Consider the following 72,089-nt stretch of genomic DNA (forward strand, 5'->3'; position numbering starts at 1 on the left):
TTACCTCCTCTTTACTCCTGGGTTTATGGAGGGAATTATCTAGTGTTGGCACCCAATGTTCAGAGAGAACATCTATGGCTTTATATAGCGAAAAGGTCTCCTAGCACTTTAGTGCTTTAAGGGCTGACATTTCCAACAGCCTATTCTTGATATAAAGTCTTCTTTTGCACCCCACAGCCTTTAAGCTCTGAAGTAGGAATAGGTCTCAAATGTTAGGTTTCCAATCAAATTTAATTATATTACGTGAGTCTAGTCCTGAAGCTCTGAAATATACAGCAATATATATATATATTAATTAAAGTTCATGTTGTAGAAGAATCTGAAGATCTGCAAGATGAGAGACTATCTTACTAAGAACAACATAAGAAGAACATAAAAGCACCTCTTTCCTACCAAATCACTCACAAAGCAACATCTGAGAGGAGTGGGCAGAGCAAATGGGTAAATGGGTACCACGGGGGCACCTGCTTTACCTCTTGCATAGCCTTTTGGAACATGCAGAGCTGCACAGAGGATGGCATTTACCCTCAGAGCTTTCATTCATCAGTTTGAGCATAATTTGGTTCCTTCCAGCTTGCTATTCATCTCAGCTCCTCTCTTCTATGAAATTAGGAGGTTTTTCGCAATGGTGTTTTAATAGGTGGTCTAGGCTTTACTTGGCAGGCTGGTGAATAGCCTCAAAATAAGTGGCAATCTCTTCCCTATAGGGTCATACATGAATCCCATTTAGATTTTCTATGGTAGAAAGAGAAGTCCCTCATATGATATTAATGTGTTTTGAAAAGATAGCACATGCTTATCATACAGTACCAACAGCACTCTTGTTTGTGTGTTGAGTAAAGCCCAGCTGGGTCAGGACTCTTTCTCTGAATGCAGTGCCCTTTTAAAAGTGCTTTGGACTATTCATACTCTTTGGAGAAAAAAAAATGTGCAGATATCTCCTATCCAAAAAGATACATTTTCTGTTCCAAGAGGCAGACCAAAGTCTTGATCTCTTGCCAAATGAATGCAAACGTATCAGATAATCAGTTAAGCATGATGAGAAAATACAGTAGAGGTGGTGGTGAAGCACAAGAGTTGTGGAAATTTCAGAAAGACTATACAGCAAGGACTAATGTGCGATATGATGGAAAAAAGAGCAGGGGACTTATCTGGGGCCTACGACAGATGTTTTTGTCTTTACTTGCTGGAGATTTCAGTTGTTTTAAATATTTATTGACTAGAGTATTTAATGTAAATTTTTTTGCTGTCCAATAATATGACACAAAGAAGAGCTGAGTAAACCTAATCTTTATGCATTTAAAAAGCCAGCCTTGAACTCCTTTGAGGTTTCCTGGGGTAGTCACTTTCCTTGCAGAAATCCTGGTCACATTTGTTTAAACCATGGTGGCTGTGGCTGCAGTGAAGCAGTGTCTCACCCAGCAGACACCCGCAGCTCAGAGGTGTCTTCTGAATTCTCCTTGAACCAAGTGAATAATTGTGCAAAAGGGACTACAATAAGAAAACACAATGTAGGGTTGGACTCAGCCATTAGAATGGCTTCAAATCCTGGATTCAGATCCTACCTTCTGCTTCAATGCCTTCAGATTTGGTCGAGGAAATACTGCCATGATTTGAAGGTGTTCCTCTTGAGTCAATCTATTGTGGTGCCTAAATTATGCCACAGAATGCAGTTGTGTTTGGCAGCCAAGTTCAAGAAATGTGGTCACCACCTGTTTTAATGTGCCCCACGTGGAAATATTTGTCTTTGCTCTCTACTGCTTCAGGGGAGGGAATTTTATGCAATTAACTGAGCTCTTCCTATGTCTTCATCTGGGCTTATAATGATACATTTCAAGTCACCGAATGCTCCCTGGCCTGAAACTTTAGCATCCAAATCCACAGTTTTTGTGGAGTCCAGGGTTCTCTGATCCACCAGAAAACAACTGTAATCTTGAGTTTGAGCATGATTCAGGTTTAAACCCACCACTCGTTCCTTCATTGCTTGGCTGAAGGAGTGGCCTTTGATGTAGATATAGCACACACATCTTTTGCTGTAGAATAGGAATGTTATTGGTAGACGGGCAGAAGAGCTCTGTTTTGACAATTAGTATTTCAGTGGTATGAAATAACCTTTTGTGAGCTATGCAGTCTATAAAGCGCTGATAAAAGAACTGCAGCACCAACTAAAATTGTCTAGCTCTGTGCAGTGGTGGCAGTAAATGCTTAAAACAGATCTGATCATTAGTGGGAAACACTGTAGTAAGCAGTAATCAGTGTAATTAACATGGTTATTTAAACTTTTTGCTTACAAAGTAATTGACAGAGAAAGAAAAAATGAGGTTATGTGAAAATTAGCTAGTTATCCTGTAACTCTTCTGCTTTTGCTCCATTATTTTAAATCTCCTCATTACCTTAACCAAACTTTGCCAAGGCATAGGCCAAGGTACATGAGTTAGTATCCTTCCAGATCACATTTTCACAATAATATTTTCCCTTTTGCTATTGAATCTCTGACATAGCTATATTGCCTAGAAAAGGGAAAAATAAAAAGCAAATAAAAGTAAGCTGATTCTTCTTTTGAGTTCTCATCTTGGTTCTAAAGTTTCTCTAAAATAAAAATGGTTTATTCAATTACCTTATTTTCGTAAAGGTTATAAAAAGCAGAATCTAGATCAGTAATTTTATTGGCTACATGAGCTGCTGAGTTTTTTTCTCGATGAAAAAATTGAGAAAAAAAATTCTGCTGAAATTCTTACAAACTAAGTTGAACACAAATCTTTGTCTGAATAATAGTATATACAAAAGAATTTTCACTACATTATTTAAATCCTGATTTTCTCATAATATAAATAAAAATTGACTGCTCTCTTCAGGGGGGTAAAGAGAAATGATTTACTGTTAAAATAGTCTATACAAAGATGGTGAGTGGAGGACTTTTTTTTTGAAGCTTTTTGTTTCTTGCAAGAATCATTTCATATTGCTGAAGCAGAAATCTTGTGGGTGTTCTTCTGGACTGGTAGAATTTCCCTGCTCCACTCCCTGTTGTCTGTTGATCCCTCAGCAATCTCTGTGCAAAACTGTGTGAAAATGATACACTGATCTGGCCCTAAGCGTCTTATCTCCACATTGTACAAATGGTGCTCTTTCATCTAGGGAATTTGAAAAATTACAATAGATAAGTTGCGAAATGAAAAATGGATAATTTCTAGACAAAATCCTCTCATTAACTGTTAGGAAGCTGAGGAGCTTTCTTGGCCTTAAATTCTATGGATTATAACTTCTATGTAGGTGCTTTTCAAATCTATGGCAAGCCAGAAAGAATCCATTTGGAAATGTGGCTTTTTAAAGGGCCTACAGATTCAAAATGTGATTTCTGTTTGTACCTGTAGTTCACTTGGAAGTGCAGGTTTTTCACACAGGTTTGAGTTAATAATTCATACAGACACAAACTCCTACACCTCTAATAAAATGGAGCACAGCTGGATCTGAGCATCTATTCTCCATGTATAGCTCAGCAAAGTAAAGAAGCTTTGAGAGTAGAAGTAGAAATCATAAGGAAGCCTCTATGTAAATTTAGCTCTGAATGCACAGTGAAGTCAGACGGTGCATAGTATTCATATTCCTTTTTTGGCTGTTTGCCTTAAATTCATGTGGAGGACCTTAAAGAGCTCTGTCTCATCTTGTATCCTCTCAAGGTCCACAGCAGAGCCACTTTGATGGTCTCTGTGAATGTATGTGGTACATTGGAAGAAAACCAAATAATTATACACACACACACACACACACACACACACACACATATACAAAACTGTGCCATCCTTCCAGGTGCAGCCTGAAAGAAGAAATGGAAAACTGACTCCTTTTGCCACTCAGTAGGTCATTGGATGAGGTTATTATATCCTAGAGTCACCATTGGGGATCACAACTTCTTGTCTTAACACATCTAATTAATTGCAGATGAGGAAAAAGCAAAGAAAATAAACTAAGATTTCCAATATTAATTTGCTGGTCATGCTGATACAAAGCTCCCATGGAGTTTGGGCATGTGTTTTTCCAGTATGGACTTTTTAAATACTGGGGCTGATCTAAAGCCTTTTGCAATGAATGGTAATCTCTGAATTACATGGTAGTGCCTTCTTTGACTTAAACGGGCTTTGGATCAAGTCCATAATGAATTATTGCTTAATATGTTTTACAGCCAGGATTAAAAAATGGTAGGTAAATCCAGAACAAGAAAAGGAGGTATGTTACAATATTCTGTCACTTGATTTCCCATTACAAAATTTTCTATTTAATAAATCATTTTGATTCAGATTGCAACCAAGTGCAATCCAATCAAATCTCTCATTAAAACAAAGTCTTTTCGTGACACTCTGCAATAGCTGGATTCCATTTTTATAGAGTAGTATTAATAGTGTGGTATGCTAGAGCTGACTGGGTTATAGGAAGACTCCTATGCCTATATCATCACAACAATCATCTGTACTTAATACACTCAAGTGAGTGGCTAAAGCTATGAATAAAAGAGAATATATGCCCAAAATTCAAAGGATCTCATTAAACAATAGATTATATCTGACCTAATTAGTAGCCTTTTATGTGTGAGTATAAAGCTTTCTAATTTTTGTATTTCTTTCAAGTTAATAAGATTAATGTATCCATCCATGTGACATCTATACCTTTCTGAAAACTTATAAATATGGAGCTCTTATAGCTGACTATCGCCCCAGAGGTTTTAGCATCACATAAAAGATAGGTCTTAGTCAATGAATTTAACAGTAAGAGAAAGTGTCAGGCTACCGAAATCAAGGTGTTGCCTGCCTGAGCACCCAGAGGTGCTCAGAATAGCCTTCATCCATCTCTGCAAAGGACTGGCAATACTTTGATCTTTAAAAAGGGAAAATTATAAGCAAGGTGATACAGAGAGTTGGCCTCCCAGCTGGTAGCAGAGACCTTCCCTGTCTAACATGCTCTAGGCGACCCTGCTGAGCAGGGAGGTTGGACTAGATGATCTCCAGAGGTCCCTTCCAACCTTACTGATTCTATTATTCTATGATTCTATGATTCTGCTTGACTTGAGAAAGCTCTAGATCTAGCCCAGAGGGATAAAACACACTAAACTCTAGTCCTTAGTCATTTCTGCTAAGCAAGAAAGGCAATTTCCCCTGCAGAGTGCCAGCCACTGTGAATCACATAATTTGGTACCCCGCTCTCCTGCCTTCTGCAGGCAAGCCTAGGTACCTACTGTGGAAACTATGAATTCCACCAGGTGTAGATATTAAGTGTTGCATCTCTGAATATTGCATTACTTAATTGCTCCTCTGGGAGTGCATAGCTAAAAGTGATGAAATTTTACTTCTGTGGTCTAGGAGGCAAGACATACACATTTTCAGCTCCTCTTAGCAGTGTCTGAATAGGAGAAATCAAAATAGTAGATCTTTATGCTGACCCAGCGATGTTCTCTCAGCCTGTGAAAGGATTTATGAGGAGCTGTATGTTACTTACAAAGAATTTGGGCTGAAATTCCATTGTCTAAAAAGTATCTTTTAAATGGCATTTTCAGTTCCGTCTTTCTTTCATCATCTTGCATCAGATAGGTCAGTTTGCAAATGGAAGCAGTTTATTTTGTCCCCATTGCCATTTCTGTTAGCTTAGCCAGAGATTTGAGAATCAAGTAGGATTACTTTGTTTCTTGTGCACCATCAGCAGTAATAATGGCTCTCTATCTGCAACCTTGTGAAAAAAGCTATTGATGGTGCATGAATCAGCATAGTCATCAGTTCTTTCCCAATTAACTGATTTGTTCCACAGATTTTACAGGAAAAAGAAATAAAAACAAAATAAATCAAAGAAAAGAATCAAAAGGTTAGTACTAAACTGAGATAACAGCATACAGACACAAAGCAGCAGGTCCCCCATGAGAGAAGGATCTTTCAATCCTGAATCCCATTCAAAACTCTAAATGCACTGCAGGCTCAGAAACATGTTACCAAGTATTATAAAGTATGAATACACCACCCTGCTACCCCCAAGGTCAGAGCTGCCTCTGTCAGACAGCAACAGCAAAAGATCATGTGATGTTAAAGGCTTCAGCAGAAGTCAGATACAGCCTCAGCCCTCACCTAGAATAAAGTGGCCCACACACATACTAAAATGTTGGCCTATATTTTACCCTGCTTTATGAGAAAACAAAGTTTTGTGTGTGTGCATTTAAGTGCTTGTACCTTTTTATATATTCCTAAAGCATTTTAAACTCAAAGGAAAATAGCCACACTTAATATATGGACAGGCATCTCAAAGATGCTGTATTTTTACCAATTTCATTAAAATCTGTGTTTGGCTCAGAGAGAAGGAGGCTCTAACTAACCCCATGCAAGGATCAGGTAGCAGCAGATCCATACTGGACAGGCACATCTGGAGGGCTCTGTATACAAAACTTCATTCTGCTCTGACACCAAGAGTATCTGGCTGCAGGTGCAAAGCTGAGGGACCTAGGCCATCTGCTCATGGTACTAGAGGCTAACTTAGAATTATAGAATCATAGAATCAGTAAGATTGGAAGGGACCTCTGGAGATCATCTAATCCAACCTCCCCACTCAGCAGGGTCACCTAGAGCATGTTCGACAGGGGTTCATCCAGGCGGACTTTGAAGATCTCCGGAGAAGGAGACTCCACAACCTCTCTGGGCAACCTGGTCCAGTGCTCTGTCACTCTCAAAGTGAAGAAATTCCCCCTCACGTYCAGGCRGAACTTCCTGTGCTTCAATTTCTGCCCATTGCCTCTTGTCCTGTCACACGGGACAACTGAAAAGAGTTTGTCCTCGTCCCCTTGACACCCTCCCTTCAGGTACTTGTAGACATTGATAAGATCCCCCCTCAGTCTTCTCTTCCCCAGGCTGAAGAGGCCCAGCTCTCACAGCCGTTCCTCATAGGGGCAGATGCTCCAGCCCTCTGGTCATCTTTGTAGCCCTCTGCTGGACTCTCTCCAGTAACTCCATGTCTCTCTTGTACTGGGGAGCCCAGAACTGGACACAGTACTTGAGATGAAGCCTCCCCAGGGCTGAGTAGAGGGGCAGGATCACCTCCCTTGACCTGTTGGCAACACTCTTCCTAATGCACCCCAGGAGACCATTGGCCTTCTTGGCCACAAGGGCACATTGCTGGCTCATGGTCAATCTGTCATCCACCAGCACTCCCAAGTCTTTCTCTGCAGAGCTGCTCTCCAGAAGGTCGATCCCCAGCTTGTACTGGTGCCTAGGATTATTTTTCCCTAGGTGCAGGACCCTGCACTTGCCCTTGTTGAACCTCATGAGGTTCCTCTCTGCTCACCTCTCCAGCCTGTCCAGGGCTCTCTGAATGGCAGCACAGCTCTCAGGTGTGTCAGCCACTCCTCCCAGCTTGGTATCATCAGCAAACTTGCTGAGGAGGCACTCTGTCCCCTYATCCAGGTCATTGATGAATAAGTTGAACAGGATGTGACCCAGTACTGAGCCCTGGGGGACACCACTAGCCACAGGCCTCCAACTAGACTCTGCGCCACTGATGATGTGCCTCTGAGCTCTGCCTTTCATCCAGTTCTCAATCCACCTCACTGTTCACTCATCTAACCCACACTTCCTGAGCTTCTCTAGGAGGATGCCATGGGAGACAGTGTCAAAAGCCTTGCTGAAGTCAAGGGACACAATGTCCACCGCTCTTCCCTCATCCTCAAGCCAGTCATTCCATCATAGAAGGCTATCAGATGGATTAAGCAGGATTTCTCCTTGGTGAATCCATGCTGGCTATTCCTGATCACCTTCTTTTCCTCCATATATCTGGAGATGACATCCAGAATGAGCTGTTCCATCACCTTTCCAGGGATGGAGGTGAGGCTGACAGGCATATAGTTGCCTGGGTCCTCCTTCTTGCCCTTCTTGAAGACTGGAGTGACATTGGCTTTCTTCCAGTCCTCAGGCACCTCTCCAGTTCTCCAGGACTTTTCAAAGATGATGGAGAGTGGCCTGGCAACAACATCCGCCAGCTCCCTCAGTACCCATGGGTGTATCCCATCTGGGCCAGTGTACTTGTGGATGTCTAGCCTGCCCAAAAGGTCCCTAATCCTATCCTCCTCCACCAAAGGAGTCTTCCTTTCTCCAGACTTTCTCCCTTACATCCAGGCTACAGGATTCCTGAGGGTTGCCCTTAGCAATGAAGACTGAAGCAGAGAAGGCATTCAGTAATTCTGCCTTCTCTGTATCCCTGGTCACCAGGGCCCCCGCCCAATTCAGTAGCGGGCCCACATTTTCCCTAGTCCTCCTCTTGCTGCTGATGTATTTGAAGAAGCCCTTCCTGTTGTCCTTGACATCCTTTGCCAGACTCAATTCCAGCTGGGCCTTAGCCTTCCTCGCTGCATCTCTACATACTCTGACTGCACTCCTATAATTCTCCCAAGTAGTCTGTCCCCTCTTCCACATTCTGTGTACTTTCTTCTTCTGTCTGAATTTGGCCAGGAGCTCCTTGCTCACCCATGCAGGTCTCCTGCCCCTTTCGCTGCACTTCTTACTCATAGGGATGCACTGCTCTTGAGCTTGGAGGAAGTGATGTTTGAATGGTAGCCAGCTCTCACAGACCCCCCTTCCTTCTAGGGCCTTAACCCATGAGATTCCTCCAAGCAGGTCTCTGAAGAGCCCGAAGTCCGCTCTCCTGAAGTCCAGGGTTGCAATCCTGCTTGTAGCCTTATTTTTTTCCTGCAGGATCCTGAATTCCACCATCTCAATTTCTGTGGTGATGAAAGAAATCCTGAAAAGTTTGAAGCAAAAGATCTAAGAGATGTGAATTTTATTAATCCTGAGATCTAAAGGTGACAGTTTAATTACTAATGTTAACAATTTCAGTGCAAACAGTTTACATCAAGCACCCAACCATTTGCTTGTCTGACAGTCTCCATCTGCTTTATCCTTCTACACATCTTATTTTTGACAAAAGTAATAAACTTCCCAAAATTCAAGTTTCCTGTCTTCCATAAGGTCTATAGTACTTGTGCATTTTGAGGACAAGAAACCTGCATCATCTGGAGGTTAGAATCTGAAGGTGGAGTTTAAAATATTTTGAAATTAAAATCAGTATGGACAGCCTCGGGCAATTGTGATAATGGTTGCATTCACTGGCTTTTTGGTTTGCCACATGAGAGTATGGCAGAAACATGGTCTATGAATATGTCAGTAAATTCTGGCTTACAGGCTACTCTCAAAGCAGTCTGCTAAGTACTATTTTTATATCTTGCAGGCAAAGGCCCTAGAATTTGATTTTATCCACTATAGGATTTATAGCCTGTTAAGAATTTCCCTTTTTTTATTATCCAAAATTGCTCTTTTTCATACAAACATATAAACACACATTTACTCCCACACATGCCTGATTAATTTTGATATATAGTTCTCACAATGAAGAATTGTTTACTGGGAAAGATTTTTTGGGAAAAAAACATGCAATATTATTCCCAGGATCCTATATTGCCAGCTATAGCTAGAGCGGAAATCCATCAAATAGACAGATGCATCATCATTTTTCCAAAACACTATCAAGTATGATCATCACATCAGTCTTTCATTTATCATTACTCAGAAACAAAGATTTACTCCAAATCCTGCCTTTTCCCATAAAAAATGAGTTATTTGCCCCTGTCAAAATGAATGTGGGAGCATTAAAGCTGTTAGCATTTGCATCCCTCTAATTCAATGCATGTGACTTTATTTGAGGATATGACCCAGTATCTCAGACAGAGATATGTTTCATGTTTGTTAAACAGAAATTAGTTAAGTTCAAAGTTAAAATAGTGGTTCCTTCAACATAATTTTGTGATGATGTTAATTTTGGCCTGAATGAAATGTAATTTATCACCATTAAAGCAGAAAATGGAAAATACAGTAATTAAATAATTTTCCATAAAAATATTGCTATTGAATAAGTATAATTAAAATGTTTTACTCTGTTTTACTGTCTTAGTATGCTCATTGAAAATTAAGGTGAAATAAGAACTTTACAGCTGTATTTGGAGTTTGGGGGAAATGATCCAAAAAGTCTTGTTTTGGAATATTTCTTCAACATGTTCTTGCTAATGCAGAAGTGGTTGAGTTTCCTGAAGTTATGCATTGTCAAGGAGTAACAAGGTGATGTGTTTCTTTTTCTTTTTTTTTTAAGAAGCTGATCAATAAATGACAGCTTCATCTATTAAAAACAGAAAAAAAAAAAAAAACAAGTGATTTCAACACACATTCCCGTGAATGAAAAAATTTCATCCTGAAATGAGACTTTTCCTCAGGCTCAGAAAGATTCAGATAATACATTGCTTCATCATCTTCAGTTCTTATATGTCTCAACATCCTCAGGTCACAAAGTACTGAGAGTTTCAAAAGCGAGCTGCTCTATCAGAATCACTACTGCAGAAAAGCTTGGATCTTTCACTCTTATCTCAACAAAATCTCCAGCTTCAATTTATTACTGCTTCCGTTTGTTTGCCATTTAATAATGCTAGCAAAGCTCCATTGAAACCAACATCCTACCACATCCTAAGGTCAGACCTCATACATAGTTGAGGGTAATCCTCCTATACTGACGGATGTTTGGGTCTCCTCCTTCGTCAGAAAATAGCAGTCATAGGTATAAACCTGCATAATAATCCACAGGAAGTTATTGCATATCTTTAGACAATTTCAGTGACTAACCCTGCTTGTTCTAAGCTTGGGGGACACAGCTGGCATAACTGAAGAGAGCTCTATCAAAGTTCTGTCAAAGCCCATAGAGTTATACTAATTCATGACAACCACTGCCTTGCGTTTCTCCTATTTTCTTTCTCTCCCCTTCCTTCAAATGAGTAACAGAAATGGGTGTAGATCATTACATCTATTCCTATGCCCTAAATCCTATAATGCTTAACCTCTCCTAAAGAAGCTCTGCTATTGATGACCCACAGCTCCAGACCTTGTGTCATGCCGGCAATAGCCAACCAGAGGAGACGGTAACAGTCGAGGAGATTTCATTTGTTAACATTTCCCTAGTAAGTTATTTTATTCAAATATGATTTTATTGTCTACTACAACTGTACAACATTCACATTTGCAATGAAATACCCACCCTGATCTGCAGAATGCAGCCCATGTCTTCATTATAAATGGCCTCCACTATGTTACTTTTAAATATTTTTTTGTTTTATTACTGTCTTCTGTTTATTTGCTGTTTGTTACCATGTTCTCTAAAACAGATGTCATTAAAAGCTGAAAATATATATTGTGTAAAATCATCATGTTATATTTCTCATTTCTTATAACCTTTTCTTGGGCACATTCAGATACAGCAAAATGGTCTTTTGGTCCTTCTCAGCACACCTGTTCTCACATCACTGAAACACGTGTTAACCTGTAGCCCACTAAAGGTCTGCAGCAAGGGGAAAATTCCTCATTTCTTACTCTAGAGGAGTTATGAGACGTGTCTGTGTGTGATATAAGATATAACTTTTCCTTGGGCAAAAATGGCAAGTTGGGGTCAGGAAAGCATTTTAACAGTTGATCTCCAGGATGTTCTGAAAGTGTTGGGAAAAGGAAAACACAACCAAATTTTTGAACAGTTAGATTGTTTCATGTGGAAAATGATCAAATGGAGTAACTACAGCCATGGCACTTGGACAGCAAGTGCAAACTAAACTGGGTTTGCTGGCAGACATGACAAGAAAAACCATGAGCTGCAGGGCAAAACACTGAATAACAGAACAAACTTCTGAAAGTGAGAGAGCCAGGTGACAAACATCCTTCCCAAGAGAGCATGGTAAAAGGCCACAGACAGCCTTAGGCTGTCAGAGATATTGTGGGGAAAGAGGAATGACCTGATAAAAGCTTACAAGCAATCAGATTTCCTGCATTTTGCTCCCATACTGTTCAGCTCTGCTGTGACATCTTCTGCAAAGTCAGAAAATGAAACAAAAGAGAAACTTCATTAATACTAAGCAGCGCAGTTGCTTGGGTGGCTCTGTGCCAGTTTATACTAGCAGAGTCTCTCCAGGGGGCTTTTTAAGGGCTCCCCTTTCTAGAAAGGGGATTCCCAATGTCACTGCATTTGAATAGTAACTACTGAAAGCAAAATTACCTTTACAAGCACCAAGGAATGTCCATTAATGCCAGTGCAACTCAGAGCCTCAACTCACTGTCTGTATATGTACAGAGTCCATTTATCTCTATGATGTGTTCAGGACCTCCCAGCTAATTCAGAAATATACACATCCAACCGGGCGTTATGCTGATGCCCTTCATTGCAAGACAGTCTGGAGATGAAAGGCAGTTCCATGGAAAACCATTTCTGTCAACATGGATAACGTGGACTATTCATATTACAGTTTCCATCCTTATTTTAGCCTTAATAGACACCTCGCGGATCCCTACTTCCTATAGTGAGTTCAAATGTGAGTTGTGCAAGTAGGAAGGTAGAATTACTTGAAGAAATCTCCTCTAGGGATTAACCTCCTCAAAGTATCTACCCCACTAAATCACTCTGTGGCCTGAAGATCATTTCTGACTACCTGGCATACCCAGTGCCTGTATGGTACATTATAATGGTGATAAAAATGCTTTTAAAAATATAAACATACACTTAAAGGCCAGAAGGTTGAGACTCTTGGACATTATAGGAGCAATTATAGGACAAGTTCATAACATTGTATTGTCACTTGCGTTTATATTCAAGATGGATGATAAGGTTTGCCAGAAGCAATCTTGGGACTTGCAAGAAGACCCCAGGTCTAGTGCTAAGAAAGCTGTAGTTGGATTTGACTATGATAGCAGCACACAGATCCCAAAGAGCATAATCCCATTATGGTGCACCTCAAACTAGCACACTTCCAGCGATTACTCATTGCAATCAAAGAGTTTTGCATTCCTGCAGGGAAAAGATGGTATCAGAATCAATGGACTATAGCTAAATAAGCCTACATTGCTGGATGAATAAAGCATATAGAATAATCTCCCTACTCTATTAAGCACTGGTAAGATCTTGGTTAATGTGACTGGTGTTCAGCACACTTCAGTAGAATAAAAGACAAACACAGTGCTAGAAGATGCCCATGTCTTTGGAACTTCACAGTAAAGGAATAAAAAAACCCCTGAGTCCTTGGATTTAAAAAAAATAATTTATGAGTCTTCATTTTTCTAAATTAGAACTTCAATCTTTAATTTTTATTAAAGATCTGTAGAAATACTACACCTAAAAATACAAGCAACTGAATAAAAAGAGCAGCAAAGAGAAAAGCACTTTATAACATCATTGTGCTTCCACTCATGGGAAATGCACAGATACTATAGGGATTATGATGCTGGATGGAAACAGTTCTTTTTTTTCCTGAAATTATTTGAGTCACCTGTACTTGACCCTCTTTTTCCAAGAAATCAGCACAATACCTGGCATTACACAAACCAATAGATTTTTAGCTAGCTTTGACATCTAGTTATTTTCAGCTCCTTTTGAAGTCCTGCATTCGCTAATTCCAGTGTTCCCTATTTTTTTTGTACAAAACCTTTTTTAAAAAAGTTTACTTATAATGAAAATGATTTGCCAGGTCACCAGGTGGCTTTCTGACAGCTCTTGTTGAAGAACAAAGGGTGACTTATCTCCTCCTTATTGACAGCAAGGACCTTGCCTTCCATATGTTCCCAAACTGCTGTGCTTTGTTTTCTGTATGCTTTTAATTACAGCTCTTGTTCCTTTCTACAAGTGGCTTTTGCTCCCCTCTCCTCCTGAGGTGTTGTGCAGATTCCTCTGAAGCTGTACTTGCAGGATTCTTGTTACCATCTTATCCTGTCACCTCTCATTCTTTAATGATGCTATCTCTCTGTCTTAGAAAGATGTTTCAAGGATTAGGTCTAAATCTATGCAGGATTTAAGAGCAGGCTCAGCTCCAGGACTCTAACCTCACCTAAAGCACCATGCAGCAGCAAAAGCTCTTCCATCCAAAACGCATTGGGAGTAACCAGAAGATGTGATGTCAGCTAGAGCCATCACAGCCTTAAATCCACATTCCCCAGGAGCGTCTCGAGTTGGACAGCAGACAAGGAAAGGTTTGTGTTGCCTCGATTTAAGATTTAGGGTAGCAGCTGAGGGCCAGGAATGTCCCAAGGTCCTTCAGTAGTCATAGCTATTAGTAAGTGACATGCCCTACCTGTGTGAGGAGAGTGAGGGTGGGCTGCAGGATGGCCCTTTGTTTCTCCCACACCTACTCCTTGGAAGCATTTCCTTGCCATGCTTCCCAAGAGACAAAGTTAATTTGGTCTTATATACATATAACTATCACAGGGTGATGTTTCCTAGGCAACACATCTATCAAAAAGCAGCCTAATATCCATTCTCACCTTGCTCTTGTTCAGCTGGGCATTTTATTTACTGTTGATCAGAAATGTGACAGTTATCTTGCAAGCAAATTAGAAAGCAAAGGAGCCACTGGCCTTTTAAGAAGCAGCCACAAGCTGATCTTCATACAGCACTCCTCAAACAGGACAGCTTGTGAAATATTCCATAGGCTCATTAGCATTCTGATGAAAATAAGCATTAGCTCTTAGATCTGGGTATTCCCTGACTGAGTAAACCGTAACTAGCTTTCTTCCCAGATGTTATCTAAACTGGTAGATTTATTCATGTCAGCAGCCCTAGATGGAGGTGATGGTATTTTCCAGGCTCTGCCACAGGAGCCTCGTGCAGATCTCTGAGTTAAAAGTAGCACACTTTGAATGAGCATGGTACTGCACAAATGCTAAGCACTATTATTAAAGTGCTCCCCATTTCACCATGTCCACCCCTATGGCACTGTGAAATTTGTATTTTTGCAGGCTAATTAAAGCCTGTTTTCCTGATAAGCACGATTTTAAACCTAATTTTTCTTTTCTTTTCAAGGGGGAGGGGAATGAAGTAGCTAAGGAATCGTTGAACAGTGATGAGATCAAGTATGCGAAAGAAAAACAAAACCTCTCCAGCAGCAGATGGCACCTGGACAAATGGTGAACTAGGCAGTTAGTCGATACTCTGGTCCTGTGTTTCCTGGGCTGTCTTTCTCTCCTTAGATTCTTCACTTGACAGACTATTGATTGCCCGCCTTTTCTCAAGAGACAGTACTAAAACCTGTCACAGAGCTTGCTGTGTCTATTCTTAGCCTCAAGATCTGTTACAAGAGAAGAGAGGTAGGGTTCTTCTGTTAGCCGAGACAAAAAAGATTCAGCTGGCTGCAGGTTGATAAAAGTAAAACTATAAATTCCATTTATTTTTCCGTTTCATTTATGTGGTATTGGGCTGCTTCAGTTCACTGTCACTAGAAGATTTTGCTTATACTAGCAAAAGTCTCTTTGGGGGAAAGAGTAGTAGGCAGCGGGAGAGCTACTGCCACTTTCTGGGTCACTTCTGAGCATGAAATAACCCTCTCTTCTCAATCACAGCTGTTGTATGCCAGAAACATAGAATAAAATAGGCTGTGTTTTAGATGGGCCAGATGTTGCATGACACTAAAATGAGGTGCTTGTTTTATAGTGGGGAGATGGGGATTCCTTCTTTTCTACTTCATCCTGAACAAGCTCTGGGAGAACATGAGCTATATAGGGCAAGGTGCTGGCCATCAGCAATCATCAGGGGATTTTCTAATCTGGTACCCCCAGTGCAGCAGCATGGTATTCCTGAGGCAGGTATTTACCATTACTGTGCAGTTATCCAACTGGCCCTAGAGCAGGATGGGTATATGCAGCCCAGAGGAACCAACAGTGCAATTCTGAATACTAGTATAAAGGAGTGTGTGGGCCTCATGCCATCAGAATATAGGATTTACCTGGTTGTCTAACAATCTTTATGAGTCTTGCCTACAACCTTATGCATTCAACAGTCAGGAGGAAAATCTTTCTCCGCTCCAAACTCCTGGAGGGCTGGTGCAGGTCACACATGAATGAAGGTAGCTATTTCACACTTGGCTTGCAGAGGGCACAGTGCGTATGTCTGGAGAGAGGGAGGCAAGGAGGCGAGGGAACAAGGGACGGAGGAGGGAGGAAAAAACTGAAATGGGATGTGAATCTGTCCTTGAATCATTTACAACACTTTTGCTCACCCAGTCTGCAGGATGGCTGGATCTAAATACAATTCACTGAAGATTTTTTTCTTTTTTTTTTCTTTTTGTTTATTACCTTTTTAACTTGCTACAGAAAGATTGGTGTTTTCATTACATTTTTTGTGTCTAGAGTTCTTGCAGGTTCTGACTAGTTTGAGACTGCCTTGGTAATCTCCCTAACTCAGGAAATCCCACATACTGTCCTCCCAATGCCTTTTAAAGTTAAGACCACAAATAAGGTCATTTGTGAGATCCACTCGAATGGAACAAACTAGATTCATTTAGCAATGACTACCCAAGGCATACATAGCAGATCAGAGTCAGTATATTTTTCAAAGAGATACACCTACGTAAGCTCAGGCACACTGTCCCTGATTCCTGTGTAGAGACCTTTAGGCTAGCAAAAGCCTAAAATTTTCCAAAGATGGTTTCAATTTGAAGACCAGTGATGAAAACAATTCTGCATGCCTTTTGGTAAAATGTCTGCAAGCGATGACTCTATCAGAGAAGAAAAGTGTGCTAGGTGACTTAAAATTGCCTGTTGAAGGCATTATATTTAAAATAGATATATCTGTAGCCCAGGTTCTTAAAACTTTCCAGAAAGAAACAGAAATAATGTTCAAGTCTTACTGAGGAAACAAGTTTTGAATCAAATAAGCTAAAAATATTTCCTGTAATCACTTTTTTTGGAGAAAAAAATATATTGGAGGGGTGGAAGAACATTCTTGAAAAGTGAGCAAGGGCAGCAAATGGATGCAAATGCATAGTTTTATTTCATTTCTGCTTTTGGCTCAAACACAGGGTTTAATAAGAGTGTACTGAATGTTAAAGAAAGTTCTCCTGGGGATACTGAGCTTGTGAATGCAGCTCTTTAAATAGATTACGGTCATTGCCTTGAGAAGTGGTCACAGAATGGTTCCTCTCACATTTTGACACAGAAAAAATTGCTTTGGGGGTAGTAAAGGTATCAGCACATATTTGGCCTAGGTGACAGTGGGAAGGCTGAAGGGTTTCTCCTTCCCAGGACTTATCTTACATTTCTTGGAGGGGTTGCTGTTTCTCACTGCATCAGAAACACCCTCACCAGGCCGTGTAGCTGCCCCTGCAATGCTGTACTTATAGCTTAATGTATCAAAGCCAACTCACATTAATTTTAATTCCTGTGAATATGCCAAGCTGTAAATTGAGGTGGTTCATGAATCATTCAGCAGTTCCTATGCTGGGGAGGCAGCTTACAGGAGAGAGACAGTTGTGACAATTACACCTCCCCAGCTATCCCAGGTTTAACTCCAAGGCAGACTTCTTATTTATTCTGCCTACTGCAGTCTTGCAAAGAGAAAATATTACTGCTCCCACAACTAGTTCAGCTTTTTTCCTCCCAGGAGCTATTGCTCCCTCAGAGCAGTTAGCTCATCTGTTTGTGTTAACCCTCCCTAACCTGCGCCACCTAAAATGAGAAAGGAAAGCCAAACAATTTCAGTCATAGCTTGCTGGTAAGAAAGCCCTATTAGGACTGCAAGAAGTAGAGCTTGTCTCAGCACCTAAATCGATAATTCAGAGGATTAGGGACAAGCAAGGACAGGGCGAGAGCAGATGAATTTTCTCCAACACGCAGGACAGGGCTGTATCAGTTAGATATTATCCCAAAAGTATGGGAAAGGAAGGAGTTGTCTCTCACTTTGTCAGTCAAGGAGCAGCATACAAAAGAACTAGAGGACTTCTCTCTCTGTGGAATATGCACAGAGGTGGGAAAATAATCTGGGCCAAAGATGGGATCTTGCCTCATGATTATAAACTGTTACCCACAAGCTAGTTCCCTGTCTCTGCTAAGGAACAGCCATGACCTGCCTTGTAAAGGTTTTGTCTTCCCTCTCAAGAAATCACACCATCTCCTTTCCCAAATACAAGGCTTTTCATCTCCCTTTGTATCCAGGAGAAGGAGGGCAGCCATCTCCCCAGGCTGCGACACACAGCACATGACAATTCAGACGTGGCTCTTGGGAACCCCTCCTGCTCCCATGGTAAATCAGTCTCTGCCTGTCTCTTAATGCCTGAAAGGTAGAGCACCAACACCCACATAATTACGGCTCTCAGAGTTGGTGTGCTTACACGCTGGAGGATCCAAGAGCTCATCTGTAGTGCTAGGGTCCATCTCCCTGGTAGTCATCTGCAGCTCAGTACCCCGAGGTAGGCCTTGGACTCCCCTTCCTCTCTCCCATGACAGCCCAAGAAATGTCCCAGATTCAGCACCTGTCAAGGATGTGCTACTTCTGAGTGTATTCTGTAGTACAAAAAGAGTGTTTAAAGCTAGATAACTGAAAAGCTGAAAGAAGACTCAAAAATTACTTAATTTGCATTGTATCAGTTTTGTAGCTACCTCAGAGGGGATAAAGCCAGAAAAATTGTTTCTAGCATTAGATAACACTAGCTTTGCATAGCAATGAGTAAAGAATGACAAAAACAAGAAAACAAAGTTCTACACTTGTGTTATATGTCCTGCAGTTTAACCAAATAACTCTCTCTTTTGAGCTCATGAACATTTCCTATACATATATTTTATGGGTTTTCGGTAACTCTTCTCAGTCTAAAGATTTTCTCAGCATGTATGGGCTTCCAGGTATAGTGAGACCAATTTGCTTTGAAAAGCAATAAATCTGCTAAAGGGCAGTTTTATTTTCCTCTAGGTAATAAACATCTTCTATACACAGTGGGATCCTGAAATACAAAGCCCACCAGTTGGGGGCAGGGAGAGAGTTCATACTAAAACTAGTTAAAAACTATGTGATTTATTTTAATATTTCAGAGAAGCCTGACCTCAAACCTTTTATAACAGCTATTCCCAGCTCTTCAAGCTCCTGCCAACACTTAAGAAAGAATCAGCAATCACTATTTTACTAGCTGTATGTCTATTAAACAAAACAATTGTTTATAACTTTGAAGAATCATTTTTAGACATTTCACTGAGAACACATTTGACAGTGATTAAAAAAGCAGATATGTCATGAGCTCTGCTTTATAATATAATTAAAACTCCTCCACCATACCTTGTGTATGCCATTATTTATCCCTCTCTTCATTTGTTTTATCCCCTTCTGCTATTCAACACTGAGATCAGCTGTTTGGCACTGACGTGGGGAGCAGAAGCCAGACAGGTGGGAGCAGTTTCATGCATGTGTAAATAAGTGCATGCATACCTGTGCACCTTCTGCATTTGATCCCTCCATGTTTGGTTGGTAATCTCTCAGCAATACCCTGGTGCTGTGAAGAGGAGCAGCCCTCCTGTGAGTTTCAGCCGCACCTCAAATGGTGGAGAATCTCAGAGGAAGATGCCATTTCCATAGTGAAAAGATTCAGCCAGTCAACCAATGGCATCTTGGCCATTGGTATAAATGGCATTTACCAAGAACAGAAATGAGAAAAAAATCAACTCGCTTCAGGGTGAGATAGTTGCCTTGCTTGGCCGGGAAAGCAGTCCCCAGTGTCTTTCCTCAGTGTGAGCTGAGAAATACGTTTTCATTCATTTCTTCCTTCCCCTGTCCCCTACTTTAAGCTTTGCTCTCATGAAGACTTGAAACTCGTTATTTCTCTCAGTTGTGCCATCACTGAGAGCTAAAGGCAAAAACTGGGATTAAGAGACCTCTGTGGTCTAGGGCCGACATACAGCCAGCTGGGGAGATTAGGAGACAGTGAACAGCTGGCCAAAAACCTATAGTCTGAGTAGGAAGTTGCCAAGAGTTTGCCAGTGGGAAACACTAGCAGTGAGATCCTACTTGCAGAGTAAGAGATCTGAATGTGAAGAAGTGTTGTATGTAAGCACCAAGAGGTGAGCTACATGTACAAGCTCTGATTGTAACCAGTGGGGAGTTAAAGCCAGCATGGGCTCCCAGTACCATCTGAGATGCCACAGGGTAGCCAAGACAGCAGCTCATGGCTGGCTGATGTGACTTGGGCTTAGGGGAGACCAGGACCTTCTGGAAGAGAAGTTGAAAGAAGTAGGACATAAAACCAGAATAACTCTGTGCTGAGGATATTGAATTCTGTCCCTACACATTCCAATCAACAGCATCAAGGGAGTTCACCTAAAACGGCTTCTAACATTTGGCCAGGCTTCTTGGTTCTCTTGACACCATTGACTTCATTGACAATACGCTCCACTAACAATAATGGGAACAGATTCTCAGGTTCTCAGAAGTGTAGACAGTTATATTTCTGTATGTTAAACTGGAGCTGAATCTCACCTTGAATGTAGTAACACATCTGAATTCCTATTGGTCCTTGGATTGCAGATGCCTCAATCAACAAGGGATCAGAATGAATGTCCTCTGCAGAAGGTAGGTGCATGAATGATGTCTAGTCTCCTTAAACAGCTGTTGGGGTTGTTTGGCTCCGCCAAAGTGATTGCAGTATGTGGAAGGTCACCAAGCGTGGAAAGGTCATGAGACAAGAAGGTGCTTCCTGTAGACAAGTGAGGCAAGCACTCCTATGGGGGAAAGGATCTGATTCTTCCTGCTCCTCGGTTGTAAGGTTTGGGTTTTTTCTGAGTTTTTTTTTTTTTCTTTTTTTCAGAGGAATTTCATTGGGTTGTGGATTGCAAAAATGCGTCAGCAGTCCCTGTAATAGGAAACAACAATTGAGAGTCTTACTTCCCAAGTGACTATCTGAGTAAGTTACAGAGCCATAGAGCTAGGCTCCCAATTGCCTGCTCTTCCCCATGTCATCTGTAGCCCAAGCTTTCTGCTACAGCTGAAAAGAGGCTGTGGAGGCTGTTCCTTTCCTTGCTTCACTGCAACCTGGTCCTGTGAGTCTCACATTCACAATTACACAGCGAGGAGGAAGAATTGAGGGAGTTCTTTGCTACATAATGATCCCTTATTTGAGAAGACTACCAGGACATGGAATACACTCATTTTTTTGTCTTCGAGATTACTCACCAAGAAATATGAACAGTGCTCTGGTCCATAGGAGAACACAACCCACTGTTACACATACAGCATAGCAGACAAACAGGGTCCATAGATTAATGTTAAGCAAAAGTGCTGGATGCTACAGGGACATTCAAATATTTGAATTATTTTATCCTGAAAACCTCTCTATAGGCTATGGAAAAGCTCTTTCTCCAAACAGTAGATCATTCCAGACCACAAAGATAGCTTTTACAGCTGCATCCAGTGCTGATGGAAATGGCACCCACCTCCTCCACAGGGGCTCCATCCTGTGCCACCTCCAGCTTGGACAGGTCTGCCTGAATTGCTTCCAGGACATTAAAAAGCTGTTAAATGTCAGCAGCTGCTCTTGTCTTCCGCAGTGTCTGGATCTGGCCTCTGGGGAGAAAAGGTATTTTATTTCTATTCAGTAGCTGCCACAGTAAATCTAACTCCATATATTAGAAGATGTTCACAGTAAGTTAAATATCAATGGATTAATAAAATATGATGGATAATGATTTCTAACTAGCATAAGCATTCATGATTTCATTGCATGTTTTAATAAACAACCTTCAAACTAACCTGGAAGGACTGTGTATTATGAATGTGTGTGTCCTGCCCTCTCTTTGCCTACCCCATTTCAAAAAGCATTATCTGTTTTCTGCTATGTGGTGGGGAACTCTTCTGCATATAGAAGCGAGTGCTCCCTGGTTATCACAGACCGACATTCAGCAGCTTCTCTGATACGTAGATAATGTCAGCCTGGAAAGGTGGCAGGCAGCATCTTTTCCGGCCTTCCCAGTGGTAAGGAAAGATAAGCATCGCTAGCTGTCAAAAACCTTCTCCTTTCTTCTGTATGCAAAACTTACATCCCATTTGTGGCAGCTGAGAATGAGAGATATGCCCTTGGTTTAACATGCTTTGCAGTTAATCCCCTCCAAAGTGTATTCAAAAGCCAACTGCAGTAACTCAGTATATTAAGGGATTTGGTCAGTGACCATCTTTTAATGGCCATCAGATTGTTGGTGCTGCTCTTCATATTGTTATTCTCTTGTGACACTTATGCATGCATTGCATGTACAAGCAAAAGGGAGTGGGAGATTTAATGAATCCGGGGGCTTGATAGAAATGTAACCCTGGTCAGGAACAAAATGTGCACCATTTCATTATTTTTTGTATAATTAGCTATCTCAATTTACAGAAACAAGCTGCTTATATTTGTAATGAAGAGACTGATGTATGATGGTTAATATTTTAAGCACTTTCCTTTAAATAGCACAGGATGGTAAGAGATGGAACTATTGTACTCATTCTAGACAGTGACCAGAAACTATGATGACATGGGGTGTTGAGAATCCCAAAAAAGAGTCATTACAATAACTTGACATTGGGCTCTGCAGAGTATTTCAGTTCAATGGGGCTGCAACCACTGAACTACCTGTTCCCATCCCATGTCCTGACTTGTCAATGAGAAGGCTTTAAACCTTTTGGAGCAGAGGAAAGAACTGACCCAAATCTCCCACAAGCTAGCGGAGAGCTTTAAGTGCTGAACTATTACATGGCAGGACAAGCACTTGCTATTTTTGAAAGAAATGCTGCACAACTCTAGGGCATGTTTTGCATCCTCTTGGAGTTAGACATTTGCTAGCAATCAAAAATCATGAAGTGACAAGGTTTAAAATACATTGCCATCCATATTCACTATGGCCTACCTTTAGTAACTCTTGACTTGGCACTTCGGCTTCCATGGATCCTTTCTCTTACACCTAACCTTTCTTACTGCACTATCCAAAGGACCTAGGCTCCTCTCTCAAATAATAGGAATCCCATCATGAGGCACTGTGCTAATGCAGTCCCATTAGCAAGGTAGCAATCCTTCTGCTGCAGAATTGCCTTTACTGAATCACAAAACAGTGAGGTGGGAAGGCGTCTCTGGAGATCATCTCATCCAACTCCCTACTCAAAGCAGGGTCAACTACAGCAGGTTGCTCAGGGCTGCATCAAGTTGGATTTTGATTATCTACAAGGATGGACACTCCACAACCTCTCTGGGCAACACAGGCCTGTGTTTGACCATCCTCACAGTAGAAAAGTTTTTTTTTTCTTTTTTTCTCTTTCCATAGGATTTTCTGTATTACAATTTGTGTTCAATGCCTTTTGTCCTGTTCCTGGGTGCCACTGAGTAGTGTCTGGCTCTGTGTTCTTTACTACGCTACCTCATCAGGTATTTATACCCATGGATCAGATCCCCCTGAGCCTTCTCTCCTCCAGGCTGAACAGTCCTAGCTCTCTCAACCTCTCCTTGTATGAGAGATACTCCAGTACCTTAATCATATTTGTGATCTTCACTGGACTCACTCCAGGATGCTCATGCCTGCCTTGTATGGGAAACTCAGCACTGGACCCAGCACTCCAGATGTGTCCTCACACCTGTCCCTTGATCTGCTGGCAAAACTGTTTCCCAGCAGGTCAGCCACCAGCTTGTGCTGGTGGCTAGGGTTGTTCCTCCCCAAGTGCAGGACTGTCCTTCACTTCCCTGTGTTGGACTTCATGAGGTTCCTCTCTGCCCATTTCTCCAGCCTGTCAAAGTCCCTCTGAATGGCAGCACAGCCCTCTGCTGCGTCAACCACTTCTCATGGTTTTGTATGGTATGGAAAGCCATATACATTTCCACAGCAAATGCACTACCCTGGGATTATGCTGTGCTTGAGTGTGAGCTAATTACATTGTTTCAACTCTTCCACCTGAGGCCGAGATTGCTAATTGGGGTGGTGTGGGCTCTGAGAGGCCAGGCCACGAATATAGTCTATTTACATCTTAAACAACACGTTTACAGTTCCAGACAATTTACATGTGAGCACTCAGAGTCTGAAATGCCTCAGGTGTGCAAGTGGAGAGATCATACCCTGATACTCTTTTGGGTAGCTTGCCTTAAACTATTAATGTCTGCTTCGCAGCCACATGTCTGAAACAGTTGAACAGTCTGTTGTGCGGGATCTAAACATTAATTTGCTGTGAGACCTGCTATGTACAGCAAAAGTCACATTTCTACCTCCAACATTAATGCTTTCCTCTCTTCATCCACGTTTGCTCATGCCCAGTAATAAGTCCTCTCTCTTTCACTTCTTTTTCTAACTGCAGCCATCAACAATCGATATGAACAACGAAATAAGTGGCTGAACAATAGAGTTTTAGCAGCAGTGCTACTAGAAATATGGGTGTATTTTTAAGGCAGCTACACCTGACTAGATTCGTATAAGCGAAAAAGAAGGTAAATGAAAATGCAGTTATTTTGTTGGCACTGTGACTGTCTGTTTTACCTTTCCATGAGTAATAATGGATTCTAAAGTGGTTTTTGCCAGAACACATAGAATTTCAAAAGTACCTATAGTACAGATGGAATAAACAGAAATAATGGCAGGTAAAAAAACCCTGCAAATGCCTCTTGGGGGTGGGGGGAGGATGTAAGGGAGAATGCTGAATCTATAATCACACTTCTGTCAGCCTGGTTGCTCACAGCTCAGATGGCAGGACAGTGCTCTCTAGGTATAATGGAGTTCTATAAATAGCTGTGTCATTATATAACCCAGCAGCAGTCTCATTCCCTTTCTAAATATAGGCTGTGTAGCAAAGGACAGTCTGGTGATGTGTTGCTACTGATACCAATTAATAGCATGACTCACACTGCCCAGCTAATAAAAATGAAATGTGTGCCTTGGAGGTACCATACAGGATGGGATATATTTATAGGAGAAAAAGACTCCACGTAAGATTTGATACAAAACCAATGGAGAAGAAATTGAAATCTAAGTGATTTCATAATGCAAGGTAATATTACATTATGTTCCTCTAGTCATAATAACTTCAAAGAAATGTGAAACTGTCATTAATGAAATGCTTAATGTCTTGTGCTCTGCTCGTATGGAATTGTTTATTGCATTTGAGTAATTACAGCAAACTCATTTGGTGGGTTATAATAACTGTACATTTCGTAAACTAACCTGACTGGCATTCGCAGGATGGCATTTCAAAGGTGGGTCACCTGCACTTAGGTTACATGTGCAGAGATCCCAGCATCAGCCAGAGCTGCACGGGTGTGAGGTACGGTTTTACATAACATATAAATACTTATTTATGTTATAGATTTAAGAACAACATGGCAAACTACATGCAGCATGCACTTTGCCCTTCAAGCTTCAAGTACTGTAAACGGCCGCAAGTCCTGTTGCCTGCATGCTCCCTCACATGCAGTCTATACAATCAATATTGCCATTTCGCACACAGTTGTTATACATCCACACTTTTTGTATTTCCAGTTAGGGTGCTGTCTACGGTGAAGCCCTTTTCAATATCTCTAGCTCATTACCCAGGGAAACTAAATGCCTCACTCTGAGCTGTGAATTTAACTTCAGCAGTACATAGTGCAGCTGAGTGCCCTTATAGATCAGGATGTTAGTCTTCGCTCAGGAATGAGAGACAGCCTTCTGCAGTGAAGGGCAGTGTCATTTTGTACCTCTTGACCAATTTGGTCCGATTTTCATGATGTTCTTCACAAATTGTTCCATTGTCTGCCAGGATCCCACTTGTACAGTACAGCAGCTTTCAATGTGAGTAAAGGCAATTTCTGAAAATATCATGATATTTAAAAACATCTTCCTTTTGTCGGGGATCTCCTTTAACTTCTCCACTGTAAAGCAAACTATGCTGACCACAGCCACAGTGGGTACCCAAGTGCTTTGGCCATTGCATGATGCTATATGTGCTCCCTGGGAGATGTCTTTTGAAGTGACTGAGAAATTAGAGGTCTCTGCACCTGAATTCAGGTAGCAAAGATCCTTTTACCTCAACAGCTGAGGCATCTTGGTGCCTCCCTCCATGCCAGACCCCCTTGCTTCCTCCAGCTCACAGAGCAAGCAACCACAGAGACAAGCTCTTCCATGCACATCTACACAGAGGTACAATGAATTTTTGGTTTTGCTCTAGCTCTAGTATGAATGTTGTTATGAGATCTTCAATACATTTGTCTCTTCTGAATTATTCTCTGTGGTCCTTCATGTGATGATTTGATAACATCTTGTGAGTTAAATGGTGGATATGGTCCTTGGTGTCTGATTCAAGAAAGATGGTCTAGTTAAAGCATTGGTTCAGAACACATATGTACTCTAATACTAACATATTCCAGCCCTAAGACATCTTGGTGTAAGCAAGGCAACACTTGCTTTAACACAGACACAGGTGTTACTGTTGTGTGGTGCTGAGATTTCATAGCTATGAGGCCATACAAGCACAGCAACGACAGCATCGAATGGCATGGTCTGAAACTTGAGCTCTGACTTCTGTCTTTGATATAATTTATCCACTTTTGTCAAGATGAAGATGCTGCTCATACCTGTTCAAGGCAGAGCCTCTTCAGGCTCTGGTCCCTATGGTTTAATAGTAAATTGACCATTTCCTCACATCATTGCATGGTATTTTAATGAGGAAAATCTTATTAAGTTAGTAAGCACCACAAAGGAGGGAGTGTGGTTATAATCTCTTCTGCATAACTTCTCTGAGTTTTCCCAGTCTCCTGTTTGAAGCAGGTAGGTGTTCAGGCTGCAGCACCAGCTCCCATAGCATCAGTAAATCCTAATTTAAACAATTTAGCTGAGTTTCCCACCAAAACAACATTTTTTCCTTCTTTTCCCTCAGGGTGCAGAGCTTTGCTTTGGCTGCCTCCCTTTGACAGCTTTACAGTGATAAAAAAAAACTTAGTTTTGCTTTCAAACACAAATCTTTTGTGACAGATTAGACATAGAGGGATAACCTATCAGGCTGGAGGATTCAGGTATTTATCTGCAGGAGTGCACAGCACTGTTCAGTTGAGACATAGTACCAGCAGTTTGATCTTGGCCATGTGAGTAACCTTAAAACCTTTAAAACCCAGGGAAATGCTAAAGAAATACTTGAAGTGAACTTCAGTAAATGCGGCAAGAATTATCTGACAGGAACGATCCTGCACCAAAGTCTCACCTCCACTACACAACACTTGCTGTTCTCACCACCTCTGAGCATCTTCACTGGGATAAGGTCATGTAGTTCCCAAGAGGCTGCACAACACAATACCAGCAGCCAGCCCACAAGTTGCTGAATGCTTGCAAGGTGATTGAAATCACCAAAATACAACTCTTGGAGGCTTCTAATCCCAAGAACTATCGTGAACCTCAAAGCTATTGTTCTGTAGGAAATAGCCGGATCCAAATAAGAAAGCTAGGCACCATCACTCTGATGGAAAATCATGTACATAAAGATTTTTAATGAAGTGACATCTTATACTGGTGACACTTCCATTCAGGGGAGTAGGAAGTCATGTTCCTAGATTCTTCTATTTGGTTTGGATGACCTTGAAGAGTTTCTAACCTTGACTGACACCAGACAGAAGATGACTTTCCACTCTCTGAGAGTCTTGACCGATTATGCATTTCCAGAATGAACCTAAAATATATGGTCAGTGATACCTGCTGCTTCCGTTTAAGGCAGAAGGAGGTAGAGGAGCATGCTTTAAATGCCTCGTTAGCTCATGAGCTTCCCTGGGAAAGTCAGGTTCTTTGCACAGGAGAGCAGAAATCCACACCTTCTTCTTCTCGTGGGAATGCTATGAGCAATGAGCTGCCAGCCGTTCTGGGTGCAGCCATTTGCTGACACACTGGGACATGCTGCATCCCTGCGCAGCAACAAAATCAGGAGTAAATAGGTCTGAACAAGTTCAGAAAAAGGAGCCTGACTGCAACACGGTAATTTAGTCACTGTTAAGTGAGAGGAAAGCAGGGACATTATCCTCTGTTTTCTCCTCTGAAAGAAGGAGGTTGTGAGTTCTCAGCCACTGACTGCATAATGAGGCCACTCTGTTGCCCTGTGTGTAGCAGGATTTCAACTTTGTTTGTATTTGGCATTTTTCCAGGAGCACAGCTGCTCATAGCTGTGCACCAAGTGAGCTGAGACTGCAGGAAGCACACTCCTGAGGCTGTTTACATGATCGTCCTGAAGGCTCCCAGACTCTCCTTTTCCTGTTTATAAAACTCCCAGTCATCTACATCAACACCTTCTCAGTGATGCATTTGTGACTTATTTACAGTCTTTCCTCCAGTTAATAATTTCGAGATAAGTAACAAATCATTAAAACTCACGCTTTTATTGATAATTTGCAAATTGAAGCAATGGTTCAATTCTTGGAATGGATCATTTGTTACAAGCAGTTCCCCCATTACTATACAAAACATGGCATTAGCTGCTCAGATCATCTATGTCAAAACTGCATCTAGAAAGAAAATATACCTCCCTGTGGCACTCTGTGAAGGCATCTTGTCTTTTACAAAACAGCTGCAAGAGGAAAGGAAGAGAAACATTACATCGCCTAAAATATATGCTTGTGCTTCTGTGTAGAATGTAAAGGTCTTTATTATCTGCAAGAAGAAAGGTTAAGGTGTAGGACAGTGCAGTGATTCAACCCTCATAAGAATGAATTGGAATTTGCTGAATTGTCCATGTTAACACACAAACAGAACAAAATAAGCAGTTCCACAAAGCTAAAAACATTTATGTCTTAATAAAGGGTAGTTTGCTGAGGCTGGGAATTCAAAATTTGCCCTGAACATGTCTCCATCCTGCTGAAGGAACCACAGAAGCCCTGTTTGTGTGGATGCACATCTCCAGGGTCCCTCCAGGAGGGAAAGTCTCATCCATCTCCTCTATTGCCTTCGTTTGGCACAACACACCATGAACTTGTCTGGCCCAGAGCATGACGGGTTTAGTACAATGACAGGCACAATGATCATGCTATCTTTTTCTGTGAAACAAATCTCTACTAGAGTATCTGGCTGAGCACTAGAGTAGGGAATAGGGAAAGAACAGAGGAGAGCAAATCGGAAAAGGAAAAGGAGCTAAGAAAGGGGGTGACTGTCGAGCTGCTTGAGGAGACTTTTGAAAAGGTCTGGAGGATTGTGGGAACATGCTACTTCCAAAATACGTATGTTACCTATATAACATAAGCAGGTCAAAGTGTTTCCATAAGCATTTTGTCCTGTGTGGCCCCACTGGTCATGTTGTCGTGATGGCAGTGCCGAGCTTGAGGCCACTATACCTCCTGGAATCGGGCTGCTGGTGCCTCTCACAGCTTATCCACTTGCCACCAACATGTTCCTGCAGGGCAATAAGCTTCACTGTTGCTGTCTCTTTATCTCCCCCACATTATATATTTATGCATCCCTGATTTCTGCCTTGTTTCTTCTCTGGACATTTTCATGCTAAAAAACAGTTACCATCCATCCAGCATTTCCCCTTTAACCTAGTAGCTGAGGCAAGCTGCCTCCCCAGTCCCAGTTTCAGTGGGGTGGCAAATGTTGCTAAAGAGGAGTGAGATGGAGATCTGCGCTATGCAATGCCATGCAATTCAAAGTAGTAGCTTTGAACATCACATTTTCTTGCTACACTTCTTTCTTGACAAAGAAAAGCCAACAGCATCCACGTTTTATGTAGCCAAAATTAATGCAGGAGAGAACATGTGCTAAAAGGCTCTAACAAGACCAGCAAGTCTAGAAGGGTAAAATTTGACCATTTTCCCTTCATAAGCAAAATGACATCACAGTTTTTGAAATGTTCCTCTGAATATTGGAATTATTTAAAGCCTGATGTATATTAATCTAAAATTAACTTTAAATAGATTGTTCATATAATGGCTTGGATTGTTCTTTTTATGGCTGTGTTTTGTACTGATGTCCTTGCTAAATCTAGAATAAGGTTTATTTTGTTAAAACAATAACATTAAAAGCATTATTTATTTATATGAAATCAAAGCCCAGAAGCTTTAGTGTATCTTTGGGATTTGAATATACTGATGCTGTACAAACACTTTGTAAAATGGTCCTACTATGTAGTGACAAGATAAGAAAAAAAGAATAGTTAAGCAAAGATTTAGCATGTTTATTATATAATTGAGGAAAAGAAGCACTGAGTGATTAGCTGACTTGCCAATGGTATCACAGGAATTCTATAGCAGAGAATACAAAAGATTATACATTAATATAGTTGTTCCAGAGTGTATGGTCTCACTATACTGTCATCTTTCTTTACTGATTTAAATGACTTATTTTAAAAGTAGGTTTTCAGTTTGGTCAACTTGTTAACAGACACCCAGATTCATGGCTGAATCATAAATTAAGACTGAGTAACTCTTCTTCTATCTCAGATGAATATTATGGACAGCTGCAGTTATAATGCCTCCAGCATTGTAAGAAACATATTGCTTTCAGTAACCAAAAATCAGTAAGACTTCTGGACCTGAAAGGAACAAGTAGAAAAGATGTTATCATCATTAACTCTCTCTATATGTTCTTATACTGATGGGTGACGTGTGTGAGTCTGTACAAAATCATGAGATTAAAAGTAACAATAATCTCCCTGACAGACAACCAGTATATAATAGTCTGGGCCACACTGTTCAAAATTTGTTTGAGTCCAGGTGACTACAGTAAAAAGTGCATACTATGTAAAGAGATTGTTTCATGTTGCATATGTTCTTTGGTGATTTCCTTTTGCTGAGGAATTTTCTTTTCCTTCATTGACGTGAACAGAGCTCTCACTGCATGCTCAATTTAATCAGGCAAAATCCCTATCATAACAGACTGCAGCAGGATAAACCTCCCTTTGTGCCTTTGTTTACATAGCCTTGTGCTAACATTTCTGCCACTTATATGATTTTTCAGATTTTTTTAATGAGAAACATAGCATTGGGTGCAAGGACTCCAATTAAACTAATTGTGCTCTAATTATAATTTTTTGTCTAAGTGTCTTGCAGGCTTCTTAACGGTCACTTAACTAATCTGAGAGAGGGACAGAAGAAAATGTGAATCCCTGGAGCTTCGGAGCAGCTGTTGAGGAAAGGAGTAATGGCAGTGCACTACAAATAGAGCAGCAGAAGAGTGGACCTGATGCTCTACATGTTCTGTGTTCCCCAAAAATGCTATAAAGAGGGAAGAAACTGCATCTATGCAGCTCCCCAGAAACCATTCCTGCAGAGCACACGCTCAAATGCAGAGACCCCATTTTATGTTACAGATTGAACTTCTCTAGCTGGAAAACGGCTCTCCCTGAGATATCGTATTCACTAAAGCCCATTCATGCAGATTCCATTCACAGCTGTTCTTTTGAGGGCTGAGGAGCAAATCATGGCAGTCACCAAAGTTAGTGTCAAACTCCCATTGCCTTTTGTTGCTTCCAGATTTTCCTCCTGTGTTTCTGCTCTTGTCCCCAGGGTGTTCATAAGCAGCAAGAGTTATTTTCTGATAGCTGCCTGGCACAGGTGGGAATGGGAATGGTCTGTTCTCCTCCCATTATGTTTTCACCCAACCTTCACTTTCTCACTTTAGCTGAGTACTTTATCCGTGAAATAAAAATACTGGCCTAGGAGCAACCTATTCCAAGGCTCATCCAGAGTCTGACAACTGGTTTTGGCAGGGCTGAATCTGAGCGTCAGGTGTCATACTAATCAGGTCTTATATTCTAGTTCTCACCAGGAGGATAGAAGTCATTGTCATCTTGTTATATAGCCCATATTAGTAGGGAGAGACTCCACATCAGATAAAAAGACAGTTCTTCATCTCACAGAGGTTACTGTTATGGTTTTGGCAATAAGGCACGAGTGATAGATGAAGCAAATCTGAAGAGGACAGAGACAAGACAAGGTGACAGCAGAACTCATCATTTCTTCCCTTTCCTGAGCAGCTCCAAGAGCTAGTTCTGGCCTCTTAGCAGCACTTACCATGCTGCAAGCTGTGACTTCTGGGGCACTACCCATGACATAAAATATCATTCAAGCAAGAAGGGGTGTTATATTCTTGTCTTAAGTTTTCCCAGCCAATCTCCTTTCTGCAGCAGACTCCTATGCCTTCATGAAATTGCTTTTCTTTTTTCTCTTACTAGTCATAATTGTACATAAATCTTCATCACAGAAGTTTGCTACTCTAGTGAGAGCACTTTCTGCAATTTAGAGGGCTGAGAGGTCCGTTACATTGTTAGTCAAAAGGGCAGGAGGAAGAAGATTAGAGATTTCTAACTTAATTTGAACTATGCCATGCTTGTGTTGTGTGATAACATTAAAAGTGAAGTGTGGGTGGCTGCTGGTTTTATAGTGCATGAACATCTTCAGGCCCTCTTCTCAACAACACTTCAAAAATTCTCTTACTGTACAAGCTGCCACGCAGAGAATGACATTATGTTCCAAACCTATGGAACCTGTTAGCATAGCTAACAAGGAGAAATGTTTTCTCCTGCTTGTGTCAAAGCTTGAAGGCCAATTGATTTTTTTAGAGAAGTCAAAAGTAATGTGTCTATCTTCAGTGTTTTGAAATCTAGGTTTGCTGATGCTTTTTCTTTGTAACAGTGGCAAACATGACTTTTTCAGTCAGGTTGCTTCATTATTTCTAATGAGAAAAATCATTTCTAGGGTGAGTTGGGCAACTGTAGAAAGGTCAGATAGTAGTATTTCTCTAAATACATCATAAAAAGCAATCTAATAATTTACATTTTCAAAAGGCTGAATTTTTGGATTAACATGCGCATCTTGAGGGGAGCACAGTGATATTGTGGTAGGAGAGTAATGCAGCTTCTTGCTAGGTAATGAAAATGAACAGGAGGCAAAAACTTTATATCAAAGCTTCTACCTCTCTAGATTTCATTTGGATTCCCCACAGCACCCGAGCCCTTCCTCTGTGTGACATGCTCTATTACTTGGGCCAAAGCCACGGTGTCAGAATCTTTGCTAATGTTAAGCTAATGATGATTTTCAAGTTAGGATTCCCTGGTACGGGCAGTTTGCTGCCTGCCTTTGCAGATTGCTGCTACTTTTTATTAGACTGTCAGAAGGGAGTTTATATGAATTTTAATTTCAGCTAAACCAGGCGACTGCCTACTTGCTCCTTCAGTTGTTGTCCATACTGGATGAGTAAAGTACAATCTGGATTGCAGTGCCTTCTGAAATATAAAAGGGCATGAATTCAAGGTTATACTTTGGGTTATCGATTTGTCTTTTAAATCTTTTCCTCTTTTCCAGCTTGGAAGCATGACAGGGCCCATAAAACTCTTAATATTCTAGCTTTACCCCATAGCTTTTCCAAACAAGGTCATATAGAACGGAGAAAAACATATCATTAATAATTATCAAGGCCTGCTGCTGTGTGGGCTGCAAATCCCTGCTCAGAAATTAGAACCAAATGATTTCAGGTTTTTTAAAAAAAGTAGTTAGAATATCCAGGGTACTTAAATTAACTCCTCTGAGGGAGAACACCAACTCCATTAAGTCTCTGCATGTATTTTGTTCCACAGTAACATCTACCACAATGCCTCAAATCACAGCAGCCAGGTTCCTCCCTATTGTGTTTGCCTCGTATCCCACACGCATTGAAATGTCTTTCCACTTCCCCATGCCTTGTCTCCTTCACTCCCTGTGTGTTAATTCCCATCAACTTGGACAAAATGCATAGATTATTAGGCAAAGTAATTCCAAAAGCAAAAAGATTATAGATAAATAACTGCAAAGTAATCTTTGTTCCATTAGGAGTTCTTTGGATTTATTTCGGGCTCCGGTAGAATGAGGAGGAACTACTAAAGGTTGTAAATTCATAGCATTTCTAAACCAAAAGTCAGCCAGTGAATTATTAAGGATGTATAGATTCTAAGACTAGGAGGCACCAGCAGATTACCTAAACTGACTCTGCGTAACGCTAGCTATAGACTGTCTCTCTTGAAAATCCAGTAGTGTATGATTCTGTAATTAATTTCTAGGTTAAAATGTTTATGTAACAATATAAGAGACATTAATTCATCAGTGACTTCGAGAAAGAAATTACTTTGGATTTGAAGACTTCAAAAAAGTATACATCACCTCAAGGGATGTTTGGAAGGGGTGGACTCTTAGAGAAGCACCCTCTAGGGAGGTCTGTCCTGTTGGCTGAAAGAAGGACCAGTGTCCCAGATTTTGCATCGTCTCTCTTCAGACTTCAGGCTTGTCCTTTCCCCAGAGACAAGAATTGTTGTTAGTAAAATAGTGTTCAGAGGCATATACTTTCTCATATTGAAACAACAAAGTAACAATTCTTGAACTGTAATATAAACAGTTTTACCTAGAAAATAATTACTTATGCTCTTTTGAGAAATAATAGAAGAAAATCAGTTTAAGAGCATTTATTGCATAAATAAAAAGCAATATTGTATCCAAACATCTGTCACCCAGTGAAATTTTTCTGCAGCCCAAATTCATTTGTTAATTGTTTCCTCTGCCTGGAATGCAGCTAAGTGATTTCTGAAGCAGCATCTCTGCCATTGACAGACATCTGTGCAGGATCAGTGATGTGCAGAAAATATTCTATTTATAGAGAGACAATCACCTCTTTCTCTTCTTCCCCCTCCCTCACTCACAGCTCTTTGCGGTGCTTTCAAGGGAGTCTCAATCCTGGTGTTAATTTTGTTTGAGCTGAAATGCACCCATAAACTTTATTCAAGAACAAGTGAGTAATGGAGAGTGAGGATCATTTATTTTATGCTGAGAAATACTTTTAGATGCCAGTTGTGAAGATTTCTTAGTGTTAAAAAAGGAACTGTTGAAATAGGAAAAAAGAAAAACAGTATTTAACAAAAAGCTTAATATGTATTATTTATCATAGCATTTTGGGAGTAAAAGTCCAAAGTATATGACTTTGAAGATGACTCAATAGTAGGTGTTAATTCTGCAAACAGAGCTGAGAGAAGAAATAGGAAATTAGAGCACAGTTTTGAAGCATATCTAGGCATCTAAAATTTCCCACTTCTTAGAGGAGCCTTATGACATTCCAAAATTCAGCTTCCTGTCCCAGTAAAATGAATGTTCCAATGCAATATAACAGATTGAGGTTTATTTGGAAGGACAGATTTTTGTTATAACAGAAAGTTAAGACAGTAGCTATCTGTGCACATAAATATTTTCTCTTTCTGTCTTTTGCAAGTTTAAAAGTCCATTAAATGTTTTGTCCTAGTTAGATCCATTGTGCTTATTATAAAAGCTTTTCATATTTTCTTTCTGAAAATATTTTATTGAAATATAAACTTTACCTGAAATAATTTTTTAGATAAAATGATTTAGTTGTTTCCAAATGCTCACTTTTTAAAAATATATAACAATATGTTTTTAACTTGTCCACGAAAGTTTCATATTTGAAAAATAATGTATTATTTTCAGAAGAGATCAGTTCTATTTAATTATCTATGGTTTGATATGGAGTTGGAATGTATTAATTCACCTCAAGCTTATTGTGTCATAATCCTATCACACAGAGGCTCTTACGTTCCAGTCTCAGAATAGCTAGATTCATTGAGTATTGATGAGGAAAAGAAATAGGAAAGCTCCTGAGAAGCTTTGGAATGAAACATATGCTGATTATGGCATTATTTAAGAGTAACATGTTTCAAAGTGTGCTCTGTTTGACAGTTTGAGGGGCAGATCAAATATTGAAGATAATATATTTATTATTCATTCATGAAAAAAATGAGTTATTACTCTAAAATGGAACGTATACAGCAGGTATAAAACTCTGTTATGACATACTCCTTCTCTTATCCATAGAAGAATTAAGTTGTAAATTTTGAAGCATTCTACCTATTGTCATGTTACCAAGAAATCAGTCCTCAATAGCAGCTTTTACATAAGGAATGATTAATTAAAAAAACTTCCTAGTTATGTACAATTTAAGAACTCTCTTCAACACCAAACAAGTTGACTCTACAAGTCCAATGCGAAGGAAAGTTAATTATGTTTCTGCTTACCATTGTTTTCAGAATAGTATTTTCACACCACTTTCTTCATTGCCTGAAATAAAAAAAAAAAAAATCTTGGATTCTGGCTTTCATCCTTGTCGTCAGAATGGTTAAGGACCTTAGGATGACTTTCTGGAAATCAGTAAAATTCAGGTTAGCATAGGTGTTCTCACAGGTTTCCTGGGCCCCAACAAAGGACAATGCACAAAATTAGCAAGTCCTTTCACCAATAAATGTAACGATTTCATTTACGTGTTGCTGATGTGCAGGCTTTCCATATGCACAGTCTATCCTCATAGCTACAACTTCTAGCAGAAACATTTCTAAAGGATAAGAGAAATATGTGATAATCAATAGATATAAACATAATAATGTCTGTAAACTCTTATTGTGCGAAGTATTTTAGTTCTGTTCACATCAAGGTGACCTTTAGCATCATGCATAATATAGCCTGCTAATTGAAATCTTGTACAAATAGTTGAAAGCCTTTCAGCAGCACTGGTAATGTGACCTGTTGTGTTTTCCTTGCCTAAGATTGTTATCACAGCCTTTAAAAACACTTTCTATGGGATCAGTCTCCAATTCAAGCTAAGATGAAAGATAAAGCTACACCTGGCTTTTCTGTAGTCTCTCTCTCCTTGTTATTCATGTCAAGTATTTCATGTCTAATGAAAACAGTCAGACTCCATTCTACTACAATTCCTGATTAACAAAACATTTGAACTAGGCTTGCATTGCTTATTCCAACAAGTGCCAACATGAACTCACAAAAGAGAGTGACCCTTGTTCACAATCCTGACAAGACATTTAGCAGACTACCCTTTCTTTCCCAAAGCTACTATAGCCCATTGAGACATCCTGAATGTAATGTAGGCTAAGTATTTAATGTCTTAGGCACTGCTTTGCAAAATACCTCGAGTACATTTCAAAAAAAAAAGAAATGGAAAGCAAGAAAGCTATGGCCAAAGTGGAGGCAGAAGAGCAAGGTCACTGGCTGCAACCTGGCTGGCTGGAGAGCACACGTTGCTATCTCTGCCTGAGAAGATGGTAACTGCTTGGGAGGCCAGGATGTGTTGAGCTCTGCACTGCCATGCTTACCTTCCGATGAATGCATGAGCAAGCTGGCTACCTCCATTGGGTCTGGAGGACCTGTTGTCATGACTGTAGTCTGCAGCAGACTGACCCAGAAAATCCCAGTAGATGCAGGAGGATCTAGATGCTGACACAAGTTCTTGTTACGTTTCCATCCAGCTCTTCACTTGGCCTTCATAACCATTGTACTTGAGCTTTACACTACATTTAGTGTCTTTACTCCTGTGAAGCAAGAAAGCGACATTATCTCCATTTGTGCTGAAAGCTTCAAGATTGACAAGTAGAGGGAAGGTCTAAAATTTCAAGTCACCGACTGGACAAAAGCATGTTGATAAACAATTAAAGACTTCATTACTGGATCTGCAATGCAAAAATCAGCTGTGACTCCACTCCCTGTGTCCATTCCCTTGTTGCTGTAGTGCCCCAAGAGCACAAAGCATTTCTTCTTCTTCAAACACTTATTAACAGAGAAAAAGCAGAATAGAAAAAGCCTATAAGCTGTATTGCCACATTTAATGGACCCAGGTACCGGACCCAAGTTTATGTGTACCTCAGCTATTGTGTCCACATGGCATAGTGCAACACGGAGATAGTCCTGGGAGCCCCAAAATAGCACCACCCCAGCACAAGCATGCCGGGAGAACATTAAGGTGAGAACAGCCTGAGGCTTCTTGTTCATTTGCTCCCTTACCTTAACCTTTTCATTTTACTGAAACTTTTTGCAGCCACTGTGTCTGTCAATGCCAGACACAAATAAAATGCAAGGCAACTGGGGTGGAAATTAGAGGAAAACTGACCAAGCGTTGCTCCCTACCTTCAGTCAAGTCACTGTGTCTTGGAGCACGACAGCTAACCTTTTTAAAGGTGGTTACACAAGAGTGAGAGTGCATTTATGTCCCTTGCGGCAGCAGGTCACTCTGCTATCTGCCCTGGCCGGGAAGGCTAGTCTTCCTGGCAGGAGAGCAGAGAGAACATTGTTTAAATGAGCCACTTGGCTGCCCATGAACACCTGCTCCACAGCAGGCTGGGGAACTACCCTACCTACTATTCTGAAGATAACCCCACTTGCTCAAGATGAAGGACCAAGTTTTAAGAGTTTAAGGCATTGCCTATGTCTGTGGTTTTCCCTGAGTTTCACATCTTTTCTCCTAAATGGTGAGGCCACAGGTGTCTTGATAAATAAATGAATTTACTGTGTTCTCCCTTTTTTTAAAGCTTGTGTCAATTTTACTTTATTTTGTCAAGAATCCCAAAGAGAATTTTACTAGCTGACCTTTCCTAGATGTGTTGTTACATGTCTGGAAATAAACAAATTACTAGTGTTATCAATTCTCCACTCTATCTTTTTTCTTCTTCTTCTTCTTCTTCTTCTTTTTTTTNTTTTTTTTTGTAGTGCTGAAAAGTGGGGGCTGGAGAGAGATAAGTGATATAGGTTTGCTAGATTGGCATAATTAAATGTAACTGGGTAGCAATTTATGACTCAGCTTATTCATAGTAGATTGTACACTCTTGAAACGCTCGATGATTTATAGCTGATGTAAATTGTGGTGTTTACTGTATGTGCCATTAGCAAACCCATTATCCCTGTTGTGAGAACTTAAGATCAATAAATGTCATCAGAGATAGAAACAGTGTTGTGGGCTTGCAGATATGAAGGGTTTTGAGGAGAAGCATTCTAGGATGCCATTTGGAACAGCCTTTTGATAATTTTGAGAAAAATAACTTTATTAATGAAAACCATGTAGCTGTGTCCTTTAGAAATATTAGCTATGTAGTAATTGCCAGACTGTATTAGTTTCCCCCACCTCAAAAAATAAAAAAAAAAAAAAGAGAGAATTTTGTGAGTTGCAATAAAACTATTTACTTTCAAAAGGAGCCCATAAAATAATACCGACAGCCATTTTCTAGATCACAGGGAAGAATATGTTGAAATGTTATTTGTTACCATGAAAATTCATTCTATAAATGAATTCATTCTATGAACTTCCATAGAAAAAATATGTATTAATTTCATTTATCAATTAGAGAAAACGCATTTTGTGGAGAAAAGCAGTAGTAATTAGAGCTACCAATCAGAGAAGAGAATCAGCACCACACATTCAGGTCACTGAGCATGGACTGAGCATCATACTGAATATTCAAAGCTTGAAGCTAAATGCTTCAAACATCCCATTTGGCCCCTTGGGCTTGTGCTTATCCAGTTTTCTTGACTGCATCCTAACACTACCTTCTTCTGCCCTGGGCACAGCTGCACTCTCCTAGATGTAGCAACCAGGTTCAGGGATGTGCAAGGTCCAAAGGCAGTCTTCAGCAGCAAAAAAATCAAAAAGGCATTGAGAACCTAGGCTTTTTCCATGCCCTTTGGCATTTGATCCCTAGTCCTATTCAGCAGCAGGTTCACAGTTTCTTTAGTCTTCCTTTTGCTAGTCTGCTATAGAAGTCCTTCTTGTTGCCCTTCACATCCCTTGCTAATGTCAGCTGCAACTGCTCTTTTGGTATTTCTATATATTTTTTTATATTACAGTAAATTAGCTGAATTCATCCTACTGGTAGGAAGCAAAACTCTAAGGAAGAACTCACTGGAGCAATTCACACAAGGGAACCAGTGAAATGACTCTAAATCTTTCAAGATTTGGAAGCAGCACCCAGATGGAAAGGGATAATTTCCAGATGTCAACTCTCCACGGAAGGTTTCAAATCATCAAGGAAACAGCTCATAGAAAATTCGTCTTGTGAGAGGCATCAGGAAGAAAGAAAACACATTGTTCTGTTTTGTTGCTGTGCATCTGAAATCTTTTTCCAAACTCTGACTCTTGCTCTTTATTTTTTATCTCACAATGCACATCAATTGCCAATTGTATTTTAACTTTCTGCCAGCACATTATATCTATTTTCACTTGAAAAATTTTTGTTTTTTTCCCCATGGGGCATTAAGATAAGTACTTTATTAATTAAGTTGCCCAGAATTAGATTCAGATGATTGGGAGTGTTACCACTTCTGTCAAATGGTACAACATTGTTTTGAAAAGGCAAAATATCATTGTTTAGAAAGATGAAAGACAGTTCTGGAAAAAATAAATAAATTCATAGTTGAACACACACATAGAGGGGACAAAGTGCTGTGTCCTTCCAATTTTTGCTCCCCAAGGCCCTCCTCAAAAAATCTAGGTGCAAACACAAATTCAGAAAACAATAAGGGTTATACTCCCGTTTGTCTTTACAATGAAAGATGACAATGTTTCCTACATGTAAAGGTAAAAACCCCAGGAGATAAAATGTGCTGTTGATGACTTTCCTTTAAAGATTCTAGTTCACTGCCAGCCATTAACCTTCAGACTGCATGTGAAGCTATAGCGCACAGAGTGCAGCGTGTTCACTGTCTTCACTACCAGATATTTGTGACATTTTCTCATGAAATACATACTCTAAGAAAATAGTAGGAAGACAAAACAGTGAATACCTAAGAAGGCACTGCTTGGACACCTGCCTTTCTTTTTCAAGTGACTTTCCAGCCTGAGATTGTCACTACAGATCTTAGAGAAAAGTTCATCTCAGCTGTCTTGTAATAGTATCTCCTCTTGCCTTTGATGGAAAATGTATCTTTTTTTTCTTTTTAACATAATTATTCTTTTGTATTGATTCATAAGGGAAGAGTTACAGCTTTGCTTCGCTCTCCACTGAAACAAAGCACACATCTAATTGTATAGTTGCATCTGCTATTGCTCTCCCATACCCAGAGCCAGCTTGACTTCTCCTTCAGCCTTTGTCTTCAGACAAGCTGCTCATTCCTGTGGTAGGGGGCAGCAGATCTCTTTCAAATGTAGTGCAACCTAAAATGGCAAAATAGTGCATTACTTTGAAGTTGTCTGTCTATCCATCATCTCTTGCAGTGTTGTCCATTGCCCCATGAAAGACTCCGCTGAGATGATATGGCTGTGATACTATCTTCATTTTCTACACTACGGTTATTCTTTTTTGGGACTTGCAACCTCTTCCCACATCAGCTTGAAAGTAAAAATGACATTGCATTTGCTGCATGTTTCTGATGTTTATGCCTTTCTGTTTTTCATCTTGTGTGGCATTTTGGCTAATGGCCTCCTGGATTGTCTCCACTTCAGTCAAGGCCTGGGAGTTTTTCCTAGCAAATGAAAAGGGGTTAATTTTACATCTTCTAGTAGTCCTGCTGCATATTTTGTGACAAATCACACCTAGCAACTACTTTTTTAACCTTCTCTCCCTTTGTCCAGCTAGCAAGAACAGACTAGGAAGCAGGTAAGAAAGAGCTCATTCCTACTGAGAATAAAACTATTCATTTCTAGCTGAACATAGGATCGCCTCGAAGAGCAGAAAATAAAGAGCTATTATTACTAGCAGAAAAGATGGTGCTAAATTTCCAACTGGAGTTCACCATCTAACACAGAGCAGAACAAAAATGGCACTTTCGGGGATAATTGTGGATTCCAGACTTAAGATGTCAATTTTTCTACCTTTACAGCCACATATGTAAAAAACCCCAGCGAGCAAGGCTAGACCTGGGCAGCCCAAGGTAGCCTCTGAAGTCCCAAGGCTCTCTTGGGTGAGCTTCTGCCCATGCGGGAGGTGCCTAAAGATTGTTCACTCCTTCATTACAGCAAATAAAAGTTGCTCTATATTTGTGCTGGGGTGCAAGAACTTATTCACAGACAGTCTGTGATAAGTGCCAGCCTCGGCAATGTGCAAACAGGTGAGTCATGATGCCCAGCTGGAGAACTGGAGGGCTTTGGAGTTGCAGGTGGGATGCACAGAAGAAAGCTGCTGCTGAAGTGGGACTATGCTGCTAGTGTGCTGTAAGGGAGAGGTTGTGGGTGGAAGAGGGCATAGGTAGAAGCAGGAAGCTGGACAAACCCATATAATCAGCTTTCAGAAGGGGCAAGTAGCAAATTTCCTTTATTTTTAAAGGAATAGTATAAGGTCACTTCCATGTTTAACTCTTGCTTTGGAACTCAAAGCTGTCAGGCTTCAAACGAGGCAGAAAGGTAGCCATTTGCTACCTTATGTTAGCTCATATTCCATACCTTATGGGGTCATATTCCTTCCATTTACTCTAATGGCATAGCCCAACTCACACTGGTGGCACCGTAGGGTGGCTTTGTAGCAGCACCAGTGAGTGAGCAAGGAGCTAGGCAACAACATCAGGCCCTGAAATTTAGGGGAAGACTGCAGCAGAGCTGCTAATCCCACTTGAAAGTATGGGCTCATGTCCAATTACATTTTTTTTCCAGTCCACTAGGAAAGCCATTACAGTGATGGCAATCAGATTGGTGTGGCTATGGCAATTTTGAAAGCATTTAGGATATCTTTGATTAAATGATATAGTGGGCAAAGATCGAAATTACTTCTGTAGCAAAACCCCAGCACAGACAATTTTTTTAATTAGAAGGAATTAATATGGCACTTTTTTATTTGTAAAATCAAATGAAAGGCAGAAAATAAATCTGAGGAATCCAAGAGAGGGAAAACACCCCTTTATCTCCTCTTCGGGCTGATTATCACTGCTCTGTTCTAAAAATCCCATTGCTTCCTTGTGTAATCAGGTTGATTAAAATCCTCTAAAGAAATAAAACAGCTGCACAGACCTCCAAAATCACACTCCTCTCTACTGAGTGTGCATTATAGTCTTTTCAACAGCTTTGTTTTCAAATTGTTCTTCTCCCTTCATTGCCTCTGAAAGCCTATTACTGGATTTATTAAAACAAAGCCGAATGAGCATGCTGAATACAGACACAATAATTGCCTCAACACATGTTGTTCTTGCAAAGAGCACTGTGCTAGCAGGTCTGAACTGCTGGCTGCTGCTGAACTGCAAAGCGACCAAAGAAAGAAAAGTCCAGCTGAACTCATGAGAGCATTCACTAAAGGAAGACTCCATATTTTGCCCTTTGATTAGATGCTGGAAAGTTAAAATAATAATTGTTAGGTTGAATTCAGACTATGACATTTTCCTTTAGCTCAGGCACGAAAACAAAATGTTCCTATATGGGCTAGGGCAACAGAGAGGCCTTCCCGTTGCTGCGGGCTAGGATTGCGTGGAGCTGGATAGATGCAGGTGCTTCACGCGGCGGAGTTGACTCGGGAAAGGGCCAGGCTGCTGGTTTCCCACCTACTCTTGCCTTTTCTTGCCCAGCCGCGGGCATGCTGGGAGCCACGGGTGCTGTTGGCAGGGCCTGGCTCTGCCCTGCAAATGCCACGGCGGCTGGAGAGGCAAGTGCACCGCAGCAGCAGACTGCCTGTGGGCAAGGGTGGTTCTGCGGCTGCCTGCATACATCACCCCGGTGGAGTCTGCTGCTTGAGGCGTGGGCGCTTTTATCCCTGGCTTGTTCAAAGCCAGGGTAACGGCTCAAGTTCCTCACCTTTCTGATTTCCTTTCTTTATGATTTGTGTTACCTCAGAGCAGTGGTGCTTGTAGCAGTGACAATGTCAGAGAGGCAGAGCTGTGCTGCCTCCGGATGGGGTGGTCTGGGAGAAGGTGGGTGGCCCACCATAGACACAAAGGGCTACTCTGAGGGAAAGTGGAGATTGCTTGTTCTCTGCACCCTGCACTACATTCAAGGCATTTAAAAGGTACCTGCTAACAAAACCAAGATATCTGTTGTTCCAACCAAGAAAGTGAAAAAATTTCATATGTTAATTTTGAAGAAGTATCCTGGAATAAGATGTCGGGCTAATGCTTGTGGGATGCGTTTTCTTCTTATCCCGCCCTATTAACTTTGAGGAGGTTACTTCAACTCTCTGCAGCTCTGTTCTCTCATCTGTTAAATGGAATTAGCACTAGCCAATTCCCTTTGAAAACACTTAGTGGACTATGGAGAAAAATTCCTGTGTCAGACACTAGATATTTTATTGTGTTAATCAGACTTTCTGTCTCATCATGGAGACAAGAAAGCCTAAATGGCATAAATGAGTTTACATTTAGTTCAACAGCAAATATTGTGTTTACTTTAATGTTTAATAGAACCTTATCTGTCAAAGGCAATTTGATATATTTTATGGAAATACCTACTTTGCAATTCTAAAACAGTCATAAAGTAATTTTTAAAGTGTTTTAAAAGATTAAAATGTGGTACCTGCTAGATAAGAGTAAACAGAATCAGTCCTATTCAAATGACTGAGGACAGGGCAGCATTGCTTTTTAAAATTCCAAGGGCTAGATTTTGTTGGTGTTTTTTTGGCTAGAAAAAATGTGTCCCCCAAATGATTTTAAAACAGTAAAATCTATGTACTGTTATAGAGACAGTGCAAAATCCTGGCCCCACTGATATTAATGACAAATCACCCAATGAAGTCAGTAGGGTTAGAGTTTTACCCTGAGACTCTATTTATTTAAAAATAATTCATATTTCTGGCACTTTTATACACACTTACATAACATAGACTTACAGACTTCCTGTGCCGTACCCATATATATTATCTTTTATAGCAGTGCCCTTGTCCTAATGCTTTGTAAAATCTTCTCAAGATTTACAACAGCAAAGAAAAGATTTTCTAATTTCTCTTCGCCCTCCTATTCAGAGGTCATTCTGTATGTTGCTCTCCCCTCTCACACCAGTGCAAACCACCGAAGCTCTATTCCAACAGAATGATAATAAAGCAGATGCTTTAATTTTAAGCATCTGATTAAGAGCAGCCATATTCCACAGAACATACCAGTGCTTTTAACATGCAGTGGGGCTGCTTGGTTTTGCTGCAATGAACCCTTTTTGCCTTTAAAATGCCATGATATGGAGATTGTTTGATTTATATGCCTGTTATATGTGCTTGTGGGAAAGAACAAAAGGGATGCATAAAACTAGCAATCATTGAAGAATTACAGACAGCCTTCTCTGGGGCGCCACACTTAGAAAAGGCAGATTCAGAAAGTCAGATTGCAAAATATATTTTTTCTTTATTTCTTCTCTGTTTGAGGAATAACATTCTGTGGACTTTAGGAGCAATGAAGTCTTCTGTGTTCACAATCCTGTGATAGCTGCATCTTGCTCCCCTGCTGATGGGGAAACCTCTGCACCAGCCACTTTCCTGGCACCACCCAGGAGACTGAGCAGGACCCGCCAGAAACCACTCATCACCTGGTGCAAGCTGGAACCAAAGCTTTGTGGCCAGCCGAAATGCCTGTACTCCTGGAGGGGAGCAGCAAGAACCCCATAACTGCACTCCCCAATGAGTTACAAACATGGCAGTTGTGGCTCACATGCTCAGGCTTTTCTCCCAGCAGAAGAAGAAATGACCTGGCAAGTTTGTGAATCATTTCTCTGGCCTAGTGGGGCATCTGCATATTCTAGAAGAGCATAAACTTTTTTTTTTTTTTTTTTTAAGTCTCATACCATGGCATATATTCATTTTTCCATAACTTTCATAATTCAGAATGTTGTTTTTCTGTTTTTTCCCAAATATTTCCCTAGTGTTGAAATAAGAGTACATGACATCATATTTTAACAGATTCCTGTAAATCTGAGCTACTCACATTTCTGAAAGGTATTGCATGTTATCCATGTAAAACAACTGACACTGTCATTGCTCAAAGGAGTTCTGATAGCTTAAATAAACTTTGAAGTAGAAGAAACCTTAGAATCCTATTTGAAGCTTTTCCCTAAGCTTTGTTAAACAGGTCAGTCTTTCACCAGTTCAAAGAGCAGCTATGGATGTGATGAATTTTTTTTAAATACATTTCTGGAAATCTGTGTCTATTAAGTTCAGATCCTCAGTTAAAATGTGTATATATGTGCCTAACTATGTAAATAAAGCTCTTTCAGCAGGGTACTTATAGATGATTAAAATAATATCATTAGATCTGTTTCTTTGATCACAAATTAGTGTAACATATTATCTTGATCCTCAGTAACTTCCAGCTTTGATGTTATATTGAATAAAACATGGTGCTGTGTTGGAGAATCCCTAGGGAAGCTTTAATTTCTTCTCTTTTGTTAATATATATTACATTTTAAATGGGATTAAATTGTCTGATTAGTAAAGCAGGCTCTTGTGGTAGCAGATAAACCCTGAATTCCTCAGGGTGATCTACAGCCATCCTTAAAGCATCTTTCCAAGAGGCTGGCAAGCTCAGCAAAGTCCAGAAAGTTAAGTGAAACATCTTCCCAGTGGCAAGACTGGTTTCATGTTCCCACTCCACCTTTGCTTTGCTCAGTCTCTTCCCTCCATTCAAACCTTTAATTTTCCCCGTACAAATGTTGGTAAGACTGTGCTCTAAAAGCAGGTGACAGAACTGATGCAGCCTTTAAAAAAACAGAAATCTCCCTTTTCCCCCAGATCCAAAAGTTGTACAGGGCATTGCCTGGACACAACCATGAGCCCGATGTGTGGCACTGTGAGCCGAAGGAATCAGTACTGCCATCGTGTTGCCACCGAGCATTAATAACAATAATGGTCAGCAAGGTCAACTGCAGCCATTCCCCCAGCAGCCCCAGTCGCTTGCTACTGCTTGAGGGCTTCTTTGTGCCGTCCCAGCAAGGCTGGGGGAACCAGGCTGCAGACAGCATCCAGAGACTGGCCATAGCCCAAGAAATAGGGAACGTAGCCTGGAGGAGCCAAGCTAGTAACTAGCAAGACTTTGCTGTGGGCACTACACTAAGCTCATGAACTCAACAGCAGGGAAGAGCCGCGAGGGTTTTGCAGTCACATCATGGCCCAGGAAGGCGATGAAACCTTGTCTGTGAGTCGCCTGCAAAGGCATGTCCCTGAGCTACAGTTCAAACCAGAAAAAATGTGTACGGCACAAGGGTTATCCCATTACAAAGACTTTCAGAAAACACTTAGAACCTACGGGGAGGAGTAGGTAAGGCTACACAGAGCAGGGCCGAGCGGGAGCAGACAGAGCAAGAGGAGAAAGGTGACGCTTATGGGTAGACAGCTCTTTCCTCCCAGCCTCTCCTCTGCTCCAGCTGCTCAAGGCGGGGAGAGCGGTGCAGCCTTCCCTTCAGCAAGGGCAGCAGGCAGCTCTCATCCAAGATACCTCATTCTTACATTTATTTTAATTATCTCCAGCAGATTAGTGGGAGAAAGAGGAATGTAATAAACACTAGTAAAGATGACTAGATGAATCTCTTGGAGAGGATGTCCTTTTTAGGCTATCAAGCAATAATAGCCTTGAGAACCTGAGACCACATCATTATGCTCTTCATTACATTTTATAAAGACTGTGTGTAATAGAAGTAACATTGTAAAGTCGGACAGTGAGTGACCAAGCAACTTTGCTGTAATGCACGCACAGGAAAATTCTTCATCACTTTGGCTTTTCCTGGCTAACACAATCGTGTTTAGAACAGTCAATCAACTACTTATGCAAGAAGAAAAGTTAAGGAGTATGATAGACTGACTAGTGAAATAAAAATCCAAATTAAAAAGACATAAGTGCAGAAGACCTTTTAACTCATTATGGCTCTGCCTCTTGAGTGATAAGGTTTTTAATCTTTCTTTGGAGACATTTATATATTTATTCCATTCTGTAAAATATACTTCTGTCCATGTAATTTGTTGCATAATACTCAAGGAAAAACTATACATAATCCTCTGATTATTTTATAAATATTTCAAATGTTTAGTGTTATGAGAGAAATCCTATCTAAAGAATGCTGAAGTTCGCCAGCACAAGACACAAGACAGAGCTTTATAATACAACCGGATTTTTTAGTCATTAAGCATCAAGTCCCAGCTCAGACATCATTTATATATGTAAGCAGTTTACACAGGTGAGTAGCCCAGCCACCTTTTCAGAGAGCTACTTGTGTGTAGAGCTACTCTTGCACAATGTAGATCAGCAGAAATGCTCATAGTGTGTAAGACAGTGTGTTTTAGCTTTTTTAGAGTTGGGCCAAAAAACAGTTAGATATTTTCAACATCCAAAGAAGGAGATGTCAGACAGGAGTAGGAGTCATGTTTACACAATATAGAAAGTCTCTTCAAATTCACACAGGTAAACATGTTTTGTTCTAAGTTGATCCCTCCCCTCCCAATCACTGGAAGATAAGAAGACTACTGAACCAAGAAGAAGAAACATTTCACAAAGTGTTTAAAGAGTGTTGAAATAATTAATGGCAATTTTAAAAATGTCAAATGAAGAGCTCTAGGAGAAGAATATGTATGATGAAGGATCTGTTGGGATAGATACAATGAGTGAGCTTGATAGCGTTTCAGCAAGGCATTGCTCGTATAGAAACAGAAGGCACAATGTGAAAACAAACCAGGGCTAGGGAGTCTGTTGAAAGAGATAATGGGAAGAGATCTCACAGAATGCTGCTGTGTTTTAGCTGCCTTTGGTGAACCTGTTTTAAGAATGTGTTTAATTACCTTTTGCTTCATTTTCCAACCAGAATTTAAATAACTGACTCCAAAATGAACTGTAATTTGCATTATCAGCTGCTTGTTTTGAGGTAAAAAACAGGCAGGTGAAGAAAGTGTAGTTCCTCATGCTGGCATATAACTCATACTGCCATATGTAAGTCCTAAGCCCAGGACTCTGAACACCTGAGTCAAGCAAGGAGTCATGAAACTCGGATACTACCGCTGAATGCGTGCATCAGCAGCAAGGGCTTCTGGCTTTCCTGGCAGCATGTATGCTTCCTCTTAGCTCCTCAAATCAGGATCCAAAATCTGTCCACGCTCTTTCTCCCCTTGGCCCCCTGCAGCCCCCAGCCTAGGACACGATTGTGACATTTAAGGCAGTAAACAATAAGGCACTTTAAAAGAAACCAGTATCCAGTACAGAATAACGGCCCCAAAAACCACAAGATGACAGAATCTGTCCCACTGGAAAAGTCATGAGACAAGAAACTCCTTCAAACCTATCTCTGACCCACGAGATAAAATTAGAAAACTCAAAGCCAACTGTTGTGAAATCGGTCTTGCATACTCTAGTAATTTAGAAAGTTTAGATAAGCATTTGAGTAGATGCTGTGGCCATTTTGAGGACACTGCCTTAAATGGGGCCAGGATTTTGTCCCTGAACTTTGTGCTACTTATGCAAAGCAGCCAACACTAAGTCCTATCAGGGCTCAAATGACAGCAGGAATGAAATCAGTGTGGTACTCCATTTGCAAAGGAACTTTCCATTTAGTAGGTAAACAAGATCACTCCACTCAAAAGCCATGACTATTTTTACAAGGGAATGGCCTGCATATAAGTAGTTTATTTGAAAAATATCTGCAGGAAAAAATTAGTAGCATCAATTCAAGTGACAAACTATAAACCCTGGAACTCAGAAATACAGCTGACTCACAGGGAGTAAAAGTCCTTTTCTCTTAAGAAAATTTTGACTTCTTTTTCACGGAAAATTTGAAAGAAAAATCTTGGCCTCACAGCATAATATTCTAATTCTAAAAAGTCGCTCCAGTTTGAGTTCAGGAGTCTCAGCTTCTTTCTCCTTGCAAGGCAGTTTGAAGACCTAATTCCTTAAATTACACTTCCATGATATTCCCCTTTCTTTCGTTATAAAGAGACTTTAACTAATCCTTTTTGCAAAAACTTAGTTTCAACTGAGCAGTTATCCACTCTGATTGTTAAGAATATTTGACAAATCCATGTAAAAAAAGTTTATTTTACTAACATTTCTATGCTGACAAAATAAAACTTAGACGGTTTAATAGGAGATTTTATATATATATAAGCATATATATATATATATACACACACATACATACACATATAGTTTTTGCAGCAAATAAATCAATCTAAAGAAACCCTCTTTCTCCATTTGAATGATTCCAATATGTGAAAATGAATTAAGGCACAAGGTAAAAATAAATACCAGTTAAATGTCTGTCTTTCTTTTGGGGAAGAGAGGGCTATTGTGTTTTTTTTTTTTTTTTCTCCCTAGTAATAAGCTTAATAATAATGTTAAAGGTTTTCTGCTGCATTAAAGTGTGGTTTTTGTGAATACTGTTAGAAATCAGATTAAAAAAAGGCCTATGTAGATGCTGCATTTAAAAGTCTTCTGCTTCTAAACAGGTCTTTTGACTCAAACAAATAAAATGCTGCTGATACTCTCCTTCAGGAACATATTCTTCTTTCTATAAAAACACATGTGACCCTGTCCTGTGCAGAATTTGAGTACAAGCATGTTCACTACTTTTTAAGTTCCAGGAAATAAAATATTTCAAAATTAAAGCTGGTGTAATATTTCAGGCTTAAAAATAAATTTACATGATTTAGCACAGGACTAAATTCACCCCATGGGGAAGAAATGCCTATACTATGGACAAGAATGTTTCAATTCTAATGTTTCTGGGTATCATGGTGCTGGGAAATCCACCTGCAAGACACTAATTTTCACCCTATATTGATTTTTACCATAAGTTGTTCTAAAATTAGAAAAGGCCAAGATCTGACAAGGATCCTTTTTGTTTAGTTCTTGCACATGGGAACCATGAGGTGCTTTCTCAGCTTGAAACTATTCCAAAACCTGAGGCACTAATTGGACATATTAAACTGAATTTATAAAATATCTTGTGTCTTTACATTGTGCCACATCATTTATGTCATACTGGGCAGTGACAGGGTAAGTTATGAAAATGCTGTATCACATAGCAGATCAGAGCTGGCTTTGTAGCAGGTCTCATGAATTTCTTCATCTAGAAGGAATGAATTCTGTATGGGAACATTCTGCATAGCACCCCTGCAAAGCAATAGATTAAAACTGGATTTAACATTTACCTCTTGGTAAACTATAAATCAGGAATTAGAGTTGATAATTGCAGTTATCCATCAACAGCAATGCAACTGCAGTTGAATAAAAGGAATTTCTTGGATCCCCTCCTTTTTCTTTTTCTTTAAAAAAAATCCTCTTCCTATTTTAACAGTTTCTGGGCTCTGAATAGAGAGTGATTAGATCCATGCAAGCCATCAACTTGGATAAAGAAGACGCATTTGAAATAAAGCCTCTCCACACTGCAGAACATTATTCTGAACTTCTAGCAGTGGACTTGAGTTCAGATACAACAGTTTACGTTGTAGACCTCTCTTGACACAAGATCCGAAGAAACATCTACCACAACCGGCAAGATTCTGCACCTCGATTCATAGTTGTATTTACTGGGCAACTGAAAGCTTTACGGAACTCTTCAAAATTGCTCATGGCACCAATAACTCTACAAAGAAAGAGGAAAAATGGTCAACATACACATTATTTTCTGATGAATGCTATAGGTTCTGTAGGCTGCATTTTCAGGTTTCCCACGTCATGTTTCCAGAAATAATAAAAAAAAAAAAGTTCAAGGAGAAGCAATACCATTTAAAGTTAATGTGAAGCCAATCTTGTTTCTTTCAGTATTTTGAGAAGTATCTTACTTTGTAAGAAACTAGAGTGAAAACAATTCTATTGTTTGGATACAATGTCATTTAGTACAATTTTCTAATTTGGCCACTAGCAAGAAAGGTAGCAGGTTAGCAGTAACCTTGTATAGTGGAATTCTACTTTCAGCGGCTACAAAACTGCCCTGGCCCATCTCAAGCTGTTTTGCTTCCACCCAGATGGTGCAATATTGAAAGAACAGAACATCTCTGCTTTGCACAATCTAGACAATGTGTCTGCATCCCAGACTGGCACCTTCAGGCACAGAAGAGCTCGCTCTTTGTATGCGGTCATCCTTGGCTGCTTCCTCCATGTCTGTATTATTTCATGCTGTCAGAAATGATTATTTTACCATTGCTAGATTGAGAATGTGTTGTTTGTTGATTTACCCCATGCTTTTAAACATTTTGGAACTTACTAACCTGAAATTGGAAATGGTATTAAAGCAAACAACATCCTGAGTTAAAAGCAGAAAAGTATCTACTGAGATATTAATTGCATTCTTTTCCAAGGGAAAGCATTTTTATCCATGCAGACAATCAGCTTCTCAGCGTAGCTCAGCACGGTAGAATGCATTCTTATTACATTGATTAGACTTTCTGTGGGTAAGAAAATCTGCAGTCAGCTGGTGCAAAAATGTCTAAAGGTCAGAGTTGTAGGGAGAATTACAGTATGTTGTTAGGCTTTAAATAAGACAGATAGCTTTACTGTAGAAAAGTTGTAAATACTTATTCATAGACTGAAGAGCAAGAGCATGCAGATCTGCTGTTGAAGTTATTGGGAGCTCTGTTTGCCAAGCTGGGGATTTCATTTTGAAACAGGCATTAAAAATGAATAGAGCACATGCTAATATTGAAATTCTGTTAATTAAATATAAATAAAACCATACATTTAGTAAATCTGCTAATTAAATATAAATAAAAATAGAAATCTAGTAAACAAAAAATATTTACGTATCCATACATGTTACTCTTCTATCCATGCTTTGATATTGCCCACATACTAACTGTGGAATCTGAGTGGACCATATGAATTTCATCCCATTGAATTACAACCTAGACAAATTCTCTTGAATGGGTCACCCTCAGCTTCCTTGACAATCAAAAAAATATGTATATGCAGAGTCCAAGTCATCCAACATACATATTTACAGAAGGACAAGATATACATACAAACCCTCAAAATGCCTATTCTTTTTGGCTATGAAGGAAACCTCAGGTGACTAGCTCAGATGTACACACCTATGCTCAAGATGTGCATTTTTCACTTTTTTTCCTTCTCTTTTATGATTACTTTTTATAATTACTTAAAATGGGCCATTTAGCTTTTTGACAAGCAAGAGCTTTTTGTCAAGCAAGAGCTATCAATGTTGAAAATGGCTGTAGTGCTATAAACATGACGGTCTCAGGATATAAACGCAGCAAAGTTGGATAAAATAGAGAATATTGCTTGTTAGCACAGTTGATGTGATTTGGAAAATCAGACAGGCACCATAGTGTCTCTTCAGGTCTGAAATAGAAGCCTGTGCTGAGTATCTCACATAAAAACTAAGACAAAGGTTTAACTGTATTTTCTAGACTCTGGATTAATCTAATTTTATTTGGAAGTTTCTTCCATAACCTGATTCCTTCAGCTAAATGTGATTTTTCCCTATGAATGTTCTATCCCCGGCTTCCCTGAGTCTTGTGTGATTTGCATGATCTCACGGGAGTTTAGCTACGTGATGATTCAGAATATATGAATAGGTAAATAAATCTGAAGACTTTAAAAGGTAAGAGCTGGTTATTTTACCAAAATCTTGAGGAGGTAGGAATTACAAAAAATATCACTCTGTAGGCCGAAGATGAGTGTGTTACTCTAGTTCTCATGGTCATGAAGCATTTTCAACTGCTAAAGGAATGCAGATTGTCATATCACATTAGTCTTACCCTAGTTAGCTGGTGTAACAGGTATTGCAAAGATACAGAAGCACACATTTCAGTGCAGACTACACAGCTCTACCAAGACTGACTGCACCTATTCGCATTGCTAGCTTACATTAAATTTGTGTCATCATGTTTCTCGTTCCATTGTTTTTTATTTCAGTCGGCTCAAAAGTAGCTTGAGGCACCCTATAGATGCTGTGGTTATATCCTCAAGTTCAGTGTAGCTGGGTCCCAGGAATATATTAGAATACCTGTTACCCTTCGTAATTTGTGAAACAACCTCACAGTTCCCCTGTGAAAACAGTATTACCATTTTTCTTTTTTTCTTTTACTAACAGAGAACTGAGACAAAGACAGATTCATATTACCCAAATTTAAACATGTAGGAAGTGGCATCTTAGCTCCCTCTTTAGACAATAGAAAGAGGTAGGAATCTCCAGAAGGCAATTTACCCATTGTACTGGAGACACTTCCACTATGACAAGACAAATCACCTTCCACCAATATGGAGGTAATGTAGCCACTTAACTGAGGACAGGCACAGAATAAATGTAACTGATATAAATCCTATCAGAAAAAACTTGGTCTTGGTTACATGAACTCTGTAGAAACTCGGAGAAGTAAAGCTTCCTAATTCTCACATAGACTTTAAACGGTCCTCCTTTTTCAGCCTCTCCTTCTCGAGGTTCAAGTGTGCCTGTGGTTAGAAAAAACTCCTGAGGAAAGGCACAGAGACACTTATGGCTGGACTATCACAGCTCCTTCTCGTAGAGCATCTCTTGAAAGCCAGTTCACTCTTTAATTGGACTTAAAGAGTATATTGTACTTAGCATTCTACCAGCTCATTATCAGTATAATGCAAGGAACTGTCTTTAAAGCTTTTAATGAACTAAGGCAGATTAAATCAAAGACACTTTTAACATTCCTTGACTTCTAAACTAGAGTTGCATAGAAATAAAAAGAGATAGATGGAACTTTTTAGATACTCAAGCCTTGATTACAGAACATCGCAGCAATCGGAGTATGTTCTGGTTCACCTATTTTTGAAGGTAGATGCAAGATGCTACCTTCAAAAAGGCATTTGTAATAGCAGCAGATAAGCTAATAAAAACAGTTCAATTTCAATCTAAGACAAGAGCACAGTCTAATTTTGTGTTTGCTCTTAAATGCCTCTTAACATGCTAAATTTCTGCATTGTGTGCTACAATGATTGATCCTGTATGTATCCTGAGTAAACACATTATTTGCACTACCTGAACTGAGGAGGGCTGTGAGCTCCAATATGTATTTGCTCTCTTGCAGATTCTGGTCTAAAAGAGTTGCATCTTACCTAATAAAAGATAAAAATCAGAAATAAGCACATTATTTGAGATGACTTTGTCATGTAAATAAAGCAAAATGTCGTATCACCATTCTTTAGAAACTTATTACTTATAAAATGCACAAAATGGAAAGAAACCATTAACTCCTATTTTATTTCACTTTTGGTAGCTTAGTAGTTGGCGTATTCTCTTGTTTTTCAAAAATTAATGGATCAAATCTCCACCTACTGTTATTCTCCACCCACTCATTCCCATCATTTAATCATACTCACTTTGCTAGTTCCTTTCTGAGATTCTCCACAACTGAAGCTTGTTTTTGAGCTGCAGCATCATTGTGCAGCAGCATCCCACACCTCAATAATTATCAAGACTGCTTCTTGGTCTCAAAGCTAGGTAATGTGCATAAAAGGTACAATGTAATAATGTTTCTCATCTCTAGAATTGCAACTATATTACCTGACACATTTGCTCAGTATTGCAATGTCAGTTTGTTTTGAAATGACACATTTTTCCAAGTTCCTATCAATGCTCCCTAACTCACTTGTCCTATTCACAGTACTCAGCCCAATTGAACTGACCATAAAACAGGATAGCAATATTTGCAACACTGAATAGCCCCTCTTGAGCTATATCTATTGCATGAAAGACTTCATATAACCAGTCCATGGGAAACAGGAACTTCTGTGCAATTTTGGCTGGCTGGAGACAGCCCTAACAGTTTGGATGAGCCTATTGAGTGTAACAAACTCTGTTGGAATAAGCTGAGCTCACGGGCCCCTGGTGTACACTACTCTGACTGTGCCAGCATGTCCCCTCAGAGCATACACTGGACATATGGTTCCCGAAGTGGTCCTCTAAGACCCCCAGATATTTTCTCTGGCTTCAAAGTCTTCCTGGAGAAAAACTAACACAATGTGAAACTCAACTCTGTATAAACAGCCAAATCAATCTTTTTATCCATTAATATAGTTAAACTTAAGAGGTCATAGGCCCATACACTACTACACTGACTTTCTAGAGAGAAAAAGTGATTTTCATCCAAGGTTGGTTAAAAAACAACAGTGGTGGCACGGGGTCTCATTTCTCCAGTTTTGTATGATTCATTCCTGTAGGGGTGAGCAAAATTTTATAGCTCAGCTATTTCTCCTCCTATTGGGAGTTTGTCCAACAGTTCACTAAATGAATCATTTTTTATTCTCTCCCTTGTTCTACAAGAGTTTTTATTAAAAAATTTGCATTTTCTATCAAAGGTTTATCACAACCCATGTCTAGTGTACAGCAAACAAAGCTGAAGAAATATTTTCTTCGCTGCTGCTTAGTTTCACTGGACAATGTGCCCAAAACCAAATGAGAGTGGTACACTTGCAGAAGGAATCTGTAGCTGGAGCAGTGAGAAGCCCCACAAAAAATGGGAAGCTGAAAAGGGAAGATATTAATGGAGTCAACAGGTGCAGGAAGACTTAGCAGTGGAGGGAAGCAGTAAGTGGAAAGAAAGCTGCCATGACAACACAATGCAAGAACAAGAATAATTTCAGCAGTTCTGCTACCATAGATGGATAGATGAGTACAGAAAGAGAAAAGAAGTAATAGTCTTGGAAAAAGAAGTCCTTACTTAAACCCTTAAAAGCACAGAAAGAGAAAAGAAGTAATAGTCTTGGAAAAAGAAGTCCTTACTTAAACCCTTAAAAGTCTAGATTGAATTGGTATAGATTGTTAAAACAAGGCAGTCTTATCTCTACACTGTATTTTGTGCAGGTTAGTAGGTGTAGACTTGAAACACATTTGTACTACTCACATGGGCATAACTCAGAAAGAAAAGCTGGTTGTGTGTGAACTCAAGGCCTGGCAGTAAAGGCTCTTCTTCTCCTCCTCTCTTTTCTACAATCCATCTCCTGTATGCCTGATAAGAAAGAGGCATTGAGTGCCCTTCAGTGACATGGAGTCTAACTACTTCTTTTTTTTTCTTTTTTCTCTTTTTTTTAAGAAATACTGTCTCAGCCATTTTTCATCTACTTACCCTGAAAGCCTCTCGCAAACCTCCATTATCTGCAATGTTTTCCGCCAAAGTCCTCTTGCCTTTTACCTGGCAGAATGAAAGAACATCAGTCATTTGACCTGTTTCTGAACTTTCTTCTTGATCAACTTCAAGAGACAGGAAAAAAAATAAAACAAGGCAAGGACGACCTCAGCCAATTTCAGCAATCATATCTCTGGTAAAGAAAATCGGTTTTCAATGTGAAAACTGTCAGTAAACAATTCTCTGTGATGAGTTAGCCTGGCTCTGGGCTTAGATCTCAATAGCACAAAATGGAGTAGATAAAATGCCCTCAAGAATCCTGTCCCTGATCTTTGATCTGGGCATCAATAATTTTCCCTCAAGACTGTCTTTCTCGAGTTGTATGTGAGATCCAATACCTCCATTCTTAAACTTTTATTTGAGAAGTTATATTTGTTTCTCTACATAACTCTTTCTTTATGTACTACTGGGAAGCTACAATAACTTTTGAGTTATAACATAAAACAGCATAATTAAAAAAAAACTGTCAGAGAGAAAATTGAAATTGATAGTGTATTCAGTGCTCTAAAAAAATCTTTTTAGATTTTTCCCAGTATTGATTCCAGCAGCAAGAGCACTAGCAACAAGAATATATTTGGAGAAGCAGTGCTATCTAAGCTTTCTGAAAAAGCCAGTCTCCTGGTATTAAAAAGTGCAATATCATTATGAAGAAACCCTAATTTCTGCAATATGCAGCAATATGTCTGATCAGCCGGCCTACTAGGATCTTAGCGTTATCAAACTGTATTTGTAATTAAGTGTAACGAGCAACGTAACTGATTACAGTTTTGAGCAGAGCTCTAAAGGTCAGTGCTGACCTGCAAATCATCTGCTGCTGGGTCCTCCTGTGCCACAGGGGATGAGTGCAGGGGGTTGGGGGTCAAGACCCACCTTAGTGTCAGGACAGTAAAAGAGAGGAAAATGGGGGAGGAGAGGTAGAAGGACCCAGGGAATACCCAGGCACATGCATGCAGCCCCACCGCTCGGTGCAGACACGCGCCTGAATCAGACCTGAGGCATCTCGTTTAACCTGGCAAGGGCTTAAGATGGAAGAAATGGAGCACAGCCCTTTCCTTCCAGCCCTCCCCTCCACACAGGAGGACGGAGGTGGAGACGGGAAGGAGATAACCAGGAGAAAAGGTGCTGGGCATCAGGAAACATGTACACATGTATATTAGCTTTGCTTCTGGGCTACATATTCCTAATTTTTCCTTGGAGTAGGCTCATGAAGAACTCTTGATTTAGATCATAAAATGAGAGCAACCTAGTAGCGGCACGCTGCCCATAGGTTATTTCATTAAGGTTTTCCACTGATCTCAGGCAGCTCTGGGTCATGCATCTGAGATTACTATGTGCAGACAGTTCATGACCAGGTGCAGGGACCAAGATAAGCCCTTTATTTGATCAGATGACTTTAGATGATTACTGTACTCTGAAGCAATTTCTATACGCACTTTTTCTTTTATTAAGCGTCTTTTCTTGAAACAGTTTCATTGCAAACTGAGTGAGAAAGTGGAAAAGTAAATAGGTTTCTTGAGCCATGCAAAATGTTCTTACATTTTTTGTAAAAACAAAACAAAACTACAGAATGTACAAATATTGGAGATGTAAATGACATAAAAAAGGAAAGAAAGAAAGCTCTTTGCACGTGTACATCTTCATACAGAAGCTATAAAATGTTGCAGAAAATACGAAGATTTTTTCTTTACCATCTAAAAAGAGCTTAAAGTTATCCCACAGAAATCCACTATAATATTTTGAGAGAAAAAGCCTTACAAGTGACAAGGCAGCAGATAAAAGGATCTCATTGTTAAGCCCATCCACTAACTTCAAAGGTACAAACTATCCTGGAAGGGAAAATTCAGATCTACTCCACATCAAGAGATACTGTAGAAAGTAAAGTAGATGGATGAGCCAATGGCAGAAGCATGGGAAGGACTCGGTCAGTTCCTTGGGGAAGATTTTAATGACCTACTGTAAGTGACATTTTTGTGTTGATAGTCCTTGTAGCGCAGATGTTCAGGAACCAGCCAGATAATTTTTATTTGCAAATTATCTTACATGAAGTACTTCAAGTCTGAGCTCTTGGACTTCAGATTGGACTGCAAAATGACCATGTTATCTCTGAGACTAATACAAATAGCCCAGGGGAAAGTGTTAACATTACTGTTAGACATCTAATGTAACCTCTCTACTCTTAAAAGGCAAGGAAGTATTTCTGATGCTAAAATGCAAGTAAAAGGGGTAGAATTGAGGGGGAGGAGGAATGTATTTTATCCTAAAAATTTAGATTAAAAGCATATTCCAGCTAAAGTCAACGAACTATAGCTATTCATTTGCAAATGTCTGGGATTTAGCCTATTTATCCTTCATTTGGGACACTTACAGAAGATGCACATTTTCAGAGAAGCCCATATTTCCAAGAGACAATAAAATGGAGACCATTTCCTTGCCTCTTCTTCTCAGTCCTTTGATATGAGCTACTGCTTTCATACTGTCTTCATTTGAGATCATATTGTGTCTGCATGCATGCATGGAAGAAATAGAGAATTGAATGTGGAATAACATAAGGTTTATGCATCCATTTTATAACTGTAATAAATAAGTAATAAATAACAGGCAGAATTGCTAAAGGGATCTATAAAACATACTATTTTCTTCTTTTCAAAAAGAGTGACTGCTCAGCCCTCATCACTGACCTCACTTTCAGAAGACATCGAATGCGCTCACAGCAGTTAGACTAGCCCTGCTGAGTGACTTCATCCTCTTCTTCTGTTTCCAATATTACTGTGAGAACAGTTTAACCCTGTCACCAGTGTATGGGTAGTGGTATTTGACTGGACTAATCAAATGTGACAGACAATTTTGATCACAATTAGCTACCTCAAAAAATGATTTGTTGTGAGAATCAAGTTGGTAGTCTAATATCCCACTATGTTGGGGTTTATGAACAGATAATTAAAAAAAAAAAAGAAAAACACCAACAAAAAACCAAACAAATCAAAAACCAAAAACCCTTCCTAAAACCACTCAAGTACTTTCAGTCATTGGTATTTTACATACATGTAAGCCAGCTGTCTTCCAGTAGTAATTGCTGTATTGGTTAATCATGCATTTTGTCTTCTCTTTAAATTTTTCTTCTGAGTCAGTTGTCCACCAAGGGTCTAAATTTCCATTTTTGTCATATTTCCGACCTAGAAAGAAAGAAAGAGGAAAAGAAGGAAAGAAGGAAAGAAAGAAGGAAAGAAAATGAACCTTCTTGTTGGAAAAAATATACTTTTCCAGTTTTAGGATCTATCATCTGCACAAAAATGAGAGCTAAATGTACATGTGCATGTACATATGTGTATGTGAAAGTGGATAAGACAAGTGGGAAAAATCTGGGGCCAGTGAAGTCAGTGGTGAAAACCTGGTATTTCTTTTACAGCCATTTTCATTTTTATAATACAGTTGTAATGACTAACAAGTACTATAGTACATCTTATAATTATTTACAGTGTAATAAGCACATTAGCTTTCCTGTAAGTACAACCGTGAGTACTTTTCATCCATAGCCCGTAAGTCTTGGATTTTGCAAACTGGATGATAACTCATTTATTATTAATTAATTATACATTTCACTAGAAAAAAAACCCAAAAATCTGTTTCATGGAAAATGTCTGAACTTTCCATTTTTCACCTTGGAACATTTGAACCATGTTCATGGAAGCAAGGAGAGCATGTACATCACATCCCCCAGGCTGGTGGTTACATCAATGGCTCATGGAAGAGTAGGTCCCTGCTCTGTCTAGTTTATTGAAGAGTATTTAATCTCTATCATCTCTTCAGTCAGTCAGGGCAGGAATCTAAAAATCTGACTCTCAGAGCAGACCACTACGCCTTGGGCTTGGCTCTTACTTTCCAAGCACAGAAACAGATATATCTTTAGGGAGTACATCTATTTAGACAAGACAGCACACTCCAGGGGAAAAAAAGGGAGGAGGAGACACTGAAATTGTCTTCAGTACTTTTGTAATTGGTATTATATGTCTCTACTGGCTGTTTCCTACTTCTCTTTCCTGGAACTGTAAAAAGAATCAAATCACAGAGCAAGGCTGCACCTACCTGAACAGCTAAACCTGCTCTTCAAAAACATCTTGCATGCCTTGTGTCCATGTTACTGCACCACTAGACAATTTAAGACTTGACTACAAGCCTTTTGGGAATAGTGGTCAGCACTGAAGACCGAACACATGCAGGCCTTCCACATCATACTGCAAGATGGAAAAATTAGCCATTACTCATGTCCTGTAACATCCCCTATAAAAGGGTCTTTCTGGAGAAGACACTCCAGGAGCCAACTTTATCAAATCAAACAATCCATTAATTACATGGATGTACTTGCTACACTGTAATCTGTATGATATGGAAGTGACAGGGCAAGTGCAAGTTTGTGAATAAATATTTTTCCTTTAGGGAGAGTTTGCTCACCCAAAACGTTACAGAACAGTGTCAATAGGGTACAAGTTTTTATTTTTAACGGGTATTCAAAGTAATGCACCATACACAATCTAATTATTTAGGCATTGAGTTAAAAGCCTACTTTTCCTTAAACTTTCTATATATTCAGTGGCGAGAGGTTCTTCTAGATAGTGAGTCAGAGCAGGAGATCAGTCAGACACTGAGAACTGCTCTCTGGATGAGGCTGTCTCTTTCTTTCTCTAAAGAGAGCTGTTTTACAAAGCACTTTCAAAGTTAGCTGGTGGGAATGCCTCAGCCCACCAATGTTTCAGGGAAGCTGATAATGTCTGTTTTGACACTTTCAGAGCATTTCTTCTTTGTTAATTTTGCAATATATTTTAATCAAGATTTGTATTTTAATATTTTAATATATTTGACTTTTAAAATTTCTAAACTGAAATGAAAAGATTTCTTAGAAAAAAATTTTGTTATCCAGAAGTGCTTTCTTTGCACCCTTGCCCCTGCCCCCAGCCAGGTCTTCATGAATCTGTTGTTGATTAAGCTTCCATACTTTCTGAAAACAAGTAAACAAAAGGTGTCAAGATCATGGCATTCCTTATCAAAAAAAAATCTGGTTCAAGCAAGCAAGAGTGTATGTAAATAAATAACAAAAAACACTTCAAAATTTTCCTTACACAATTCAGCACTCTGTAAAAAAATAATAAAAAAATCTGGAACATCTTTCAATCTTTCTAATACGTCAACTCTGTAAAAAATAGTTATCAAAATATAGACAAATACTCACCATTGCTATCAAATCCATGAGTAAACTCATGACCAACAATTACTCCTATAGCACCATAGCTTAAAGACCTGTAACATAGAAAAGTATTTTTCCTCAGAATATATCTATATTCATGAACATCAAAGTACAGGAGACAGAAGATGAAACAGCTTTCTACTTCAGGAAAGACTATTATTTATTTAATTGGGGGGATGGGAGATGATCTAAGAATAATACCTACAAAATTTTGTCTTAAACTCTGAATGTGAAATTCTCATTTGTTTACAAACAGCTTTTAATGTAAAACCTTGAAGAGCATTGCAGTGGTTCAGTTTTCCAACCAAATCCTTGATTAGCATCGTCTCAGCTCCAGAATGTCTCTTCTAGCTAATTGCATTATGCATATTCTGAGAACAGGACAAGGTCATAGGTGAAATTGTTCTCTTAGCATAATCACAAAAAAGCATAGATCAAAGTCTGCAATGGGTCTGTGTAGTGCCAGCTCTAATCTTCCATCTCTGGCATGCAACAGACAGACTTGCAAATGGTTGACACTAGTTTGTGAAGCACTAAACAGATCTCAATTCTGTTCTGAAAAGGGAGGTTACACAGTTTCCTTTCACATATACAGGAGCAGGACATGTTGGACAATCAGATCTAATGCACTGGAGAACCAGAATAGAAAGAAATATTTCGTATTCCTGTTTGACAATTAATTATATTCTCCTGGTTACATCTGAATAAACATGCATTTGGGAGAAAGAGAAATGAACAAGGGAGAGATTCTGTTTTCTGATATCAAATGCAGTGGATGGTGGGAGGATGGGAAGCTATCCACTAGACACATCTTTCATTTGTTAGATTGTTTTCTGTGACTTTAATTATTTCAGTTATTGAGATGCCATACCTCAAAGTAGCTTAGGGTATTTCTAACACATCATATTAAAATAGGAGAAAGGCTGAGGGTTTTGAAGTAACATGTTATTACTGGACTTAATGATCCATAACATGCTAATTGCTCATCCCAGTCATGACCAAAAAATATTATATGATTTAATTTCCCTGCTCCTATAACAATTCTTCACTTCCCTTTTTTCTTTCCTGAAAGTTAAATTGCATGTGATAAAATCTTCCCTAGTGTTTTTTTCCCCAGTACTATTGCAAACCTTCATTAAAAAATGCTTGTTAAAATTATACATTTCAGCAATGGAAATATCATCCTTTTGTGTGACAAGTTTGTAATCTTGTGTAGCACACAGTGATAATTATCCATACTAAATGTACTATGTTAGACTTGTTTTCCACATCTGAAGTAAAATGGTCACACGGGATCTTTTGCAGCTGGAGAAGTACAAAAGGAATGGCACAAAAAATGTAAAGAGGTCCCTTAACTAAGCCCTATAGCTAAGTATATCTTATTTTTCTCTAGAGCTTAGCCAGCAGTTCAGGAAAAACTTTATATTCATGGTAGCAGTGTCTTCAGTCAAGTGTATCCCAAGCGAGCCCACTGTTAGCACAACACCTCCCCCGGGCAGATCCATCCACGTTCCCATTGCCATTACATTTCTTTGGCCAACGATGACAGCCAGAAATGTTGGAGGATGTCCAGGTGGCCCTTGAACCTCCCCAGTTGGGGTGAAGCTTTGGCTGTTCCTTCTGTGAACCCCCTTGAGCACTTTGTTCAGCACAGCAGGATTTTTGCCAGAAGCACTCCCAGCTCTGCTCACGCTCTTCACTTCCAGCGGGACGGAGAAGGTGAGAGCTAGGGGCAGCCCAACCGGTACCAGATTAGAGAGGAAATTTCTGGGACTGGGAAGGCTCAGAGGACTGTAGGGAAGCTACTGACTCCTAGTTTGAAGTCTTGATTTCAATATGCCTGGCATTGAAGAATTCTAACTATGATTGATGGTATTTGAATGCTACTTTATTTTGTGCACTGATGTGTAAAGTGATAACTTAGCTTCCCCTTATGCAAATAAGTGCAGCTGATTTCATAGTGGCTATGCTAGAACTGGACACCTGAACTCCACTAAATATTAAAGATTTGCTAAATCTGTTTTTCAGCAAATACTAATGATTTTTTGATTTTTTTTAATTCCAATGTCATATATTGTTTCTTTTAAGTAGACAGAAAACGGAGACAGAATATTTCAAGGACAAAAGCAATCTGTTGTCTGATATAAAACAGCTACCTTTGTTTACCATATTTCGTTTTGATTATGCAAGCAAAACCAATTTAAGTTAAGGTAACCTTTAAAGAAGAGGAATGAGCAAAGCATAATTCTTTGAAAGAACCACAATTTTATCATTGTGGCAGAAGGTCGAGATACAGAGAAACCTCTTCAGAAAGCAAAGTTAGAAATAGGTCTGTAATAATGACTGCAAAAAATAAGTTCTCCTTAACTAGAAAGGACTTTCTTCTCTTCCTAATTACCATTTAAAGTCACCCAGCTCCTAAGAATTCTCTTTGAATGCAAATTCATTTGTTCCAAAATTGAATGTGTCTTTTTACAAATACTGCCAAATTTCCTGTTGACATGGACACATCCAGATTTGAAGATGGCAAAACCAAAATGTTTCAAAAAAAATTTAAACAAAGATTTATTAAGGATGTGTTTCACTAACCGCTGGCTTTGCATAATTGTAAAATAACTTTCAGAAACTGCTGTCAGAGACTTTTTATAATCTTCTCCCTCCCTAATATATAAAGTTACTGAACTGCATAAAAGCAGTGATTTTTCAAAATTAACTAAAGGTGACCTATAATTATTCTTCAGCTACCATAGCACATGGGGCTGCTGGGGCAATCACTTAATGCACATGGAGATAGTCTTAGGCACCTCAACAGGCATGGGAGAAAGCTGATTGTTAGTTTTAGATTTTAGTAGAAAGCAAACAATAAACTGATAATACCGGCTCAGGGTATTCTGTTCTCTTGAAGAGTGCTGCTTACCTGATTTACAATTTCTTTTAATACCTGCCACATGAACACTGCTGCATCTATCTGCTTGCTACAGCATTGAAACACTTCCACTCAGATGCACTTATTTACCGATTCCTGAGAGAAATCAGTCATCAGTTTAAAACAACAGCAGCACATACAGCTCCCAAGGGTAAGAAAAGTTATCACACAAAATAACAGCATTCAAAGTCTGTTTTCTCAACAGCAAAAGCAGCACAGCAGGGAAGGATACAGCCCAAGAGCCAAGCTTTCCCTACACAATGACAACACAGTATTACTGCGAGTGATCTGTTGGACATCTTCAGCCACACATTCTTTTTCTCCATATGTATTTCTAATACTTTTCCCTGTTATTCCTCATTTCCAGCTGTAAGAGGTTCCCTTGTTCACTACTCACCTAGGATACTCTGTTCCCCAAAAGAAAGGTTTTTGCAGCTCTCCTGCTGGGAATCCTGTAACAGCAAAAAACGGTAATAGTGAGTTCCCTAGTTCAGTATGGCTGTATCACAGTCACAATACCAGCCGTCTGGATTTTATGATTATTTTTGTTTTTTTCAGAAGATTCTGCAAAGCAAGTTTTCCCTAAGATGGTCCTTTCAAAATATAATAGAGAAGATCTTTGAGTAGAAGCACAGATCCTCACTCCTGCAGGACCACAATGGCAACAAGATGCTGTATTACAAAAATTTGATATTTTCTTAAGTGGCTGCTTGCATGTGTATGCATGTTTGTGTGTGTGTGTCCCTGCGAATAAACAGCCAGTCAAAAAGGAAACTACTTAATTGCCCCGAGATGTGTTGGCAGAGAAAATATAGGCAAAATACAAGATTTAAGAAACCATTAGTGAGGCCTCAGTCAGCAAGAGACATATGGAAGTAATAAAAAGCAAACCTAAGGATAGTCTGTGAAAATTAGAGGTGAAGGAACAAATAGTCCTTAGGCACTCAGTAATGACAGCCATTGACTAGCAAGGCTGAAAAGCCAGGCCAGCTACAAGAATCACCTGGCTGCTTCTGGTAAACTCCCCAGTAGCCAGAAAACATCATTGGAAACACTTCAAAGAGTGCTGATCTGCTTATGTTGCACTTAGAGACCAAATTAGTTCCTTGAACTCAAAGTCCCAAGCCTATTTCTAATTCCTGGACTGCATTTCAGTGCTATGATTCAGGAGCTGAATACAACAGTTTAAAAATCCAAAGATTTACTAAATAGTTTAAAAATCCAAAGATTTACTAAATAAAACAGATACCTGGGCAAATTTTTCAAATATTGGTGAAAATTGCAGTCCTTGCAGGCACAAATGTGGAATCTGATGTCTAGCAACAAATTCCCATCTACAAAGCATTGGGCTTACACCTGCTTTGAAGACTACTCAATGTGAACATCTCCTCATCAGTGAGGAACCCATTTCCCTGGATGATTCACTTGCTTTACCAAGGACCTTTGCTTTAGCTTTTGAGGTCCTGCCAAGAAACCAACCAGTGATTCAGATCAAAAGAAAAAATGTGCTCAATTCTGACTCTGTTCAGTTTTTCACCAATAAATGGGAAAGGGTTTTCTATATATCTGAGATAAATTGTCAAGTAAGATTTTTTCATTTTCTTCCAAAGTCTCTAAAAAGAATATGCTGAGTGTGAAGCAGCAAGTGGCATGTCCTCCTGGCCTACCCATCTGCATTCTGTACTACTCCCCCCTGGCTATGTTCACCACATATTTGGAACTGACTTGCAAAAAGTATGATTTTCAAAAACTTTTTTTCTGAGATTTTTTCTCTTATTTCCACAGATGGTTTTGTTACTTAAAGCAAGTATCAGTTGCTTTTTTGATTGCTAAAAATGCAATTGTGCAAGTGTCAAGGACAAAGTCTTCTTGATATACTTCTCTTTCCCTTACAGCACACCCAGAAGAGTGCTCAGCTGTGTGTGGTGTTAAACATCTCATTTTAACAGCAAACTGATCAAAATTACTTGTTAGTATGATAAGTTCTTCCTAAAAAGCCTAGATGAGTTGAGAGAAGGACAAATCCCTCCATTAGGGCCTGGTCCAAAATCCACAAAGGCCAACAAAAGTACCTCTGGGCTGGACTGTGGCACTTTGGTTTATATAAATGGCACTTTCCCTATTCTGTGTTGGGATATGCAATGTAAGCAGCACAGATAGGTCTCAATGTATGTTCATAGGCATATAGTGCGTATCCAGTTTGGTTTGCAGGACTTGAATCCTCAGTGTCCTGCTCACAGACATTTTGTGACTGATATTTGTATACATTGTCATTGGTTTTATGGGCTAACTGCCATTTGGTGTTAAGCACTGGAAACACACTCTGGACTTCATTGGGTTGTCCCTTCCAAATAACAGACCTTAGCAAAACTTACTGGGCATCCAAAAGAGGTTATTTAATGAAAGAAACACCAGGGTCTGTTAACCTTCTTCCCTCCACAGGTAATGAGAGGAACTGAGGCCAAAATAAAGAAATGAGATCATAGCAAAGATGATACTAATTAAGGTCTAACAGTCACCCCACAAATCACATTTAGGGATCACACATTCCTGACACACCACTATTCAAAAATCTATATGCTTGCCATCACACCAGGTGACTATTAAGGAGCTACAGTCATCTTCTCCAGCTATAAGTTTGTATAATGAATTTGCACTTGCAAGTGTACCAGAAAAAGCTGCCTCTGTACTGTGCAAATAGATCTGTTTATACTGAATTAGGTGCAAACTTTTACACTCAGGTTCATTTACCCCCTAAAGGCATCTTTATGTGACAGTGCTGAAACAGTCGGATGAGTTAAGCAGTGAGATAACGCTTTCACTGAATCAGTCATGAGAATTAAAGAGGGAAGAAGCTCCAACCAGGAGTTCACAAAACAGATTGATAATTGTTTCACTCCAAGTAAGGATCCATTTTAGGAAAGACATGCCTGAGCACAGAGGTTGTTGAAGGAAGTTTCTGCTTCTAGGCAGAAACACTTCTGTAGTTAGTTTGCTCTGAAAGAAACTTAGAAAGTTTTTTCAAGCCAAAGCAGAATCATAAGCCAATAGAATGCAAGGTATATTCCAATTCTCTGAGTCTTCTTTAAGTATATTACCCATTGCACAATAGGCAAGTCCTTAAAAAATTACGTAATATTATAAATGATTCCTGGTAAAGCAGAGGTGTTTTGTTCTCTGGAGATTAGTGGCACTAAATGAGGAAAGGTGCTTGTCCTTGTGGCTTGCAATGGTACAAGGAACAGCTTCAGAGCTAGCAACACAAGGCTTGTGTAAGCAACATCTCCCTAAGGCAAGCATCAATGAGAAAATCCTTGTAAGCAACAAGGACAGTGTACCTAAAACTAAGAACACCTTGAAATTATAACAGGAGATAGCTCTCCTGACAGTTTCTTATTTTGTGCTGCTCTGCATCCCTCTTGAGTAAGGAAATTCCTTTAAGTCTGTGCTCCTCACTTGCTTGGCATAATCTGGCTAAAAGAATTAATCATAATACTCAGAGAGATCATAGGATGTAGGAGCAATAAATACTAAAGTGATTATTTATATATCATGAGAGAACAAGCAAGTAAAGCACTAATCTGGAGAAGGAAGTCAGACAGACTTCAGAGTTTCACATCTTAAGGAACGGATATAGGCACTGGGAAGCTTCTTCAGGTTAGCCCTTGACCACAAATTTAGCCTGTACTGCACCTTCTCATGCTTTCTCCCTTTACATGCCCCCATAAGAATAATGTAGGCCAAAAGCCCCTCTCTCAGTTGTGTGTACGTTTCATTGCTAATGCAGGCCTGAGCCTACTCTCAAGGCTTTACTCACCAAGATCACCCAGAGAAAAACACGTGTTCTCTCTTATTGCAAACACCCTCCCCTGTCATAAACCTATCTGCCACGTGGATGATCTGGACTTGCAAGTCTGTCTTGGCTGCTTTCCTACATCCTACCTACTTCTGCAGCAATATCCTACAACTGTGGATAGCAGAGTTCAGGCTGTCACAGAACAGCAATGATACCCCATCCAGGCACAAGCAGCAGGATAGATGAGCTGGGCTAGTTCATGCACTACTGTGGGCAGCACAAGAAACTAGGAGCCATGACCTATTTTTCATTGACCATTTCACATTGGAACATGAGCAATCTAACACTTATGTCAACTCAAAGCTAAGGCTACACAGGGAGGAGGTGGGCATATGCTTGCAGTACAAAGGAGGGATTCATCAATTATCTGGCTGCCCACCGCTAGACGGTGCAGTTCTGCTCCTTCCTCTTTCTTCTCTGCTGTCCATTCCCTCTTCCTCCATTTGATCCTTCAGTAGGCTGTCCAGGCCATCCATGGACTCACAGAACAGTTGAAGCTGAAAAGCACCTCTGGAGATCATCTGGTCCAACCCCCTTGTTCAAAGTAGGGTTAACTACAGCAGGTTGCTCACAGCCACTCCCAGTAGAGTTTTAACTGTATCCAAGGATGGAGACTCCACGACTTCTCTGGGAAACCCAGACCTGTGTTTGACCATCATAGTGAAAAAAAAATCTTTTGTTTTCATGGAATTTCCTGTATTTCAATTTATGCCCATTATCTCTCATCCTGTCACACTGGAGGCACTACTGAGAAGAATCTGTCTCTGTCTTCTTTAATCTTCTCCATCAGATACTTATACACATTGATCAGATCCTCCCTGAGTCTTCTCTTCTCCAGGATGAAGAGTCTCAGCTCTCTCAGCCTCTCCTTTTATGTCAGATGCTCCAGTCCCTTAATCATCTTCATGGTCCTTCCCTGGACTCATTCCAGAATTATCAAGTCTTGTACTGGGGAGCCCAGCACTGGACACAGTACGCCAGATGTGGCCTCAACAGAGCTGAGTAGAGAGGAAGGATCACTCCTTTGACCTACTCACAATGCTCTACCTAATGCATCCCAGGACAGCATTGGCCTTCTCTGCCACAAGGGCACATGTCTAACTTATGGTCCCCCCAAGACTCTCAGGTTCTTCTCTGTAAAGCTTCTCTCCAGCTGATTGGCCCCTTGGTATTTTGGGTGGATGCGGCTATTCCTCCCCAGGTGCAGAACATCCTTGACATCCTTCATGATGTTCCTATCAGCCCATTTCTCCAGCCTGTCAATGTCCCCCCTGAATGGCAATGTGTGTTTCAACTACTCCTCCCAGTTTTGTACCGTCTGTGCACCTGCTGAGGGTGCGCTCTGTCCCACTGCCCATGTCATCACCGAAGATGTTGAAAAGGGTTAGCTACAGTATCAGCCCCTGCGGAACAACTGCTAGTGACTGGACTCCAGGTGGACTTCATGCCACAGATTACAACCCTTTCAGCCCGGCAATTCACCCAGTTTTCAATCCACCTTATTGTCCACTTATTCATACTTCATCCATTCGTCTAGGAGGATATTATGGGAGACAGTGTCAAAAGTCTTGCTAAAGGCAAGATGCTCTCCTCTCACCCATCAAGCCCATTATCTCATTGTAGAAGGCTAACAGGTTGGTCTAAGAAATAGTTTCCAGGATGATTTGTTCCATCACCTTCCCTGGGATCCAGGTGAGGCTGACTGGCCTGTAGTTCCCCTGATCCTCCTTCTTGCCTTCTTGAAGATAGGGGTGACATTTGCCTTCTCTCAGTTCTCAGGAACCTCCTCCAATTGCCACAATCTTTCAAAGATAAGCATGAGTGGCTTTGAAACAACATGGCACAGCTCTCTCAGCACTTGTGGGTCTCATCAGGGCCCATGTACTTGGGTATGTCCATTTTGTTCAAGTGTTCCCTGATCTGATCCTCCTCTACCAATGGTAAGTCTTCCTTGCTCCAGACTTCCCCTCAGGGTCTCAGGGGCCTGGGATTCCTGAAGGGTGGTCTTGCTGGTAAAGACTGAGATGAAGAAGGCATTGAGTACCTCGGCCTTTTCCATATCCTTTGTCACTAGAGCCTCCACCCCATATTGCAAAGGTCTACCTTTTCCCTAGCCTTTGTTTTGCTGTTAATGCACTTGCAGAAACCTTTCTTGTTACCCTTTATGTCCCTAACCAGATTCAGCTCCAGGAGGGCTTTGGCTTTCCTAACGCCATCCCTGTATGGTTGGAGACTATCTCTCTGCACATGGTAGACACATAAATGCTTCTTGGGGCAAAAAGTCACTATTTCTCTAGATATTTAAAAGGAAGCAGTATTTATTTATTTATTTATTTATTTTCAAAATCCTTAGGAGCAAAGACATCCTACAAATCCTTCTTCATCCATACTTGTCACAGCAGCTTCCTCTGCCTCCCATGGGCCATGACAAATCTGCTGAACCTTTTCCTTATTTATCACACTGCTCCACATGCAGGAACATCTCACGCAATGGAATGCACCTGGCTTACTTTAAATATTCTGCTCTGAATTTATGCTGACTTTGAAACTCCAACAGCACTCTACCTGCATAGAGCTGCTTTTAACTTAACCGAAGGCATCTTCATTTTATCCATTATATCAATTTTAAGCCCTCTCTCTCAGCAATGGAACAGCAATATAAAGCTTGTTAAAATATATTTAAAATTTGAAACAGTTTTCCTCCCTGCTTTTACCATGGCTTTGCTGCCACTAATGAATCCATTACCCAGCTAATATCTTTATGGTTTTATTATACACATTTTGCAGCTGAACACACTGAAATTCAGGGAATGCTGTTACTTGCCCAAATAGACACAAGCAATCACTTTTAATCTGATTGTTCATAAAAATTATGCAGACTTTCCCTATGACATTATTCTAATAATGGATGAAGTAAACTAGAAACACGTGGCTCACAGAATCATGTGAAAATTTGGGGTCCACATCTAACTATCAATTCAAATTCTCTAATTGAATGCCATTATTCATTTATATTGCATGGCACTTTTAACTAAGCATCTAGTAAAAATCTTGTAAAGCCTCATTCCAAGTCAGTGCATTTACAATTTCCAATAATTAGTTGGTTTGTTTAAATGCAACTTCTGACAGGCTACTGTAAACAGCATGTAAACAGCAGGGGTGGGACACAGCTGTGCTAATTCTGGGATATACATGGGTCTTTGCTGGTTGTTTTATTAGCAATTCTTAGATGTGTTTAAAGCCTGTAACTGCTTTTCAAGTGTCATAGAATTAATTTAGATTGGAGAGTTTTAAATGGATAAGATATAAGGAAAAGACTAATTGCTGGTCAGTAAACAAATAATTTTGAATTTACATAATGAATTGAACATGAGGACTACTAAGCTGCTGTTCAGTTATCTAAACACAGGAGGTAGGGCAGGGCACAGTTGTTTAATAAGACTCCATACACTTATGTTTGGACAACTTAATATCTTCCCAGTGCCTTTTGA

At 39.9% G+C, this 72,089-nt stretch overlaps 1 protein-coding gene and 1 long non-coding RNA gene across 2 annotated transcripts in view; one reads left to right on the forward strand and one right to left on the reverse strand.

Moving 5' to 3' along the window:
- Nucleotides 1-24,691: 24,691 nt before the first annotated feature.
- On the forward strand, nt 24,692-45,238 carry LOC146592527 (uncharacterized). The gene is made up of 3 exons (XR_014896562.1): nt 24,692-24,834; nt 43,347-43,423; nt 44,860-45,238. It is a non-coding gene; the product is annotated as an uncharacterized LOC146592527 (long non-coding RNA).
- A 4,981-nt stretch (nt 45,239-50,219) lies between these two features.
- PHEX (phosphate regulating endopeptidase X-linked) overlaps nt 50,220-72,089 on the reverse strand; it is a 104,058-nt gene continuing 82,188 nt past the window's right edge. Inside the window, exons 16-22 of the mRNA XM_085310869.1 lie at nt 65,140-65,194; nt 61,802-61,869; nt 59,620-59,750; nt 56,518-56,583; nt 56,296-56,400; nt 54,432-54,508; nt 50,220-51,050 (exon numbers count right to left, since the gene is read on the reverse strand). Coding sequence (XP_085166995.1) covers nt 50,948-51,050; nt 54,432-54,508; nt 56,296-56,400; nt 56,518-56,583; nt 59,620-59,750; nt 61,802-61,869; nt 65,140-65,194 — 605 coding nt within the window. The 3' untranslated portion in view covers nt 50,220-50,947. The remainder of the gene's footprint in view (nt 51,051-54,431; nt 54,509-56,295; nt 56,401-56,517; nt 56,584-59,619; nt 59,751-61,801; nt 61,870-65,139; nt 65,195-72,089) is intronic.

The sequence above is a fragment of the Rhea americana genome, unplaced genomic scaffold (assembly GCF_003343005.1).
Source record: "Rhea americana isolate MKP2758 unplaced genomic scaffold, rheAme1 scaffold_329, whole genome shotgun sequence".
Classification (NCBI taxonomy): domain Eukaryota; kingdom Metazoa; phylum Chordata; class Aves; order Rheiformes; family Rheidae; genus Rhea; species Rhea americana.